The 64,424-nt window shown below is 41.0% G+C and overlaps 1 long non-coding RNA gene across 1 annotated transcript; it reads left to right on the top strand.

Annotated features, from left to right (window-relative positions):
* The first annotated feature begins 29,794 nt into the window (after nt 1-29,794).
* Nucleotides 29,795-30,256, top strand: LOC134481769 (uncharacterized). Its single transcript, XR_010057562.1, has 2 exons — nt 29,795-29,899; nt 30,011-30,256. It is a non-coding gene; the product is annotated as an uncharacterized LOC134481769 (long non-coding RNA).
* The last annotated feature ends 34,168 nt before the right edge of the window (nt 30,257-64,424 follow it).

Below are 64,424 nucleotides of genomic sequence, written 5' to 3' on the forward strand. Positions count from 1 at the left end.
GAGACTACAAGGGTACCTTCATATTCTCCACTTGGAACGGGCAATCGATCGAACTCAGTACATTGTCCATAATTGCTCATGAAGGGACCTTATTTAACTCTGAACCAATATTATAATCTACATACATGAATGTGGAGGCAAATGGTACATAATCTCTGTCCTGAATCAAATATTATTTTGATATACTTGAACTTGTGTTTTGTTTGTTTATTATTTATTTATCCAATAAAGGTTTTTGACTAATTGTTAGTGCTACATAGGGACTTCCATGATTATTTTTAGCAGACACCTGAAGTATAAGAGAGTATTAAATAAATTTAAATTTTTACATAAAACATCCAGATTTTAAAATATGGGCACAAAAGTAAAGAAAAAAGAGGAAATACATAAGTTTTGTGTAAGATTCAGACAGAAAAATCAAGGCCCACCTTTTGAGATATGGCTTTGTAGCTTGAATTGAAATTATCTGCGTGAATTTTGTCTCCCCTTTTAGACTCTGAATTCATTTATCGCTGCGATTGGTATCTTGTGAGCATGCTATGCTTTCAAGTAAGGAAATGTCTATGAATCTTTATGAAATAACCAGTGAGGGACAAGCTCTGCATTCAAAGAATTACAGGTTGATCACAAAGATAAGAGACGCAGCCACAAATAACCATCACACATTCAGAATGGGAGAAAAAGAGCTACTGTCAACGACGAAACCCCAGAGTGCCCTGGGCTCAGCACTGTGTCTAGAGCTAAACTGCCTCATCTACTCATCATCAAAGAGCTGGAATCTGACTGGTGCCTGCCTGAGCATCTTGGGGTGCTCTGTCTTCTCATCTGCTGTCAGGGAATTGTAAATTGAAAACTTCTTAGATCTTCATTCTCCATAGAGAAGATCCATTCTTCCCACTTGTCAGCTCCTCTCACATGGGTCAGAGATGTCATCTCCTATCCATGAGTTCTTCTGTTAGGTGTAGTTTCCCTAGGGTTCCTTCTCCTGCTTGATTCATTATGATACAATTTTTTTGTTTATTATATATGAGTACACTGAAGCTGTCTTCAGACACACCAGAAGAAGGCACCAGATTCCATTATAGATGGTTGTGAGCCACCATGCAGTTGCTGGGATTTGAACTCAGGACTTCTGGAAGAAGAGCTAGTGCTCTTAACCACTGAGCCATCTCTCCAGCCCATGATACAATTTTATGTAACACCAGTCCCTTCTCTTTGTCTCCAAGACAACTTCAAAACCAAAGCTTTTAGAACTCTAAATTAATAATTAAAGATTTCAATGAACGAACCACAAAATGAGGTTGCGAAAAGAAAATCTGTATCCTCTGTATCCTCGGGTTCCCAAGGAAACTCCTGATTTGTTTTCCTAGAAAAATCAACGCCAAAGTAATCTATGCAGTCAATGCATTCCTTGTCAAAATTCCAAAGACATACTGCACAGAAAGAGAAAAATGTCCTAAAAGCCTGGCTAAACCAAAAAAGACACTGAGTAGCCAAATCCAATGTAGGCGAGCATAAAGTCATGCATGGGCACTTGTGCACGCATCCCACTCCCATAAACACACAGGCATGCACTGAGGATTATCTGTCATCATTTCTAAAGGTGGCAGACAAGCAGCCAAGGATAAAAGCAAACGATACTCCTTTGCAGCTGTAAAACCTGTGAACCACAACACTGACCACTGTGGCAATAGCCATAGTTCAACGGTGACACTTATATTTCGGGAGTAGCCAACAACCACCAGAATGAAATTAATGCTGGATCAATAGAAGGGATTTCATGCCTACTATTGTAAACCCAGTCAACTAACTGTAGCTGTTGAAATCATGGATCCCAAAGAAGAGCCTACTACTGCAATGCTACTAAGCCAACGGAATTCTAACTATAGTCTAATATTTGTCCTTCTGCCCACAGTTTAGCTTTCCCTCACTCATCAAGGAGCTTCTTTGTGCGGCAGATGGGAACCATTACAGGAATCAACAACTTGTCAAAATGCAGAGAGCAATTGACTGTGGGTTGTCCAATTCCAACTTATAAATCTACAACACAATCGCGACACCTAAGGGTGAGGGAACATCACAGAAGAGGGTACAGAGGGATTGTAAGAGCCAGGAGTCCAGGATGTCTTCTGTGAGATGTAATTTTCTATACAGGATAAAGGACCTGCACCCATGAAATAATGACAATGTGGTCAGATACACAAGACCTAACCAGTGACCAAAAACAACTGGCATCCCAATGTGGATGGAGAAATTATCATAAGGCTATAATGCTAGATGAAGACCTAGGCAGTTAATGGTTGCTGAGAGGAGAGTTAATCTTCTACAGGAACCAGCCCCATGATAGGTTATCCAATCCTGAGTGGTCAACTCTAGACATGTACAAACAAGCTTAAATACTTAAGCAGGTTGTATTTATATACACACACACATATACATATATGTATGTGTGCATATATGTATATTCATTGCAGTAATTAAAGAAAAGAGCTCACATGTTTGAGGAGGATCATGGGAAGAGTCAGAGGGGAACAATAGAGGAGTAAAAATGACGTAAATACAGTACAAGACTCTCAAAACAAATTAAAAGTCAATTTAAAACATTATCGCTCTTGAATGTGTTTCAGCTTTGATTGTGTTCTTCAATAAAGTAGAGAAAATAAAAATCCAAGAGGTTGTATTATATCCTCCAAGCTATTAAATTTTCATCTGAACTCATGAACTTCAAAGTTTACAACCCTCCCTCATGTCTCGCTGCCCCAATAACATCACAAGGATTAATAAAGAAGCACATTGACTTTCTTGCCTCGGTTCTGGAAAAACTTGCTAGGAAACAAGAAAGCCAAAACCCTAAAGGATAAATTTGCCACTACTGGATTGGTAGATGGGGTCCTGGCAGAAGGAGGGACAGAGACAGACATGGGGCAGTTAAATGCTTTATTTGAATGGGGTAGAGATTAAATTAAGCCAATAATAAGTAAGTCTGGAGTGCAGCCCTTACTCTAGGAATAGCCATTAAGTAAGCTGCGTAGTTAAGACAGATGTGGGGTGTGGCTGGCTATGGAGGTCATCAGATGCCAGAGTAGCACTACAATGAAGAATACCATAGGCAATGCTATAGACTGCGTGTACACCCACCCGGGTCTCACTGCTCCTCTCTCTGGGTCTCCGACTCCTCTCTGCCATGAAATGAGACACTTTATTCTACCACATGCTCCAACCAATGTTTCTCCATCTTCTTATAGGCCCAGAAACAACGGGACCAGGTGGCCATGGCCTTCAAGCTCTAAAATCATGAACCTCCTTCTAATCTGTGTCTCAGTGATTTTTCACTTTGACAAAGGGTAACATACTTACACGTGTCCCTCTGTCCTTTGTTCAGGACATATAACAAGAAACCGCAAGCCATGTGCAGCCCCTCAGTCTGGGACCTTCCTGACTCAAGAATCAGGAGCTAAATTTCTGTTCACTGCAAAGAACTCTCTCAGGTATTCTGTGACAGGCACAAAACCGAACTGCATGAGTAGCAACAATTGTCTGTTCATTCGTGTTTTCTACATAGTGTCCTAATTCCAGAACCCTGCTCTTCCCTAAACAAAATAAGCAAAACACCCTAATTGTTCAGGAACCAAGATGATGACAAACACATATAATTCGGTATGCTGTCTCTGTCCTGTACTAAGTAACCTGTGACGAATATCAATCTGAAGGCAACTGTTTGCGTGCAAATGACACTTAGAAGAGAGGAATCATTTTTCTCTTATTTTTTCTGAGAACACCATGCAGATATGTTACTATACACGTGGCTGAGAAAACTGTCTAGAAATAGAGAAGGCTTTACTGGGCTTTTCTGGCCTTAGTAGCTCACTTCTCCTAGATTACAACAGCAGGTTCTTTCTCAGCTTGCTAATCATCATCCTATGCTCTTCCCTAATATTCCCTAATCTCTCTCTCTCTCTCTCTCTCTCTCTCTCTCTCTCTCTCTCTCTCTCTCTCCTCCCTCCCTCCCCCTCTGCCCCCTCTCTGCCCCCTCTCTCCTCTCCCCATTCCTCTCTCTACCTCTCTTCCTCCTAATCTCTCTCTCTGCCCCCCCCCTCTCTCCCCTTTCCCCTTTCCCCTCTTCTCTCTTCCTCCTCAAGCCAGGCCATATTTCTGTCTGTCAATATCTCAGACATGCTGTACTCGCTACCTCTCCTCCTCTACATCCAAAATTTGTACAGAATCACCCCTCTGCCTCAAAGCTCTTCTCAGCTGTTCAGTTAAAAGGAGGATTCTTCACAAAATCCCTTCAGAATGGTTGGACCAGGGCAGGCAATCCTCCTATCCTTCCTTTTTCATGCCTAGCGTCCTTTCACGTACTGCAGCTTCCGTCTGACGGCTCATCCTTCTTCTGATCGCCTGTAACCACTGCTTCCCACCCTGACTGACACCCATCACCCATGCTGACCCACTTCCTTAAGTTGAACCATTCACAGATAAGACTAGGCAAAGCCGGCTCTATCCTAATGCTCCACTGTGGATGGTTAAGTTGGGGACCATGAGCGAGATAATCCTGGATTATCCTAGTGCATCTAAAGCAATCTCAACCATGTAAATGGAGGAAGCGGAAAAAGCAAGTGGCCCTGGGAAAGAGAAGTGACGTGACAGCAGGAACAGAAGTAGAGGTGATGTGCCCTGAAGATGGATGGCAGAATCGTACCTTAAGGTCCATGGCAACCTCTGGGAGCTGGCAAAACTGAGAAGCAGATCTCCCAAAGAGCTTGCAGAAGCACAACCCTGCTGACATGCTGGTTTAAGGCCAATGCGACTGTGTTGAACTTCTGAGCCCCAGAGCTGTGAGGGTCTGTGGTAGTTATTTACACCAGCACCAGGGGTGAGTATAAGCTTCTGTGCTTCCTTATAACCTCCAGACACACTATACCATTGTTTCTCCTTGATGGGGTGCAGCCTTCCCAAGCAGAAGACAGGACCTTGTCATCTCACCTGTGAACTACAAGTTCGCTCCACAAAGTACCACAAATGGGACATTTTTTCCTTGTTTTTACTAATTAAATGGATGGCATCTATAAAATTGACTTTTAGAGAGAAACTGCTGAGTTTTTCTTGGTTTGGGGTTTTTTTGGGGGGATTGGTGCTTTTGTTTTGTTTGTTGCCTATTAAACTTTTTAAAGCGTATTTCATTTTGAGTGTTTTGGGCAAATAGCACACACTTAGAGACAAGTGCACACATCATCAGTGGACACCGTGGTGAGCTTCAAAAGCTACACTCAGCTCGAAAGAGCCATGAGTGCTTTCAGAGAAGTGCTCACCCTGGCTTCCCTGTGCCGCTCACACCCCAGGGTGACTACCACAGCAAACTCTATCACAGTGCACTTCTCTCCAGATAATGCAGTCACATGCAGACATGCATGTCCAAGGACACACATAAAAAGCAGAGGGGAGCTTGACAGGTCCCAGCCCAGATGAGAGATGTCTGACAAAGAAAGGTAGCGAGGAGAAGAAGAATCACTTTTGTGACTTGATTGTTTATTTCCTGTGTGGCCAGGGAAGGTTTGCCCATGCTCTAGTGTCTCCCCATGTATGTGTGTATGGGAAGCACTAACTGGTTATAAAGACAAGGTGTAGTGAGAAGAAGGGATGAGGAAAGAGAGGAGGAGGAGGCATGAGGACAAGGAGAAGTATAAGGAAGAGAAGGAGAAGAAATGAAGTTGAGAGGAGGATGGGGAGAAGAGTTAGAGGAAGAGAATGGGTAGAAATAATCTAAATATATTGTATTTTTGTAAGACATTCAAGAAGATTAAAAAAATCAGAGAGTGAAAATGAAAGGTTTCTGCATGCACACACACACACACACAAACACACACACACACACACACACACACACACACACACACACACACACCACACCTCCCTGAGAGGCAAGGCAGCATGGCAAACAATGACTGGGGAAAGCTTCCTAAGATGTGTTTTACCTGCTTGACTCACTGTGCACCTTTGTTGTCTGACACTAGGGGCTGTTTAGGAATAAGTCCTTACTTTGGATCTCTGTACTAAGCTAGCAAGCCAAGGGTGAGCATTTGGGAGCCAACATAAGCAAGAGCAATTCTCATGACAAACAACTGCAGCTTACCGGAGCGGCCAGGATACCCACACTGACTTGCTCGCTGGTCTCTCGTCCAGTCCATCTCCTGTCTACACTCCTGCCCAATTCACACATTCTAAGAAATCACAAGGGGGAATTCTAACATGGCTGAAGGCAAGCAGCTCTTGGAGGCAGCACATGAGTAATATCTTTTTGGCCTTCTAGAAGACACGTAGCTGCCAAAATCTACCTTCTGTTGGAAGCCCAGGAAATAGGGAGCCTGCGGTTCATTGGCAGGGAGCTTGTACATCAGGATCACATTTCTGCTTGCTAGAAAAGGCCAGATGTAAATGAGATCCTCCTTTGGACTGCAGACACATTAATGCCATCGTGCCATTTCAGCGGAATTCAGACACAGCCAAGGCAGAGGAACATTGTGGCCTCACTATGGGGGGAACAGGAACACCTCTTCCACCTAACACCATCTTCCCCAGTTCTCATTTCTGTACTGGAGAAAGCAGTGGAGGGCATGGGCCAAAACACGAATTTGGAAGCAGAAGTGACATCAATTTCTATATATCCTTTAAAAGCCTCATGACTTTAGAAAAGTCACCCCAGCTGGAAATCGTGTAATGCGAATGGAGAAAATAAAGGGCTGGTCCACCTCCAGGTGGTTAATATTAAGAATAACAATTCAATGCCTGAAAACTCCCCTGGTGTGAAAACCAGTGGAGGCTATTAACCTGCAAGAATTCCCCACCGGAAATTCAAAAGCCAAAGCTCACCTCCTCCTTCTATCAGCAAGCTTCCCCCGTTATACATACATACATACATACATACATACATACATACATACATACATACATACATATATATATATATATATATATATATATATATATTATGACCTTGGTGTCCTGGAGCAAACATAGGCTGCTCTGATTCCTCTCTTCACCAGAAGTTAGTCGCAAAGTTTCCTAGGTTTCTTCTTATAAAATCTTTGTCACCAGTTCTTCAGCTCTTCCCCTGGTGTGGACAAATCTCTCCTGTGTCAAGGTCTAACCATAGTCAACCTTTTAAGAGCGTTGAGCATATCTGACAATATCTGGGAACTATTTGGGTTATCAGAACTGGGTTGTTACTACTTGGGTTCCAAATTAACTTTGTTGGTTCGAGCCAGATTAGTAGTCATCTGAGAAGGAAGCCTGGACTGGGGAATTGCTTAAATCAGATCCGTCTGTGGGCTTGTCTGTGGGAGCCTGTCTTGATTATTAATTGACGTAGGAAGGCCCAGCTCATGGCTGGCAACACTATTTACTGAGCATGTGGTCCTGAATGGCATAAGAAGGTTAGTGAAGCCTGAGTGTGGGAGTGAGGTCCTCTAGCAGTGCTCCTCCATAGTCTCTACTTCAAGCTCCCACTTGAATTCCTGCTTTGACTTCTATCAATGATAAATTGTAAATTGTTAATTGAAATAAACCCCTCTACCAATAAGTTTGTTTTGGTCACAGTGTTTTATCCAACAATGAAATTAAAACATGGGAGGGGGATTGCTGCTAAATATTCTATGGCAAAACCACAATTTCCATGCAGCCACAATGCATTGTCTGACTTTCCTAGAGATGGGTCAAAGTTGAAGAATGCTAAGTTAGCCTGAAATTTTTAATTCATGCAATCTTCCCCTGCTCGGGATGGGGCTTCTGTCCCTTCCACGTTCTTTTGGGATCACCATTTCTTCAAAACCCAAGCTCCAAACCCCACATGGACCCTACTTCATCAAAGGAAGGAAAAGCCAGTGCTCAAAATCTCAACTTGGTTGAGTAGCAAACATGTGCCAAGAGCTGTGAATGTACATTAACTCATTTTGTCCTCGAGACAGCTCTAATTGGGATTAGACTCAAGTGTTTCTAAGACCTCTGACATTATGAGATGGTCTTCTGTAATCACGTAGCAGACGTGGTAGACACTCAAGGAGCTGTGTTGAATAGCAAATATCTAAATTAAGTGGACATGCTAAGACTTGAGGGACTTGTCACATAACAAAAAATGCCAATTTGTATGTGTGTGTGCATGTGTGCATGCATGCATGCATGCATGCGTGTGTGCGTGCGTGTGAGTGTGTGTGTGTGTGTGTGTGTGTGTGTGTGTTCATATTGGTACTCATGTATATGTGGCAAGGAATGCAACTAAATGCACGAATTCTTGTGGAAGCAAGACCACCTCAAGTGTCATTATTAATCAGGAGGTACTAAGTAGGCTAAACTAGCTGGCCAGTGAATCCCAGGAATCCACCCCTTGATCCCTGCATCCCCAGTGCTAGAATTTTAAGCCTGTGCTGCCATGCTCATTTTTCAATATGGGTGCTGGGGACTGAACTCATGTTCATGAGGATGCTTGCACTGCACAGTGAACACTTTATGAGCAGAACTATCTTCCCAGGCCTCGTGAGTATATTTCTTCTTAAGGTTTTCAATGTACTATCTCCATTTTGCTCATCTGATGCTATTAGGATCACACCTGCAACATTGTAGGCTGGTCGATGTTCTGCGGAATATTCAGATGTTTCCAGCATCATTAGGTCAGAGCTATGTATCACCACAGAGTGAGTGAACTAAGCTGGGCCTGGGAAGAAAGGTGGAACAAAGTAAACTTCCATGTTTTTCTAAAAGAGATGGAAGGACAGGATTTGCTGAATTGGTGGCCACATGCCAGGCACCAAAAGCAGACTAACATACTCTAGCAAACACCAGACATGTTTCCAGTGGCTGCAACTGAAGCTGAGTTAAAGACAGTGGTTCTACTGTTATACTTCAGGACCTATATGATTTATTATGAGAGTCTGGGCAATTAAGCTTTGAATAATAGAGACCTTACAACCCCTCTGTCTTAAGGACAATGCTAACCTCTGCCATTTTCCCCATTGCTCCATATTTACAGTTTGAACCCAGACATTTGTTTCAGAAAATCTCACCTTTCTTGCTATAAAAGTTCTTCTACTTCCAGCTAACAAACCACTCCAGGAGTAATGACAATGACCAAGCATGTGTATGAGTGCATTACTACTGCTTAGAACACACCACAAGAAGAGGAAGTTGGTCTCTTTGATTTGATTTGTTTTCTTGAAAGTCTGCAGAGCACATGTCCAAAGTGACAACCATGTTCCTTCTGTAACCCCTCTCCCTAGCTTGTTCATGGCCGTCAGATTTCTTATGAGTCTATATCCATCCATATGTGGGGACCCTAACCCTACTCAGACCTTATTTTGTCTTAGGTACCTCTTTAGAGGTTCTATCTTCAAATACAGACACATATAAAGCACTGGGGATAGCAGTATAATTTTTTTATTTGTCCCTCACATTTTTCCAATGACATAATTGGAAACTTGGGATAGGCAGGAATGACTGTGTGCATGTCAATGAAGCAGTCGGAGGATGCAGAACATTCCAGCAAAGCAGAACAAGACAAGGTAATGGAGCTGTCTTGAGCCAAGCAGCATCCCCAGAGCACAGGCTTCCCATCCTCTTTTCCTAAAGTAAGTTCTTCCCAGTATATCCCAGCCTCTACCACATTTGCTTGTTTCTACGTTGATGAAACAGTGAACTGCTTGAATTATGTACAGGGACAGATTGTCCATGCAGATTCTTATTGTGTAAAATGTACAGGAAGTCTCCACAGATGACTATTATACTCCAAGACATTATGAGTTTGAACACTGCATTCCAGAAACAAGAAACAATTCAATAGCTAAAACAATAGGTGGCCTGTTTAAATCTGCTGGGGTTCTCATCCCCCACTGACTCGTGTCCCCGGCTACTCACAGAGTGACAGGAGGAGTAATATCTTGCTGAGTTTTTTGGGAGCTGCAGAAATACAGAGCCTCCAGCAGCCACCCCTCGACCTGCTAATTTGGAACCTATCTGTAAAAGGAGCCATTCCAGTGGTTCTTTTTCCATCAACTTTTGAGAGGGATTGGTAGAAATTACTCTGGGCAATGAATTACCCTCTCTGAGCCTGATGTCCCTCATTTGTAAAAGAATGCAATTCCCACTAAAAAGTAAAAGACCTCTGGATTCCTTCAAGTTCTAAAATGCCATGACAATTCTGAGCAAAGTTTGGTCTTTACGGCATCCTTGTGCCTCTCATGGAACATGCATTAAACTTTCAGCCCTCATCCTGCACGAACATTCTGCTTCCTGAAGACTTGACTTCCATCTGTAATCGGCAATTAAAGTCATGGTTGAAGGGAGACAACTGATAGCCTAAATGTAAAAGGCATTTCGCTAATGTGTCAGCTTTGCACCTTGAGGGTAAAGTGCCTGAAAAGTGCAGTGTGCAAATGTGCTAGACCAACACTTATTGGAGCTAAAGAAGTGATTTGGGTGAGGCTAGCAATTTTACCATTCAGTGACTTGACCTGAGAGAGGACTCATCAATGGCTCCTGTTTAGCTATCATAATTTATGGTAGTGCTTCATTTACACCCAGCCATCAGCAAGATGTTGATGAGTGAAGAGAGACAGAGATCTAGAGTGAAGGAAAGATAGAGGCTTTAAGGTTGAAAACTAAATTATCAACCATTCTCTTTAATATGGATCATTTGAAGCCCCAGGGTCCATTCTAAATTGAAAATTCCCAAATGATTCTTATAAGGAAGATTTCTAGTAGACAATGAGAATTTTTTAAAAATCTGAGTGAAAATTTACCATCAAAAGACATGGTCACTTCATAAAGATCACAAGAATAATTTTATAAAGCTGGTAAAATACACAGAAATTATTTTTAATAATATTATTAATATAAATACCAATGATATCAAAGAAAGCCATTATAATATATCTGTATAGAGAATTTTTAATCATTTATATACTTCATTAAGTTTTAATGAAGAAATAGGAGGAAGTTCTATTATCATGTCCATTAAAAAGATAAAGAAATTGAAACTTAGATTAAAAGATGTTTCCAATGTTGTAAAGCTGTAATAGAACCAGATAATGACCACTAATGTCTAGCCTGTAGTGGCTTCTATTTTTCAGTATATTAAACTTTACACCTGTATATATGGATGTGTACATACTTAAAAAAAAACACATGAGACTTCTTACCATTTTGTACACAAGAAGAGACTAAATGCCGCTCAGATGTGTTCAAGTTCTTAGACATGTAAAAGCAAGTTCCTACGTAACTAGGAGGCCCTGTCCCCGGGCAGGAAGCTCGTCAGCATTCAATACTTACGCTGTGCTAGACCATTGCCCATAGTGACAATTTCAAACAAACACAGAGGAGTGCCAATTAGACAGGAGTTTTCTGTTGAGGTTACTGGACATGGGTCTACTTAATTCATGATAGCAAACCCTCCAACTTCAAAAGAGGTAAAGCTATACAGAGCGATGTAATTCATATAAATCTTCGCTGGAAGACTCTCATGCCATGGACAGTAACTCAGTCCGCAGAAACATCTTCAGTACTTTGTATGCCCATTTCTTGGGTACGACACCATGTTTGGAAGACAAACAATGATAGGAGAGACTTCTAGCTATAGCCACCACCGAGAACTCTCTGTTCACAATGTCCCTTTTGAGCTCCTGGGATGAGAACTTAATTTGTCTCCCTAAAAGTTTGTTCTTTCAAAAAAAAAAAGTTGAATTCTTATTTTTTAAGAAGTCATTTTATTTTATGTTTTTAATTTTATTTAATTTTTTGTTCACACTCCAGATTTTTTCTCCCTCCTGGTCTACCCTCTGACTGTTTCACATGCCATACCTCCTCCCCCCTACTCCATGAGGGTGTCTCCACCCCCCAGCCCCCACCCCACAAGACTTCCCCACTCCCTGAGACCTCCAGTCTCTTGAGGGTTAAGTGCATCTGAGTACTCAAGAGCTGGAAGCACAGTGTAGCTCAGTTTGTACAGTGTTTGCCTAGTGTGGCCAAAGATGTGAGTTCAAGCCCCAGCACCACATAAACTAGAAGTCATTTCATGAGCTACCAATTCCACTGCTAACCAGTATATATGACAGTGATAGATATTTTTCATGTGGTACTAAAGAGTTGAATTCTTTCTGTTTGGATTCTAGAAAGGTCAGAAGTGCTGAGGAATAACCACAGCTACCCAACATTCTTGAGTGATGCTCGGAGGAAACTGAATGATTAATTCCCCATCTCTCTCAACTTAATCCATGACAATAGAACTCTGAAAATTGTCTCACACTTCCCCAGAATTCATCAGCTATAGATGCCATCATCCACAGCTGCGATTAAAATTTGCTCAATAATTCTCTGCTTATTAGCTTCCTTTAAAAACCTCTCTCACATTCTCCCACCTCATATATTTTTCCTGGAATCTCTGTCAAATGAACTCTATATTGGAAACCTTCAACTGGGCTTTCCTCAAAGCCAGATCTATACATAAATCATTCAATTTCACACTTAAAAGCTTTATGTGGGGCATTAGAGCAAAGTTTGGGAGTAGAATAGTAAAGAAGACACGCAATATCCTGCCTCTTATAGAGTCATTGAAAGTAACTAGTTGTCAAAGACACAAAAGCAGCCAGTCCTAAAGAAATCTTGAACTATCATTCCATGTATTTTGATACTTAAAAAGTGAGTCTGGTATTGCATATAAAACAATCCATCAGAAAGAAATCAAATGGCCACATGACACATTGGACAGGAAGAAAGTCAGCACAGCTTCAGTGAGGGACAGATCAACAGCGCTGATGCAATGAAAAAAGAAAGGTAGGCTGGGGCCACATCTAGAAGAAATGGTGGCAAGAGTTTGGAATACATCCTCAGGAAACTGCAAGTCTACTGTTTAACAATGGGGTAGGACAGTCTTTCTAACTAAACTGTGGTGATTCAATACAAATAGCAAGGATTACAGCTGACAGACCAGCTATCGTAGCTGGGACCTCTATCCCAACACACTGCAGTATGCTTCTCTTTGTTTTGGTGATTGTTGTCACCTGAGGATTGGCTTTCATAGCCAGTGATATGAAATCATTGGGATGGAAATTTAGAAAGATAAAGGGTCTATCAGTTATGTTTTCAATAATGACAGAATGTTATGGGGGAAACAATTTACTCAAGCTTATGGTCCTAGGGGATTTCAGTTCACTGTGGTGAGTGGTTGGGAAGTTGTCTTAGTTAGAATTTCTATCGCTATAAAGAAACACCATGACCAAGGCAGCCTTATAAAGAATAGCATTTAATTGGGGCTGGTTTACAGGTTCAAAGGTTCAGTCCATCATCATCAAGGCAGGCAGCATGGCAGCATTCAGGCACTGGGCTGGAGGAGCTGAGAGTTCTACATCTCATTCCAAAAGCAAACAGAAGACTGGCTTCCAGGCAGCTAGGAGAAGGGTCTCAAATACCACCACCACAATGACACACTTCCTCTAACAAGGCCACACCTTCTAATGGTGCCACTCCCTGGCATATTCAAACCATCATAGAAGTCAAAATGAGGTATCTGCTGTACAAGGTAAAGGCCTGTCATGGCCTAGAAAGCAGAGAGAATGCTAGAATTAGAAGCTGGTCTATGACCTCCCAAGACTCATACCTAGTGATCTAGCTCTACTAGCTAGGCCGCTCCTCTAAAAGGCTCCACAGCCTTCCCAAGTAGTACTACATGAGCTTTTGGGAATGCTTTGAGCTCAAACTATAGCAGGTGTCTATGCTTCTCACAAGAGATTCAAAGGGGGGTATATGGTGGTAATCATTTGACAGTTTAGGGATTTTATGTATAAAGGCTCTGTGTCTATCATGATATTGTATGCAAGGTTATGTATCCTGCTTTACTAATAATCCAAATCATTGTGTCTACATTCCACAGAAATGAATATGGAAACGAAGGGAAAGAAGACTATACCTCCATTCTGTTTGCTTAAGATTAGTCCAGTGACTTCTGCTTTTATACAATTATCCTAAAATATGCTACATGGTCAGCCTCAATTACCAGAAAAAAAATGGGATACACAGTTCTGTCTTGGCACACGGTCCCTGAGCAAATACATAAAGCTCCATTTATAAGGGGCAAAGGGAAGGTGGATTTGGGGAAACAATTAGCAGACTCCAACAAAGCCACAAACAATAAAAAAGATCAGAGGAAACAGCAGACCCATCAACTAGAGCACGAGAAAAGACATTATAATGATGAGTGTTTTAATGCTGCCTCCATTTCCAAGGCACTTGTACTTTTCAAAGTGCGTTTTTGTGAATTCAATTCCCCCGTTTAATATACTTAATAAAATAGTAGAGCATAAAGATTTGATGTTTCACTAAGCAGAAATAACCTGGGAAAGGCTGAACACATGATAAATAGGAAGGAGAGAGAAAGCCATATCTGGTTGAGTCATAAGTTGTTTCTTTTCCTTCTTGTGGCTGTTATCTTCTTCCCTTTGCAGTTGGTTTGGATTACTGGAGAAAGTGTAGCTGCGTGTCATTTAAACAATGACCCAAAGGTCCTTCAGTGCAGTGTAGAGAATGGGATTAGGGCTCCAATCTAGCCTGATTGTCTAATGCTCATGACAAGTGAGCAAGTTCCCTGTCTTCTGAGCCCCAGTCTCCCCGTTTGTAAAACTCAGAAAGCCTAAAGCTTTTCTAGAATCCCAAGATAATTTCTGATTCAGAATTACTTGTAGGATGCTACCATGTCCTTTGACATATTCCACTACTACTTATAGAGACACCATAGAGTGTGAAAGGAGCAGGTTTGTATTGGAGTAAATGGAGAATTTTGACCAAGCTAGGTGGATTATGTAGCCTGAAGGCAAGATGTGGTAAGTTTTAATGTAGCCTCACAACTGCACTCTACCCACCCTAGGCCTCCAGAACCATTGTGAGTCCTTAAAGAGACTGTGGTGACTTCTCTGCAGGAGGTGACAGGTCAGGGGAATAGATGTGAGAGGGCAGTAGAGAAAGTTTGTAGAAGAGGCCACTGGGTTTTCTTTTCCCTAAAGATGGTGCATTTGATGCATGGAGCTTAGAGTGACACTAATACAACTCCTGGGGACCAAATGCCAAGGGATTCTGAGCAAAGTCATCTCCCATGTCCTCTCCCTTCTGCTTCCTGCTATCAGTCTCAGGCATATCCTCTGAATGATGATGTCCTCCCCTCTCCTATTGCAAAGTCAGCAGATCATGGGATAAAATTAACGGGTCCAGACTCCTGACTGAGCACCACTAAGCTACCCATTTACAAAGAAGAGAACAGGAAGTTCATTCATTGCAGTTTCTGAGACTGATGTGGCTCGCCTGGGAGGGCATGGAATCCTATCAGTGTCTGTGATTCAGTGGAGGTCATTTCAGGTTGGGTTGAGCTGGCTGAGCCGAGTGTGAGCTGAACTGAGTCTAACTGAACTGGGTTTGTTGGGTTGGCTTAAGATTAAGATTACGAAACAGAAAACAATAGCACAGTGAGGGAATGAGGGAAAATATCATATGGCATGACTAGAGCATGAAGCTTCCAGACTAGAGACCTGTTTTTGGAAAAATAATCCAAAGCCACCTCAAAGATGCAGAGATAATGCATGTGACAGCGGATTCTAATCTACAGGGAGCTGATGATGAGGGATTTTGAGTGAATACAGTTTGACTGAATACAGCAAACTGTATTCAGATGACTAATATTGTGGACAGCTCAGCAGAGTGGATGAGGGACGAGAAGAGAGGTATACTACGGCCTGGAAGAGGAGCCAAGAGTTAACATGATATTAACTTTTGCCAGTGGAAACTGTTTCCTGGACAGCAAATGTTGACTCAAGAATGAGAATGGAGCATCATATCCCAGAAGCATGTGCCGAGCCATACCGGATATTGCTCGTGACTATTCCCTCTCAACTATATAGATGGAAGAAGGAAAGCTAATCCCAAGGGAAAGCCCAGGACTCCCTGGAAACAACTCTAGACAATTCTATCAGGACAGTCTGTGGAATGGAGTGTGGAAATCAGACTCATTTTGATCATGGATAGCAGAATTGTTGTCAGGTTGATAAGTAACTTGAATGCTCTTATAAAAGGTTTTCTGCACATGTAGAGATGTATTGGAGAGATACAGCGGGGCCATGTTTTTAGTCTATAATTATGAGAGCCTTAAATAATGATTCTGGAGCCCAGTCCTTTACTTTGTCCGTACCCCCACCCTCCAAGTCACTACAGAAGTGACTTCTCATTCCAGCTACAGCCTGAATCAGATATTTAGAAAGTATCATCAATATTTGCTGGGAAATGTGGCCATTTCCTAACATTAGTATTCATTTCTTTGAGCTGTTGGCTTATTTCTGAATATTAATTTAAATCCTCTTCTAATTTTAATTAGAGTAGGATTTAATAGTGTTCTGTTCTACTTATTTTTCTTCCTTCCTCTAAGAAAGAATGTTAACTTGAGCAATCCAGGATTTAAAGTATCTGTATTTATTCTGGGACTTAACAACAATGAGTGGGGATTAATATTTGGATGGGGAATATAGAAGCTCATTCACTGTGCCTTTGGAAATTAATTAAAAATGTTTTAAGATTTTTTAATGGGCTACTTAGTTAAATCACCCTGAAATAATGAACCGGCATAAGTAGAGCTTAGTACCAGGCTTAGGTATATGAGTAGTTTTTCAATGCCTGGCTTGATCTCAACTTGACACACATTAGCTCCTTTCTCCTCCATTCCATTTCTGTCCCACAGTCTGTTTTCTCAGCCCTCTGTCCCTGCTCCACTCTCTCTGAGTGTGTGTGTATGTGTGTGTGTGTGTGTGTGTGTGTGTGTCTGTGTGTGTGTCTGTGTCTGTGTCTGTGTCTGTGTCTGTGTCTGTGTATCTGTGTGTGTATGGGTTACCATGCTGTGCATGGGTGTTGAGAGGATAACTTTGTATCAAGCTTGTACTCTCCACCTCAACACAAGGTCTCCCTGTCTCTCACTGATGCCTGTGGGAAGCTAGCTACCCAGCTTGTCTTCACCTCTCATGTCTAGGTTGGGCACTGAGGAATGACAGACACTTGTACTGTTGTGTTCATTTCCTATGTGGCTTCTAGGAATCCCAACTCAAATCCTTATGCCTCTGCAGCAAGCACCTGACCCAGTAACCCTTTAACTCCACATCCCCCTGTTTCACTTTAACTACAGCATCACCCATCTCCTACCTTTCTTCATGGCCCACTAGTCCGTGCCTATTGTATTCTTAAAGAAAAAATATTGGAATATGTAATTAGCAAGGAGTCTTTGCATATCTCTTTGAGGCAGTATGATACTTCAATCTATGTATTCAGTGCTCAGTAACCACATCTGAGCTGTCCAAAAGTCTGTATTGTTCTTCATCTCCAGGTCCCTTCCCCTAGTTTATGTATCTGATATAATTCAACACGTTTCTCAGAACTGAATCTTCTAGGTGTTACTTACATATCTCTCCTTCAAGCCTTTCTATCCTTTCAGGAGATGTGTCTGTATTTATAGTAAGAATCCGCAGTGTGATTAAACAGCTGCCTCCTTTTCTACTCGATCACACTTCGGTGTCTGCATCTGTGTTCCACCCACCAGGCTTATGTTAGGAATTTAAGACTAATGAATGCTCAGGAACCTAAGCTCATACCGTAGCCTGCGTCTCTCCAACTGACATGATCTAATGACACAAAGAAAATTGGATTGTTTTTAAACATGACAAACAAATCGTACATTCACTTTTGTCAATAGAATGAGTTGGGTTTTGTTCACTCGTGTATTGAAAATGCTCTTCTTGCATTTATTAAACCCCAAGTGAAAGCAATGGCAAGAAGACCGAATCTCAATAACTTAGAATTCACAAGTTCCCATTTTAAGGAATATACTGGTGGCCAGAACTGAACTGTAGTAACAAAAGCATAGTCTGATTCCACTGTTGTTATATGCGGGGAGTTTTCCTCCCTGTACTAGGAGTTTTGTTCAGTTTTCCTTTCTGCTGTGAAGGAGACAAAAGCATGAATCTATAAGGGGCAAGTCCTCCTCTCTGCCCACTTGCTTCAGCTTCTGAATGTCCCTGGGAATGACCTGTGATGTATAGCAAGGACGAAGTGTAGAAACAAAAAATGAGAACCAGACTGAGAAACTGTCATCTAAACAGACCTTTCTTTCCTTCTTTCTTTTTCTTTCTTTCTTTCTTTCTCTCTCTCTTTCTTTTTCTTTCTTTCTTTCCTTTCTTTTTATTCTTTAATCTTTCTCTTACAGTCCAATCATTAGGGTTAGTTGCATCTTTTCTCAATGGGCCAGACCAGGCAGTCCTATGCTGTATATGTGCCAAGGGCCTCATATCAGCTGGTGTATGCTGTCTGGTTGGTGGTTCAGTGACTGAAGGATCCCGGGTCCAGATTAGTTGAGACTGCTGGTCTTCCTATAGGGTTGCCCTTCTTGTTTCTTCAAGCTTTTCCCTAATTTCACCACAGGGGTCCTCAGCTTCTGTCCATTGGTTGGGTGTAAATATCTGCATCTGATTCTTTCTGCTGCTTATCGGGCTTCCTGAAGGGCAGCCATGTTAGACTCCTGTCTGTAAGTTCATCATAGCATCAGTAATAGTGTCAGACCTTGTGGTCTCCCCTTAAACTGGATCTCAATTTGGGCCTGTCACTGGACCTCCTTTCCTTCAGACTCTTCTCCATTCAAATTTTTCTTTAAAGCCTAGGATTTAACAAACATACCTGAAGCTTACGTCCAACAGTAAATTCCTCAAATAATCCTCATATAAATTTTTGGAAAGCTAGAATTTTATTAAACATATTGTCAAAAATAATTCCCTATACCTTTAAATATGCCACCTCCACCAACCCTTCTCCCTATTGTTTATGCACAGAGATAAGGATCATTGACTAGCAGCTTTCCAATCTTAGGCTGAGGTTTCTCATCTGGCATATGATGGTTTGAATGAAAATGGCCTCCACAGGCTCATATGTTTGAATGACTGGTCCCAGTTAGTAAAACTGTTTGGGAAGGATTAGAAAGTTTGGCCTTGGAGGAGGTGGGTCATTGGGGGTGGACTTTCAGGTTTCAAGTTCTGCGCCATTTTCAGTCTGATCTCTTACCTCCTACTTGTGGATCAAGATGTGAGCTCTCAGCTGTCCCTGTCACCATGCCTTTGCTCTGTCAGTATGGAATCTAACAGTCTGAAACTAAGCCCAAAGTAGACAATTTCTTTTATAAGTAGCTTTGGTCACAGTATTTTTCCATAGTAATAGAAAAGTAACTAAGACCTGGGGTGTCTCATCATGTGTCACCCTGCCTCAGGCACATTGAGTGGTACCTGCTCAGAGAACAAAATTAGTGTGGCAGGGCCTTTCCTCCGACTAGTCCCTCTTCCTGACTCCCTGAAAAGGAATAAAAATTCATGTCTAAGCTTCCCAGTCTAAAAAATATTGTGTTCTGATTTCTCTTTTAATCTTCTGTGACTTGAGAAATTAGATAACAGAATTACATAGGAAAGAAGGATTAAATGTTGTTAAAGAAAATTACAAAATACATCTAGAAAGACACTCAGGAAATATGTCTAGAAAGACACTCAGGATTAGATCAGAATAGTGAAAATACATTTGGAAGGCATCATCCTATGTAAATCAAATATTCAGTTAACATTTTTTAGCCTGCATTCTGGTCAGTGTTCCGATCCTTCTCTCAAAGGTGGAACTATCTCAAAGGCTGGGGTTCTGAATAAATTTTAAAAAAATGAAAATTATCTGAATACCAGCTTCCAACTCTCTGTTTTCTACCTGTGGTTCCAGTAGGAGTCAGTCACTTTACACTTCTTTTTCACACTGTGCTTTTCTTTTTTTTTTTTTTTTTTTTTTTTTTGCCATAATGGACTGCACCCTCAAACCCTGAACTCAAATAGACTTATCCTTAATTCTAGAAAAGACAGGGTAAATTAAGATAAAGGTGACATCTCTGGGACCCCAGAGCTTATACTGTAATTAGTTTGGGGGTAGGAAGGCAACAAACCTGTGATGTCACAATCGGTAGGCAGAAGGAAGAAGAGTCAGGACTTCTGTGCTCCCACTGCTCGGCCAGAGGTAAATGGGCCATTGAGACTGTTCCTCAAGCTCGTTGACAAGTGTGGGGCCTGAGCTTTGTGAGGAAGCATAGATCACTATCTGAAGGCCACACAGAGTTGTGGGTAGACTATAAGGAAGGGCTATAAGGAAGGAAAACACCCCTGATGCCCTGATCCAATTTGTGTCTTGGGAATGTGGTATAGAGGAAGCCGACCATTGAGTTTACAGAACATCTTCAACGTACACTTTGTTTCATCATAAAGTTCCACAACCTTGTTGTATATATAGTAAGTTCTGATTATGTAAAAATTGAATAAGGGAGATGTACAATGTTCTGATAAGACTCCATCCTTTCAAGTCAATGTGGACCAGCTTTAATCTTCAAGAGCGCCTGGAAAAGACCTTTGTTGAAAAGGGGTGTGGAAGATATCACAATACAATAGGAATCAAAAAACTCTAGGGAACTTACATTAGAAAACCTCATTTATTTTCATTTTGTAGTATTCATTTTCAGATGCTTCTTCAGTGTTCTACAGTTTGAATAAACTTTTTCCTGTAAATGTAATGTGATTTATCTGGTTTGTTTGTTTCTATCTAGCATAACAACACTGAGGACCTAATCTGTATCAGGAACATTGCCAGGCAGTCTGGCAATAAAATCATAAAATCATAAAATCATAAAATCACTAGGTGACAGCCCTTCCAGTCATCACATTGAAGGAGATAACATGGTGCCACCTTTCCAAAAGTCAGACTGGATGCTTAGTCAGCAGTCCTTCCAAGACCACCAAGCTTGGCCAAGTAGTTTATTATGGGTTCCTGCCTCAGTCATGCAAGGAGGTAATGTGACCCGTGTGTGACTCAAAAGGCTGGATGACTGTTTTGCTATTCCTGGGGTCATCTTCAAGTCACCAATTTTCAATTTTACCAGTTACCAGTTTACTTAGATGAAACTCAAATAGTAGTCCATATACTGGGCAAGCAACGCATTCACAGTAGTAACTCTGTGGTAGGTATCTGCTCTACTGAAATTCTGTTGTTAAAGCAGACCCATAACGTTTCTTTTAAAACTTCAGCCTGTGAGATTCTGTTGAATGAGCTTATGCCCTGCAGACTCAGTTTTTTATCCTTACCCAGAATCCCAAACTCAATAGAATTTGGCTAACATTATGGAAAAATAGAACCAGAAACCCAAGAGCCTTCAGAACCTTCAAGAAGTTCGTGTTCTGCAGCGTGAACATTTTCTCCAAGTGCTGGCTGATATCTTCTCATTGCCCCTTAAGTCATTTTCCTTAGAGCCTTGTTACTCTTGGTTTAGAAAGGACTTCAATATGACTACCTTATAGACTGGCCAGCCCAGAGCACAAGTAAGAAGCTAGATTAGGAAGTTTTGGTCTTGGAGCAGGACAGCAGGTAATAGTGATGAAGATATAGAAGCAAAGAGGAAGAAGCCAAAAAATAAATTACAAAGCCTAATGGCTACCTCTTCTGAAAAAGCAGACATCCATCCAGACTCCAGACATCCACAGAGGAACCCCTCCAAAGGAGGATCTATAGTCAAGGACCAGATAACTACAGTTTGTGTTTAAATAAAGTTTTATTAGACCATGTCAGACTGGCTTGTCCAACCTGTTGCTGTGGGTTCTTCCACGCCTCCAAGCCAAGCAGAAGTTCTTGAGAAGAAAATCTTTAGGCCCATAAAGCACAAACATTTATGTAATGTCTCCTTATAGAAAAGTAAACCCAGAATCATCCAATGATTCTCTGGAACTGTCCAACTTAAAAGGATTTTTTTCATTCACATTAAATTAATTCAGTGGCTCACTCCAGCATGGCACCTCTGTATAGTAGGCATAGTTATCTTGTGTATTAGGGAGTCTTCCTTCTTCTATGGACCTTATATAGGCCTCCAGCAGAAAGAAGGTCTGGCCCAGATTAAAAGTGTGTGCCACAATGCCTGCATCTGGAAATTTGCTTTGTCCCAGGCTAGTCTTGAACTGAGAGATTTGCCTGCTTCAATCTGCTGGGGTTACAGGTATGTACTACCTTGCCAGGGCCTAAGCTTTTCATGGCCACTATGCCTCAAGATCTCTATGTCAAGATCCAGATCAGAAACCTGTGTCTTCCAGCCTTAAAATGTGGATCAATCCATTTCTGGGTTGTAGTTCATTCCAGAAGTAGTCAAGTTGAAAACCAGGACTAGTCATCACACCTTGCAACCATTGCCTTGCTACATCTAGACTCAGGACATCATTTTCTGAACAAAGATTCCCAAAACACTGTTCAGTCCTTAAACAAATGGTGGCACTTACAGTATAATCTTCCTTCATAAAACAACTACTAAAGTGAAGCCTACAGATGCTTCTGTCTGAAATATGCTCTCGTGACTTAAAGAAGAGATCTCCAACCACATGACCCAAATGAAGACGCTGTTTCCTCTGCTCGCCTTTTGGTTCTTTTTTTTTTTTTTTTTTCGGAGCTGGGGACCAAACCCAGGGCCTTGCGCTTCCTAGGTAAGCGCTCTACCACTGAGCTAAATCCTCAGCCCCCTCTGCTCGCCTTTAAGTCTCCAAAGCTCCCAGCACTAAGTCCCAGTGTGCAGTAGAAGCCTTTGTCTCCCTCTGACATCTTCTCAATGGGGCTGGGGAGCTCATTTACATTTTCAGTGCCACTCTGCCAGTCCCTATGAACTTACCTCATTCGCTTACATAAATGCTGAGATGAATAATAAATGGTGCCAATCACGAGATTTCACCTCCTATCACTGGGTTGAGATGAGTTCTAGAAAGAGGGGAGGGAGTGGTTAGAGCAAAAACAATACAATTTTCCCAAAGCATGAACTGTCTTTTTTTTAACTTTAGGGCATACCAAAATGTCTAATTGAATCATGGAGGAAAGCATTTTTTTTCTTTTCTAAGATGGGGAAACTATGAAGCACAGTGCTAAATGTGTGGAGTGGAATGCATCTGAGCTTAAATCTTAATAGTTGAGCCTTTTGGATAAAGCACACATATGCATTCACATACACATACACATACACATACACATACACATACACATACACATACACATACACATACACTAACATACACATACACAAAGAGTCGTTAGAATCACTTACTGCCAGGGGTAATTCTGTGGGTTGAGCACGTCTTAGCCATAATATTTGGACAAGAGTATTCTAAATCGGAAATTTTGTTTTCAATTACTCACTGAGCATCCCTGACTATTGTGCAGGCTGAAGCCCTTTGCTGTACTAGCAACCACTGGGGATGCTTGCTGTGTAGTGAAAAGGGTGTTGGAGGTAAGCTTGCTACCTGCCCTCTGGCTCCTCAAAGAACTCTACGGGAGGACTTTATTTCCTCTTCTAGCTGGACCTCTACATGCAGCAGATAGTACTATTCAGACTCCCATTCCTTCCTCCCTCTGTTCATATATATATATATATATATATATATATATATATATTCAACTTAAATTTTTACATTTACATTTCTCTTTTATTTTTATTTATTAATTCTATTTTTTCTATTCACTTTACATCCCACTCACTTTTTATGTTCAGAGTAAAACTGAGAACTAAACGGCAGCCCTGTCACCCATAAAAGTTCTTCCTGCAACCTCCGTTGCCTTTGCTGATGGGCAGGAATCACTTCCTGGGAAGTCGTGAGAAAAGCTGCCTCCTTTTGCCATAGTTTGACCTTAGGCAGCTCCACACCAAATGCCTCATTAAAGCAAGCTTTATGCCTTAACTAGCGAGAGCCATCTCCTGTCGAGAGAGCTCCTAGTCACCACTGGGTGTAACCAAAGCCTGTAGCCAAAGGCTGGACCTCTCCAGCAAGGCGTGGATCCTTTCCCCAGGCTCATCAACTGCCAGAGAGCTGCCCAGGACTCCAAACATTTTAGGGGAAAGTATTTCTCAGCATACAAGATGCATTTTATGCTTTTATCAAAATAACAGCTTCTCTTTTTCCATTGCTGTGGCTAAAAGGCATCCTGGGAAGTGAGAATCCTGGATCCTGGGAGAAAGGAATGAGAAGCTGAGGAATGTTCTCTCTAGGACAGTACCTCACTGTGGTAAGAAAAACAGTGACATCAAACCATGCTGAGTAAAAAATTTGTTCTTTTCCTTTCAAGAGAAAATATCCAGCTCAGCAAACAAAGAGCCCTTCAAAATTTTAGGGACTTCTAATTACAACAAATACACTTGGCTACAAAGTGACAACTGCCCTAAGATTTACGACCTCCAGTTGCTTAGAAAATGCTAGTTCTTCAGCAGGATACTTTTGGAGACCTGGAGTCAATTTTTGTTGGTCTGTGAAGTTGAGAGTCTGGGGATTCCTAACAGTCAAATTAATTCAGTCAGTAATGACTGAAAAGAAAGACCCGGGTTTCATTTCTACATCTGCTGCTTTATGGCTGGCTAGGTTATCTTAGACAAACCTTAACCTATCTGAACTCCAGTTTTTCAAATGCACTTTGCCAAAATGGCCAGCCTTTAAAGTCAGGTTGAGGAGATAAGCGTGCAGTTTTAAGGTACCTCAGGCAGCATGGCTAGAGTAATGCCTTCATGTTTTTGCCCCCAGACAAATCACTTTAGAGCAGATATAGGACTGGCTCGGGACAATAACTTAAAAACCTAAGGAAGAAGTAATGAAGGCTGAGAAGGTTAGTTTGGAGAAGAAAGGGCTAAAGGGGTCATGAAAACATCTTCAAATAAGTGAAGTGGGAAACTTACAGGAAGCCGAGTTATGAACGAGAGCGGGAATCCACTATGACGGGGAGGTGGGCTTTAGTTTTGAATGGGGTGGGCATAGAATAAGAATTGAAAGCGGTCTGTGAAGTCGGACAGGTCTGAGTTCTTTTATGAGTTCTTTTATGAGTTTGGGAATTTTTGTTTACTTCCTGGGTTTTGATTTTAGTTTCTGAGAAAAATGGAGCCAATTATAATTCCGAGAGTCAATTGGTGAGATGAACAATAAGTGCTTGGTAGTATAAAACATTCCACCCTGGCTCGTGACAATAAAATGGGCTGTAACGTGACACTGTAGAATGGGCTGTGTGATTACGGTAATGGATATTCAAATTTTCTAGCGTGCACAAAAGCATCAGAGAAGTGGGGGGAAGGATTTCTGAGTTTTAGAGAAAAGGAGAACACAGATAGGAATCCCTCGTTATTGTGGTCCTCAATGACTTCTGTTGTCAACAATTTTCTTTTGGCTGTTGTGGTTGTTTTTTGACTAACAACTCCACTGAAATATAATTAATATATTCATAATTATTCACTTTAACAAAATGCTCCAGCCAGTGGATCTTAGTATGCCCAGAACTGTGCAACTCTCTGGTACCACTATTTGAGAACCCCTGCATCACCCATTACCCATTAAGGACTCCCACAGGGTTTTACATCCCATTTTTCCTCCTTCTCCTTCCTGGTAGTCACCAATCTTTCTGTCCCTCTGTTCCTTGTAGAGTAACACACTACACTACTTGGGCTTTTCTAAATTAAGTCAATTGCAGTGGGATGATCTACCTTAAATATGGGTAACACCATTGCATGGTTGGAATCCATGGGGGATCCACAGTGGGGTCCATAGGTGGGGTCCATGGTGGGGTCAATGGGTGGGGTCCATGGGTGGGGTCCATGAGTGGAGTCCATGGGTAGGATCCATGGGTGGGGTCCATAGGTGGGGTCCATGGGTCGGGGTCCTGAAGTGAACAAAAAGGAGTGAGCTGAGCACCAGTATGTGCATAGGCATGCTTGCCCTAATGCCCTGGCCCCATCTATGCTCTTTCTCTCCTTCAATCTCTCTCTTTTCTCTACATGACTGCAGCCATCTCTTGTTCCTTTGGTCATGTTTTCCCATCAATAGCCAAAATAAACTCTCTGGGCAGGCCCCATACCCAGCAGCAGATGAACAACACAACACACTCTCAATGGCAGTTTTGGTGCTGTGGTTTCTTCCTCCTCCTCCTCCTCCTCCTCCTCCTCTTCCTCCTCCTCCTCCTCCTCCTCCTTCTCCACCTCTTCCTCCTCTACCTCTTCCTCCTTCTTCCCCTTCCCCTTCTCCTCCTGCTTCCTCTTCCTCCTCTTCTCTTTCCCCTTCCCCTTCTCCTCCTGCTTCTTCCTCCTCCTCCTGTTCTTTCTCCTCTTCCTCCTCCTCAGTCTCCTCCTCCTTCTACCTCTTCCTCTTCTCCTGCTTCTTCTGCCTCCTCCTTTCTTCTTCCCCTTCCCCTTCTCCTTCTCCTACTTCTTCTTCCTTGTCCTCCTCATTTTCCTTCATTTTTTAACCCTACAGGTGTATATGCTGTGGTTCCCAATTTTTTATGCGACACATGTGTATGAACATGTGTCGCTACATCTATATGTATTCCTTGCACATTTTCTTTGACTCCTTTTTTTCTGTTTGTTTTGTTCTGTTCTGCCCAGTTAGTTAGTTTTATGTACTTTTTGTTTTACTATTTTTAAGTGCCTGTTTTCTAATGCAAAGAGAGAGAAAGGGAGTGGATTTGGGTAAGAGGGGAGAAGGGAAGGATCTGGGAGGAGGTGAGGACGGAAAACTGTAATCAGAATAGATTGTATGAGGAAAATATATTTTTTCAATAAAAATAATAGACAAATAAATAAACCCCTTCTTCTTTAAGCTGCTTTTGTTAGGTGTTTCATCACAACAAGAAAAGCAACCAACACAGAACCCGGGTACGTTTCACATATATGGACTGACTTTAAGTGCACACTCTCATTGTACAGCCTGTTCCTGCTCTTGCTGCCATTCTTGGAAGAAAAACTCATTTTAAATTTCTTTGCTAAATACACTTTGTGTTCTTGATTCCACTCACTGCTCTCCGCATGTTGCTGCCCCAGTGCCCCATAGACCTGGGGACTGTAGAACTAGCATAAGGTTTGGAATAAAAACCCTGAATTCCCCCCTTTTAGTCATTTGCAAAATTGTTGCCCAGTAATCAGAGCCCTTTGCTTGTCACTGTAAATGTCATGATCAGCCCGTGCCTCTCATCAAAAGAAATCATATGGCTTTGTGATTAGGCTGTGTTGGATCCGTAGATCAATTTCAGAAGTGTTCTTGTCCTGACGGTGTTGAGTTTCCTGCTGCATGGACATCCCCTCATTCGGATTCCTCTGTGACTTCTTAATATACTTAGCTTATAAAGTAACTGGATTCTATGTGGTATTTTTTGAACACATTTCATTTCAGTTGTTCCTCTCCACTCCCTTCTAGTCCTCCCTGCCCCAACCTGCTTCCTCCACCACCACCATGCTGGTACTCTCCTCCTCGGCCTTGTAATCTCTTGCTCATCTGTATCCCTAATTTCTCTCAACAGTGTTCTGGTTACCAGCCTGGCATTCTTACTAAATGTATTCTTAATATTTTTATTATTGTTACTGCTGTGGTGAATGGAGCTGTCTTCTTAGGCTTTTTGATGTTTCATTGCTAGCAAAACAGAAGTAGAACCCATTTTTACATAATGGTCTTGTGTCAGTTTAAGCTCTCAGTAAGAGCACAGCCATGTGTGTAGGACTATTAGCTGGATACTAGAGATCACTTGTAAAGCAAGTGCATTTTCAGAATCTTTTATCTCCTAAAATTGTTAGTGAGATTGGCACTTTAAGCCTATTTGAATCAGAAAATCATCTCAATTTTGCTGTTCATTTTTGAAGCCCATTGCAGAAGAGATGGGGATCTGAGTGACAGGTGGGGACAGACAGGTGAGACCAAATGCTCTGGCTGAAGACCTGGAAGTCAGAATACTGGTTCCTCTGCAAGGCCCTGCCAGACATGTGCAGTGTTATGCTATCTTTATGTCCTTTCATCAGAGTCTGTTGAGGAATGAAGCACTTTTATTAATTAGCAAGCTGGAACACTAGTAAACAAATGTTAAGTCTTTGGAACTGTTTTTCAGATTGTATTGAACCATGAGGAAATCAACAACTGTGGTTCAATCTCTGCTTCTTGTTTTTCAGTTTGGATATTTTCTCCCCAAACCACTTCTGTTCTTGTTCCCAAAGGACCTAATTCCATTTTCAATTTTAACACCATTCTCATTTTCAGAATCACTGGTACAGCACGCAGAAACAGAAATAGGGGCCACTGACTAATCCTGAAGCTATAATTGTCCAGGACATTCCCCTCCACAGAAGACAGACACACACACATGCACAGCTTGCCTTTTAGCCCTCCTCGCCTTGGCCCAGCCACTGGTTTGCATTTCTTTCTTCCCACATCCTATACAGAAAGGAACTTTCTGGTGCATCCCTTGAGCTCAGAGTGAGGTGGTTTGTTCAAATGGCTCTCAAATGAGTCTTAGAAAAACTTTCCTTTGAGTCTCTGATCTGCCCTCAGTCCTCAGACAGCTTTACAAATAGAACTGCCTCGGTGTGCTTTTCCAAAGCATCTCTTGTGACATTTCTTGTGGGAAATAATTCTACCAGAAATCAACAGAGTAACTGAGCACCTGCTGAGTGGGAGGCTCTGGCAGATGTTGTGGGCCATGCAGAGAACAAAGCTTTGGATCTGCCCAGGGATGTAATTTAGGTGACAAACAGAAGACGCACAGCCATTGACCAAGCCTTACATATGCCAGGAATGGTGCTTTGATGACAGTAACCCATTCCATGCAACAAATCCATTTGTCAGCACCTGTGTTGTCTTCTTCAACAAAAGTGAGCTAATCAACTGGTTCAAGGTCACCTAACCAATACAACGCTAATATCTGAGTTGTCAGATACCAGCATCTGTACGTGTGACCACGCATTTTGCTGAATATATCCTTGGGTTCCATCATGTTAATTCCAATAAATCTTGGATGAAAATAATTTAAAATAATATATATATTCCAATTACTGCTTAAACAATACAGTATAATGGTTCTTTCATAGTCTCTATTAAATTAAGTATCAGACATCAAGTATATGTAAAGGTATATGTAAGTTGTATTAATTATTATGCTATTTGACATAAGGGATAGAGTACCATACAGCTTGGTTGGGGGTGGGGGTGGGGGGCTTGAAACCCTTTATGTCTGGTGGAATATATGCCTAGCCTGTCCTGCACCCAAAGTGCTACAGAGTAATCCATAGATAGAATTTGTCACTCTTCCAGCAACATAGGGGAACTTTAGGCTGCAATAGTCATTTATGGAAGCAAAGCTATGGTAGATTTGACTTATCTGCCAAAAACTGAGCCTGAGTTAAAACCAACACTAAGCAGTTCTAAACCTGAATGACACTTTAGAGACAGGGGCTCCAGGCATCCTGATGGGGTAAGGCTGAGCAGTAGCTGGTTTGCCTTTCTGAACAGCCAAGAGCAAATATGACAAGTGGCCTTCTACACTGAGTCAGTTTTGCCATGAGAAAACCTGTCTGATGAGAATTTAAAAGCAGTGTAATGAGCTAGAAAGGGGTAAAATGGATGTTGTTATTTATTTAATGCCTCCAGGAGATGGACTGAGAAACCAGCACTTTACCAGATACCCCAAGAAAGAAATCATGGCAGTACTGAGAAATCTAGGCAGGAAGTGGCAGGAAAAGGCAACAGAAAACCCCCAAATCCCTGGGATAAAGCCTTCTTACTAGAAATAAGGGCAGAAAGAACATGCTTGTGGCAGAAGAGAAACAAGTGAAGATATAAAGCCCAGGAGGTGAACAAAACAGGGTCTATGAAGTCATAGGAGCCATGGCCTGGCACCCTACATTCCATGGCTCAGGATTCCTGTGCATTTTCCTGCATGATGTCTGATACAGAGGCAAGGCAGGGTCCTCTGTCTTATGAATAATTCTCCAGTCAATGCTGCTTATAAAAGGAAGGTGATGAGAGATACCCAGTTATGCATATATGAGAGGAATCGTCCCTTGGACCGGAGGTATGGTAGGCACACTGAGGCATGTTTTTCTTAAATTATTTCATTTGTATTTCAGGTAGAACTTGAACATTGGGTGGATCTACATTTCATAACCACAGCACCTGGGACCAGGAAAAGACTGAGAAGACGAACCATTTAATCATGGTTACAGTCGAGAATGGCATTTTGATCTCTGTCTAATTAACATTCCTACCTTTATCTCTATGTATCAGCTCACACCTAATATTTACATCTAAGTTGCTTAAATCAGAGTTTATGAGAACTTCTAGTAACTTTCTGAAATACATACCTATGTAATGACTAGAGTGGACACTTCTATTTATAGGCTGGGAGAGAAAGAGGATAGACAGTAGGTCAGTTGAGATACAGGAAGATAATGTAGGTCTTGCATACCTGAGTCTGGTCTTGGTGATATTGGATAATAGGTATTAATAATAATAATAATAATAATAATAAGTACAAGTTCAAATTCAGACATTTTAGGTAAAGACAAAGATTTTAAAATATATGGTTCCCTTTCTATTATCCTTTTCAACTTCTAGACTTTCAAGGAAACTTGGTAGATTCAATCTCATCCTTCACTCTTCAGCTTTCTTGGGTCCTGAAACTGTTGGATGCGAGCCACACTGAGCTCAAGTGACCCTCACCAACCTTAAAGAGGGCTTTGTTGCCCATCTCTGAAGTTCATATCTAATTATCAGTGCAGTTACCAAAAGAGACAGCCTGTTCTAGTGCTCTGTGAAAAATCTCCCATTTACTTAAGAAAACAGAACTTCCTTCTGGACATGTAACCATAACCAGCCTCATGAGCAGCTTCACTACAAAGGGGCCTACTCTGGTCCGCAAAGATGTTAGACATTGCATTGTTTACATCCACTACACAGTAGAGAAGTCCAAAGAGAGTGCCAGGCAGCTCTGTCACAGTGTCTTAGGGTTTTATTGCCGTGATTAGATGCCATGATCATGGCAACTCTTATAAAGAAAAAGATTTGACTGAGACTGGCTTACAGTTCAAAGGTTTAGTCTGTTATTGTCAAGGCAGAAAACATGGTGGCATGCAGGTCAACATGGTGCTGGAGATGAAAGTTCTACATCTGGATATTTAGGCAGCAGGAAGCAAGAATGGGCCACTAGGCGTGGCTTGAGCTTCTGAAAGCTCAAAATCTGCACCAAGTGACTCACTTCCTCCAATAAGGTTACACCTACTCCAACAAGGTCATACCTCCAATCCTGCCACACTTTATGAGCCCATGGAGGCCATTTTTATTCAAATCACTACACACTGCAACATCTTCTACTCACTGGTATGATTTTTACCACGAAAGATACAAAAGCCAGAAAAGAGCATCTCCTTTTAAACCGACTGTGACTTAAGGTTTTGCCCACCGATATGCATCATCTGTTTCCTTGCTTGGTGCAGTTGATGGAGCTTCTACCATCTATCTACATTTCAAACAACTATTACCAACGAAAATTGGCATGTAGGATGATGTCATTACGCAGCATGGCAGATCCGGGATAAAGCCTATCATTGGATGAGAAGGAAGGGTAGAAAGCAGAAAAAATCTAGGAAGGAGGGAGGAGGAAGAGAAGTGAGAGAATCGAGACCATGGAGATGACGGCGCAGGATGATCCAGATCCAGATGGACTAGGTCAATTTTATCTAGTCTAGGTGGGCGGTTTATATTGTTATTTATTGGCAGTGAATTTATTGTGTGGATGTATTGTGGATCGAGAATTTAACATATAAATCTGATTCCTGGGTTACAGTTTGTTGAGTCTTGATTTTTAAAGGGTAGTTGGGAGTTTAGAGTTTAACTATAACTAGGAGGCAGTTGCTGGGAGTGTGGACTGAGCAGGGAGCAGGGAACAGGGAGCCAAATAGGCCAACCCATGCTGGACTTCTAGAACCGTGATTTTACTGGGTAGCTGAAACCAAAGAGTTTGCAGCTAGCAGAGAGCCGCTGGGAGAGATATTAATCCAAGATAAATTAACGTGAGTTCAAACGGCCCGCCGAAGCCAGACCTAGTGAAGGAGCACAACCACCAGGGTATGGGAGGGAATCGTTCCGCTGCTTTTTATTTTTACCACAACATTGCCACAAACATTTAATTTTCTTATATTAGCCCCAAACAAATTTCAAAGTTAAGAGCATATTAAATTTAACAATAAAATTTTAGATAGGTACCTTTTCAGCTAGATATTAGAGAAAGAAATCTTAACTGGGACGTATGATTGATGCCCTTATGATTGTCTGAGAAATTAAATTAAAAGATCATTTGAAAAATGGAAAAGGGTTAAAATAGGACATCTACATTGGCCTTAAATTACTGCATAATTCTGTCTCTTTGCACTGTCTCTAGTGTTACCTCTGAATCCCTCTATCTGCCCTTCTTTCTATCTTATTAGCCATAGTTCTCCACCATTTACCATCTGCATTAATCAATAATTATGTATAAAAGTAACCACCTGATTATCTCTTTATTCTTATTTTAACCTCGTTTTAAACTTTTTATTGTTTGTGAGTTTCACAACATACACCCCCATTCTGATCATCTCCTCCTCCCTCTATATTTGCCCTCTGCCTTTGCAAACTCCTTTACATTAAAAAACACATAACAACAACAACAACAAAAGCATAGAAAACATCTCATCATGGAAGTTGTAGTATGTCACAGTGTGCCCTACACTATTCCCCTCTGTCTACATATCTTCACTTACAAATATTCATTGCAATGACTCATTGGTCTGGTTCAAGATCTCTGGCTTCTGTGACACTGTCAATATTGGATCCTCATCAGGATTCCTCCAGGTTATTCTGTTGCTGCCCTGTGTTGTGGACATCCTTCAGCTATGAAACAGCAGGACTGGTCCTTTCATGTGTACCAACCATTCGCATATGATATTGATTTGGGGGTGGGCCATCTCCGAGCCTGCGCCTTGGTAAGAGCAAAGCTTGTCAGACTCTCCCTCACCCATACCACCAGTGTGAGCTCTCCAGCACTGCTTTGGCTAGGCCACCCAGTGCCACCATCAGCAGGAGACAGGGTCAACTCTCTTGCTCTCATGCCCTCTGGGCCAGATCACCTGCACCCACATCTCCAGAGCCAATTTCTGCTGTGTTGTCCAGGCAAGGTACATAGCCCAGAGTTCTGCAGCCAGAGAGGAACAAGGCCTGCTCATCTACTCTCATGACCCCAGGGCCAGCTCTCCCAACTGCCACAGTGGTTGATGGGATAGCGAGTATCACCTCCATTCCCATGTCATCTCAAAATAGACAAGTGGCTGGGACAGCTCCCCTGCACTTTTGCCCTCAGGCTGGCTCACCCATCCCCTTTGACCAGGAGTAGCCCTTCTGTGTTGCCCAGATGATGAAGAGCAGAACTCACTCTCCTGAATGCAGCAGCTAACAAGGGGCAGAACCTTGTGACCTTGGGGCCAATTTTCCTTCGTTCTTGCTCTTAGGGTTGGTTCACCTGAGACCACATAACCAGGGTCAGCTCTTCCTATGGAGTTGGGAACCCCTTCATCTCCTTCAGTCCTTTCTCTAACTGCTCCATTGGGGTCCCCATGCTCAGTCCAATGGTTAGCTGCAAGCATCCTCATCTGTATCAGTAAGGCTCTAGCAGAGCCTCTCAGGAGACATCCATATAACGCTCCTGTCAGCAAGCACTTCCTGACATCAGCAAAAGAGACTGGGTTTAGTGGCTGCATATGGGATGGATGCTCAGGTGGGGCAGTCTCTGAATGGTCTTTCATTCAGTCTCTGCTCCACTCTTTGTCCCTGTATTCCTGTGACTATTTTGTTCTCCCTTCTAAGATAATATTTCATTGAGGCTGGCTTATACTTCAGAGGTTTAGTTCATTATCATCATGGCAGAAAGCATGGTGGCATGTAGGCCAACATGGTGCTAGAAAAGGAGATGAGAGTTCTACATCTGGATATATAGCCCTCAGGAAGAGACAGTGGGTCACTAGGCCTTGTTTGAACTTCTGAAAGCTGAAAATCTGCACCAAGTGACTCATTTCTTCCATCAAGGTCACCCCTTCAATTTTGACACACCTTATAGCCTATGGAGGCCATTTTTATTCAAACCACCACATAGGGCAACATCTACTCATTGGCATGATTTTTAGCATCAAAGACACAAAAGCCAGAAAACAGCATCTCCTTTTTAAACCTATTATGACTTAAAGTTTTGCCCACCAATGTACATCATCTGTTTCCTTGCTTGGTACAGTTGATGGAGCTCCTACCAACTATCTACATTTCAAACATCTATTACCAAAGATAATTGACAAAAACATTTTATTTTCTTATACTAGCCCCAAACAACTTTCAAAGTTAAAAGCATATTATTAAACTGTACTATACAGCTTTGAAGAGCTCCTAAACAAAGTGGTCCCCTGTGACAGCTGCCCAGACCAGGGACAATTCCACATTCTCTAGTTGTAATATGAGCCACGCCTTGACACCTGACCTCTGCCATGGCAAAACCATAGACTGACATGGCCCTCAGCAGCAGCTCGGGCTGGGACCGCATCATGGCCCCAGGTAGCAGGGTTGGCCACTCAGAACTGGCTGCTCTTCCCCACCCTCAACTCTCCAATTCCATCTCTCTTCATAATGCTCAAGTTTGTGCACTTCTTTCTCTCCCATCTGACTACCACATACTCCAACATTGTGGTACATCCTGCTGCAGGCTGACCACGCAGCCGGTAGGCCTCCATCCATGGGGCATAGCTTGTTGGCAAGCAGGTATCTATGGCCCACCTATGCTGTGCATTAGAAAGCAGGTCGGCTTATAGGTCTGTCTTCCTCCTTCTGCCTTGCACTGCCTGGATTTGATTTGACTTGACTTTTATGAGTCGTGGGCATTAAAAAAAAAAAAGCTTTGGCCACCAAGTCAGACATCAAACAAAAGACTGCCAACTGCTCTGTCCCTCCCTAATAGAAGGACAACACCACCAAAGAGGTGTCTCTTTGCCCATTGACAGGGGTTCTAAACTCACTATTTTCCAGTAATAGGCTCGGCAAGTATTCATAGCATCAGTCTGTCTCTGGTTGAGTAGCAATACCCAGCCAACAATGTTCTCAGGTAGAATCAAGACACATGAAGAGAAACTGATAGTTTAATGAAAGATAGCACAATGAGGCAGACGGATCAGGGATGAGGACTACCTGACAAGGAGTCAGGGTGGACGAGGACCAGATAGTCAGAGGATGAAGAGATACAGACAGCAAAGAGCTAAAAGGCAGGAAATGTGAAAAGAGTCAGAGTCTGATTGCTGTGGAAAGGTATGTGCAGACCCAGGTTTTAAACCTTGGTCTGATTCCCCTTTTGATGCCATTATTGTTTAACAAATCACGTGTGTAAACTGCAATCTCCCGTATGCATGCACGTGCGACACAACCATAAAATGTTCAGAAAAGCTGGATTCAGATTCTCACACACTGGCAAATACTGATGTCACTCAAAACACTGAAAATATCAGCGCAGACTAGAGTAATTGTCAGTTTATGCTACAAGCATGAGCACTGGGATACCATGTGGCAAGATGTGGAAAAGTTCCTACTGGGGGAAGAACTGGGTGCCTAAAAGAAAAAGGAGACCCCTTTGAGACAATGAAAGGAACCCAGGAGAAATGCACTCATTACTGGGAGAGCGGCCTTTTCTATTTTATATGTTGCCATCCCAGGTGACAACAGCTGAGAATTTCATTCATTATCCAACTCGGATTAGAATCAAGCATCTACACTGACTGCCGAGCTAATACATCTTTGCATCGGGTCTTCTAAACACAGCCTATTGAAAGTTGCTTTAATTGGCATTTCATTAGACGGTTAATACCGACTTACCAAAAATAGCCTGGGAGGGAAGCAGATAAGACATAAAGGGAAAATGCATTCTAATCATGCAGATTCTCTCCTTTTCTTTGAGCCTCTTCTTGGGAGCTGCGTTAGCACCATATACCTTCGCCTTCAGCATGTCTCTCTGGTGGTCTCCATTGTCCTAGCTTTCTGTCTTTTTTTTTATTTTAGCTTATTCCTTTTTTATTATTATTAACTTGAGTATTTCTTGTATACATTTCGAGTGTTATTCCCTTTCCCGGTTTCCGGGCAAACATCCCCCTGCCTCCTCCCCTTCCTTATGGGTGTTCCCCTCCCCATCCTCCCCACATTGCCGCCCTCCCCCCAACAATCTAGTTCACTGGGGGTTCAGTCTTAGCAGGACCCAGGGCTTCCCCTTCCACTGGTGCTCTTACTAGGATATTCATTGCTACCTATGAGGTCAGAGTCCAGGGTCAGTCCATGCATAGTCTTTAGGTAGTGGCTTAGTCCCTGGAAGCTCTGGTTGCTTGGCATTGTTGTTCATAATGGGTCTCGAGCCCCTTCAAGCTCTTCCAGTTCTTTCTCTGATTCCTTCAATAGGGGACCTATTCTCAATTCAGTGGTTTGCTGCTGGCATTCGCCTCTGTATTTGCTGTATTCTGGCTGTGTCTCTCAGGAGCGATCTACATCCAGCTCCTGTCGGCCTGCACTTCTTTGCTTCATCCATCTTGTCTAATTGGATGGCTGTATATGTATGGGCCACAGGTGGGGCAGGCTCTGAATGGGTGTTCCTTCTGTGTCTGTTTTAATCTTTGCCTCTCTATTCCCTGCCAAGGGTATTCTTGTTCCCCTTTTAAAGAAGGAGTGAAGCATTCACATTTTGATCATCTGTCTTGAGTTTCATTTGTTCTAGGCATCTAGGGTAATTCAAGCATTTGGGCTAATAGCCACTTATCAATGAGTGCATACCATGTGTGTTTTTCTGTGATTGGGTTAGCTCACTCAGGATGATATTTTCCAGTTCCCTCCATTTGCCTACGAATTTCATAAAGTCGTTGTTTTTGATAGCTGAGTAATATTCCATTGTGTAGATGTACCACATTTTCTGTATCCATTCCTCTGTTGAAGGGCATCTGGGTTCTTTCCAGCTTCTGGCTATTATAAATAAGGCTGCGATGAACATAGTGGAGCACGTGTCTTTTTTATATGTTGGGGCATCTTGAGGGTATATGCCCAAGAGAGGTATAGCTGGATCCTCAGGCAGTTCAATGTCCAATTTTCTGAGGAACCTCCAGACTGATTTCCAGAATGGTTGTACCAGTCTGCAAATCCACCAAAAATGGAGGAGTGTTCCTCTTTCTCCGCATCCTCGCCAGCATCTGCTGTCACCTGAGTTTTTGGTCTTAGCCATTCTCACTGGTGTGAGGTGAAATCTCAGAGTTGTTTTGATTTGCATTTCCCTTATGACTAAAGATGTTGAACATTTCTTTAAGTGTTTCTCAGCCATTCGGCATTCCTCAGCTGTGAATTCTTTGTTTAGCTCTGAACCCCATTTTTATTTATTTTTTTTTACTGTTTTTGTCATTTATTTTTTTTGTGAGTTCTTTTTTTTAATTTTTTTTTAATTTATTTAATACATAATAATAATTCTTTGGTTTCCGGGTAAACATCCCCCTCCCCCTCCCCTTCCTTATGGGTGTTCCCCTCCCAAACATCCCCCCATTGCCGCCCTCCCCCCAACAGTCTAGTTCACTGGGGGTTCAGTCTTAGCAGGACCCAGGGCTTCCCCTTCCACTGGTGCTCTTACTAGGATATTCATTGCTACATATGAGGTCAGAGTCCAGGATCAGTCCATGCATAGTCTTTAGGTAGTGGCTTAGTCCCTGGACGCTCTGGTTGCTTGGTATTGTTTTATATATGGGGTCTCGAGCCCCTTCAAGCTCTTCCAGTTCTTTCTCTGATTCCTTCAACGGGGGTCCTATTCTCAGTTTAGTGGTTTGCTGCTGGCATTCGCCTCTGTATTTGCTGTATTCTGGCTGTGTCTCTCAGGAGAGATCTACATCCGGCTCCTGTCGGTCTGCACTTCTTTGCTTCATCCATCTTGTCTAATTGGGTGGCTGTATATGTAGGGGCCACATGTGGGGCAGGCTCTGAATGGGAATTCCTTCAGTCTCTGTTTTAATCTTTGCCTCTCTCTTCCCTGCCAAGGGTATTCTTGTTCCCCTTTTAGAGAAGGATTGAAGCATTCACATTTTGATCATCCGTCTCGAGTTTCATTTGTTCTAGGCATCTAGGGTAATTCAAGCATTTGGGCTAATAGCCACTTATCAGTGAGTGCATACCATGTATGTCTTTCTGTGTTTGGGTTAGCTCACTCAGGATGATATTTTCCAGTTCCCTCCATTTGCCTACGAATTTCATAAAGCCGTTGTTTTTGATAGCTGAGTAATATTCCATTGTGTAGATGTACCATATTTTCTGTATCCATTCCTCTGTTGAAGGGCATCTGGGTTCTTTCCAGCTTCTGGCTATTATAAATAAGGCTGCGATGAACATAGTGGAGCACGTGCCTTTTGTATATGTTGGGGCATCTTTTGGGTATATGCCCAAGAGAGGTATAGCTGGATCCTCAGGCAGTTCAATGTCCAATTTTCTGAGGAACCTCCAGACTGATTTCCAGAATGGTTGTACCAGTCTGCAATCCCACCAACAATGGAGGAGTGTTCCTCTTTCTCCGCATCCTCGCCAGCATCTGCTGTCACCTGAGTTTTTGATCTTAGCCATTCTCACTGGTGTGAGGTGAAATCTCAGGGTTGTTTTGATTTGCATTTCCCTTATGACTAAAGATGTTGAACATTTCTTTAGGTGTTTCTCAGCCATTCGGCATTCCTCAGCTGTGAATTCTTTGTTTAGCTCTGAACCCCATTTTTTAATAGGGTTATTTGTCTCCCTGCGGTCTAACTTCTTGAGTTCTTTGTATATTTTGGATATAAGGCCTCTATCTGTTGTAGGATTGGTAAAGATCTTTTCCCAATCTGTTGGTTGCCGTTGTGTCCTAACCACAGTGTCCTTTGCCTTACAGAAGCTTTGCAGTTTTATGAGATCCCATTTGTTGATTCTTGATCTTAGAGCATAAGCCATTGGTGTCTTGTTCAGAAAATTTTTTCCAGGGCCCATGTGTTCCAGATGCTTCCCTAGTTTTTCTTCTATTAGTTTGAGTGTATCTGGTTTGATGTGGAGGTCCTTGATCCACTTGGACTTAAGCTTTGTATAGGGTGATAAGCATGGATCGATCTGCATACTTCTACATTTTGACCTCCAGTTGAACCAGCACCATTTGCTGAAAATGCTATCTTTTTTCCATTTGATGGTTTTGGCTCCTTTGTCAAAAATCAAGTGACCATAGGTGTGTGGGTTCATTTCTGGGTCTTCAATTCTGTTCCATTGGTCTATCTGTCTGTCTCTGTACCAATACCATGCAGTTTTTATCACTATTGCTCTGTAATACTGCTTGAGTTCAGGGATAGTGATTCCCCCTGAAGTCCTTTTATTGTTGAGGATAGTTTTAGCTATCCTGGGTTTTTTGTTATTCCAGATGAATTTGCAAATTGTTCTGTCTAACTCTTTGAAGAATTGGATTGGTATTTTGATGGGGATTGCATTGAATCTGTAGATCGCTTTTGGTAAAATGGCCATTTTTACTATATTAATCCTGCCAATCCATGAGCATGGGAGATCTTTCCATCTTCTGAGGTCTTCTTCAGTTTCTTTTTTCAGAGGCTTGAAGTTCTTATTGTACAAATCTTTTACTTGCTTGGTTAAAGTCACACCGAGGTACTTTATATTATTTGGGTCTATTATGAAGGGTGTCGTTTCCCTAATTTCTTTCTCGGTTTATTTCTCTTTTGTGTAGAGGAAGGCTACTGATTTATTTGAGTTAATTTTATACCCAGCCACTTTGCTGAAGTTGTTTATCAGCTTTAGTAGTTCTCTGGTGGCACTTTTGGGATCACTTAAATATACTAGCATAGCATCTGCAAACAGTGATATTTTGACTTCTTCTTTTCCGATCTGTATCCCCTTGACCTCCTTTTGTTGTCAGATTGCTCTGGCTAGAACTTCAAGAACTATATTGAATAAGTAGGAGAGAGTGGGCAGCCTTGTCTAGTCCCTGATTTTAGTGGGATTGTTTCAAGTTTCTCTCCATTTAGTTTAATGTTAGCAACTGGTTTGCTGTATATCCTAGCCTTCTGTCTTAACACCATGGTTGGAGGCTCTCTTATCCACCAACCAATACTATTGATGACACACCATAGATATCTCCTTGCTACTCACAAGCTTGCATTGTTTCTGTTTACTCCAGTTCTGAATAACTACATTTTCATGTCTGCCCTTTGAGAACTATTTACAGATCCTGTATCTGAGAGGCTTCATTATAGTCAACTCTTGTTTCATAAACAGATTCTCCCTGCCCATCTGGTATGAGAAAGTGAAGGGGTTCCAAAACAGGCAGCCTATAGGAGTTTCTTTGTCTAGTTGGCAAAACCAGTAATTAACAACACACAACACACACATGTACACGCGCGCACACACACACACACACACACACACACACACACTTCACAAAAACACACTTCATAAAAACTTGGTTTGTGAACTGCTTCAGAACTGTAAAGAAATGGAGAGAAAAACAAACACAGCATGGGAGAAGGTCATTTTCAGAGGTTTTCAATTTGCCATACCCAAAATACAGGCAGTCTCATGACATGAAAATGATTAGTTTTGTTTTTATTTTTTCTTTATACTTGAGATTCTCATACTGTATACAATAAAAAATGATCATTTATACCTCCCATTTCCCCAGTTTCAGCTTCCTGCACATCCCAACAGGTCCTCCTCCCAACTTTATGTCAGCATGAGAGAGAGTTTGAGCAAGATGAGTTCATTTGCATACTGTCTTCACATTATAATCATATAATTGCCTTTCTCCTGAAGCCACAAAGAGCCATTGAAAGTTTAAAATTAGAATTTATTTAATTGGTTTTTGGTTCTTTCTCCAATGTTTTATCTTGCTTGGCCCCACACTCTTGCATTTCCCGTGCCTTGCTACCACACAGACCACATGATCATTCTTATCTCTCTGAAGCAAGTAGGGATAGTGAGGTCACTAAGGTATGACCCCTAGGGACCCAGAGGCCAGCATACATCGAAATCACCATCTCTGTCATCATGGCAACCACTCTGTTTGTTGAACACTTATGGAAGCTGTTGGGGGTATAGTACAGTGTGTTTGTTTCACCAGCCCTATGCATGAAGCTTCATATCTACTGTATGACGTAGAAATTATTCTGTTCCACAGACAAGCACTGGAGTCCTCACAGAATCCTGACGGTTGGTCAAAGATGTCCAGTTGAATGATACCTATTTCTGCTAAAACCTGAACCATAGTCTGGGGGCCCAGGGAAGACACTGGATTGAGCAGAAGTGTATTGACTTGCAGATAGCCTAATAGTCTGACTACTGTGAGGTGCTGGTGTGCTAGACTCCTCCATCCTGGCTTACTTTCAAATATCCTTCCTATGAGGAAAAGGGAACAGCAGGGAGGACTGCATGTGTTGAGTCCACATAAGATGGTCAAAAAATAAAATAAAATAAAATAAAGAGCTAACGTCTGATGCCAGCTGGGTGTAGAAGCGTCAGCTACACTCTCTCAAAGAAACAAACAGGAAGATGCACAGGGGCTGATTTCTCTCAGAGTTCTGTGTTTGGGCTCCTTGTTGGTGAAATCTGTATTCAGAGTTTTCATTCCAGTTAATTCTCTCTGTCAACACCCTGACAGATATGCACAGTGTGTCTCCTAAATCACAGTGTGATTCTAAATCCTGTCAGGTTGATGAGACCAACCAGCATACCCCCTTGCCTTGATCTTTTAAATACCCAGTCACCTATTTCTCTAAACTCCTTTCTTAACACAGTCTGCTATATTTGGTCAGAAGGCCTACCAAGCTACTGGAACTCTCGAGGACATGCCAGGATGTCCCACCATTGTTTGCTGACATTTCTTGAGCTGTTCTTATATTTCAAATAGAGTTTCTGACCTATAATTCATATATAATCTGTTTGTTTGTATAAACAAGTAGATGACTTTATAGACCATTACTACACTCTCTAGGTAATGGACAGCCGTCGTCTCTAAATATTACTTTGTGCCTTTTATTCTTTTTTACGTTTTTAAATGAGACTACATGACACGAAAGATGCCCTCAAACCTTCAAGTTCCCAATCCTGGGCTGTTGTCTGCAGACAGAACTCTCGGCTATTCAGACTTTGTATAACTGAAACTTGATACAACTTTTTCTACTTGGCAAAGCCATTCATTCATCAATCTTGAGAGTAATGTTTTACTAGAAAGGTAAACTTTTACCTTCTCCTTGAAGGATGATGTGTATCCCTTACATCCTAATAGTCTGCATTACCTCTGCTCTTTCAGGAACTTCTACCGTGTCATTAGCTCATCCCCAGGGTTCTATCCAACAAGAACATGGGTAGAAATGTAGTCTGAAATCACTGTCTAGTTAGATAGCTTATTCCAGCACTGTGAATTGGTGGACCTAGGGGCTCTCATCATTGTCAGAAGTCTCCAATAGATCATGGTGCTCGTTCCTACTGAGCCAGCTCATTCTCAGATCCCTTTGTAAAGTGACGCTCCAGGCAACCCTCACCAATCAATACAGAATGGGATGTGAAGTTCTTTTCATCAAAAGACTCCATGAGAACAGTGAGAAGAGAAGCCATATCCTGGGAGAAGATTGTTCGCAATGTGTGCAACAAAAGACCAGCACATAGACTGTACACAGAAAGCACAGAAAAAAGAAAACAAATGGTATAGTAGCTGTCTTTGTTCCAGAAAGATCCTAAGAAGAGGTAGCCTTACATTTCTGAGCTCAGGGACAATTGGAATGCATACCTGTTTGATGTAAACACAGCTGTGGGTGGGGCTGATGGCTCTACCTGGATTCTGCCTTCTTGCTTTGTCCTTGAACCACCATAGCACAAACTTCTGATGGAAACTTCATATCCCGAGTGGCAAGCCAGAGGTTCCACCAGGCAAATGGTTTCTCCCTTGACGTCTCTGCTCAGGAAATAGTCAAGATTCTGAAGAGTCCTGGGCCCACACAGGGGAGCCTCAAAGGGATGATTATTTGACCAAAAGCACAATTCAGACACCAGGCATTCTGACAGGAGAATCTGCTGGTCCTTTCACATCAGCTGAGATTTGGACCATAACACAGAAGACCCCTGGTGAAAGCAGCTGTGGCCATTAACTGATTGCTTACTAAACTGCAGTGCCTTTGATGGTAAGTCAATTAAACTTCTTGTTCTAATCTCAATAAGTAGGAAAATTTTAAGCTGTCAATAGACTAGAACCATTTGGAAGGGACCCGGATTCTTGAAAAAGAGAAAAAGCTTGGGTTGGGTGATATCAAAATTCTCTGTCTTGAACATACGTTCATACCAGTGCTGCCATCACGTTCCAAGCAGTGATGGTGGTAGTGCCATCAGGATGATGAAGATGTGCATTTGCCCACAGATTTAAAGTAGAAGATGCCACAGAGTTCATGGGGTGTTCATGTCAGGCAAATCAAATAGAGGATTTGCAAATCTGGGAACTGGAGACCAGGTCGATAATCTCTGTGGCTTTTGTTTACCTTAATTACAGAACCAAGTCAAGGGCAGGTTTTCATGAGGCTGCTTGTGGCAAGAAATGAAAATAATGATTGCAATATCTGCCGGAATGCATGCACATAGGAAACGTGTCTTCTGTCTCTGTGAGCATGCGTGAACAGTAGAGAATAGGCCTATTGTCTAAAGATGTGGTGAGTCACTGGATAACTTTGAAAAATACACTTAAAAGAATAAATATTAGCAATATGCCTCTAGACACAACACCTTAGGAGAAAGACACATGAGCGTGGTGGACGTGCAGGAATAGCCATTGTCTGTGGAGAGGGACATCTCGGCATAGCCTCTCCAGATAGCTAGCATAGTAATTATAAGTGATAGAAACATCCTTCAATGTCACAGATGCACAGGGTGAATAGCTCCTATCAACTATGGCCAGCAAGGGAGATTGGTCATTGTGGTTGGCAGAGTGTGTGAACAAATTCCTGAGCTTTCATAAGTACATATGTTCATGTTGGGCCATGCAGCCAACATAAGCAGTAATCTTAGAAAGTGTCGGGCTGCCATTAATTGCTTGTACCAGACACTGTGAACCATTTACTTGCTTAACTTGGGGGCTGAGGGTGGAGGGGAGAAGAATCTAATCCTCATATTATCCAGGAACATAAGGGAACAAAGAGAGGCCCAGAGAGCATTACTACCTTACCAAGTACAATACAGTTAACACGGCATGAAAGAGGAATTTGACTGTCTCAAAGGATGTGTCTGGTGTAAGGCCAACTCAAGCCAGGATGATAGGGACAGGGTCTGAATGGAGAATAAAGAAGAGAAAGTGGGCTTCTGCCAAAGATGTCCAGGGTGGTAGCATCTGAAGGGCTTGCTGGCCATGACGGGAGCTGTGGCACTTGGCCCCAAGGGTAGACAGCACTGTCTGGGAGCAGGCCTACTGTCACAGAGAGGATAAAAGCAGATGTTAGCAGATATGGTTCCAGTGCAGTGCTACAGGATTTATTGTTCCATCCTCTCCCACTGAAAGGGAGTGGCATGAATGGTAGTCATTTTCTTTCCCAGAATGATACTGGCAAAAAAAGGGTTAGGAGATATAATTGTCTGACACTTGGAAGAAGTGATGTTGCAGAAATAGGCAGTTGTGTGTCTAAAACCTAGAAGGATGAGTTTAAGGAATTCACTGTCATAACCACAGCCATAACTGAAGTAGAGATAGCTGATAGGTTATTTCTCTCTCAGCTGTAGGTATGTACTGCTCTTCCTAATCTTGGGTGGTGATCTCTGAAATCTCTTGGAAGGGGACTTTCCCAGAGTGCAATGCTGTAGGATTTATTGTCCCATCCTCTTCCACCAAAAGGGAGAGGCATAAATAATTGCCATTTTCCTTCCCAGAATGATACTGTCAAAAATATATATTAGCAGATATAATTGTCTGACACTTAGGGGAAGTGATGTTGCAAAAATAGGAACCCATGAAAAAGGGAGGGAGAGGAAAAACACCTGCTTCCCTCTGCTTCCTGAGACTCTTATTTTGAAGATAAGACTGCTTTGGTCCTCAGATGTCTGGTCTATTTACAGATGTATTTATAAATGTGCAAGACGCCATTTCTAGGTTCTAAGTTGTTAATTCATCACTTCTCACCTCTTCATCTGCCTCCTAAAACAAGTCTCCCTCTGACTGTTAGTGGAATTCAGAGTGGGACAAACTGTTGAGGCATTTGTCCCATTCAGATCACAACCTTCGTCATAGTATTTCCACTCAATAAAAACCACTCAGTCACCAGGAGGAAAATCCTCCTCACCACAGTGAGTCAGATCATTAATCTTCTATCCACAAACCAAGCCTTTCCTTACCACAGGCCTTTGTGCGTGCTCTGTGTAACACAGAGACTCCATCATAACCATTCTGTTTTCATTGCTATGCTGGGTACACCTTGATGGGCTCTTATTATTTAGGAATTTTACACTTGGTTGCTAAGGGGTGCTGTTGTTAAAAATAAAACACATAAACTCATAGACAAGTTATACCAAAAAACAAAGGTGACAGTCAAAATTCACTGTTTGTGATTATTTTCACTAAATTGAGTCACTGTTTGTGTCCCTTGGGTCATTTCTCTAGTGTAGAATTGCAGCATGATGGTGCTGGTTGCGCTGGTCTTCCTGACTTCATATTGATACTTTGAAGCCAGCCACACTGGGAATATTTCTATCATGGAAACTGGTAAATTCAACACACCAGAGTTGGTGATTATGTTTCTCTCTGTAGAGACCCTTGTTCACGTGGAGCTGCCCCATCTTCCGCCCTTCCTAATGGGAATTCTCTCAGAGCCTACTCTAGGTTAGAACTCAAATGTGAAGTGACATCATAGGTTTTTAATTCCTTTCTTAAATGACTTCTATAATTATTCATTAATGGTAGGTGTCACTTATTCAATATGTGGGTTCTATATTTAATGAAGGAAGAATTCTTACATTTCCTACTGCAAACTCATCAGACTGTCTCAATAAACAATGGTACTGATAATATCAAACTTAACGTTATCAGAAAAATGTAACTTGTGTGAGGAACCCTGATTCCTTTAAGGGAGAAAGATATGTTTCTAACAGAAAAAGTATACTGTCTTTTAGGAAGAAGATGATTTCACTGGGAGGAACTGATAAGCATTTTAAAATTTGTATTGTTTTATATTCCTTGCACATATAGACTTCATAATGAGAATCCTTCAAGTGTATCATACACTTTGACCATGCTCACCTCCCAGTGCTCTCTCTCCTCCTGTCTCCTTCTCGACCACCTTCCTCTAGACTGTGCCATGTCTGCTGCTGTCATTATATATATATATATATATACATATATATGTATATATATACATATATATATTATATACATATAATTTTATTTATCTATGCATTGTCTAGAATCTACAAATGGAAGAAAACTTCTGATATTTGTCTTTATAAGTCTGGCCTATTTTCTATAATATAAAATGTTCACCAATTGCAAACATTTACCAACACCTGATATAATTTCACTTTTATGTCTGAAGAAAACTCCTTTGTATACATTTTTCTTTATCCATTTGTCTGTTGACAGATACCTATGCTGAGTCCACAATTCAGCTGCTTTGGTAAGCAAAGATGTACAAGTATCTCTGTGGTGTGATGACTTAAGTATAGTCTCAGGGGTGATCTAGCAGGGTCATATGGAAGTTTTATTTTTATGGTTTTATTGTTGTTGTTTGTTTTGGTTTTTGTTTCTATTTGTTTTTAAACAAAATTCCTACAACTTTCTATATTGGTTGGAACAATTTACATTCCTACCGAGAATGACTCTTTTCCTATAGAGGTCTCTTTTCCCATTATCTTGCTAGCTATTTGAGGCTGAAAGAGGAGCCCTAGAGACTTAACTAAAACTGACACACAGATGATGTAACTGAAAACCACTGGGTAAGAGGAGAGGAATGGGCAGATGGTTGGCTGGAGGCTCAAGTACAAGGAGCAGTGAACCATCCCAGGAGGAAGACCTTGAGAATGTGTGGCCAGGATGTCTGAGGAAAATGCTGCCTTCTGGCTCTTTTCAAGTTTTTGCGATGTGACATAAACAGCTTTTAACTCTAGTCTTCCCAACTAAACTAGCAAAGTGCACGAACATATGGCTGCTCTGTGTCCATATGAGTATACACTGACAAGAACTCTGTGCTTCATATTTAGACACTATGTGGGATAAAAACAGAAGACATGCCACCAAACTTTAGAAATGACAATAATCAGTACATATAACAAGTGTGACCTACAGCCATGTTAGGTATATGTGACGTCTTCATGACCTGTGTCCCTAGCTCATAACACATTTGAAATGCGGATTGACAGGTTAGTAGGTTGCTTGCTTGCTTTCTTCAAATCTTAAAGTCCTAGGACACTAGCAAACAACTACTTCAGTGGTGGTTTTATTCATAATTCTAGAGAATAGACTATGTATCGTTGGTTGTTCAAAAGCACCTTTGAAATTAGGAAAGAGGAAACTGGGAGCCAACTCAAACACTTGACTAAAAATGTGCTGTATGGCTGGTCCCAAACACGGTCAGAGAGATGGAATGGGCTTCGGTGTTCGCCAGAACAGCAAGGTGGACAATAACCTATGGGATGGTTCATAAAAACTAGGAAGAACGGAAAGACTTTATACAGAGGAATGATAAGGAAAGGATATATCACTCACCCTGACTGTACCAGTGCATATCACAGATACGCACTGAAATGTCACAATGAACCTCATAAGTATGTACAATGCTGTAAGTTAATCAAAAACATTTTCATATGCTTGAAATAGCAATCCCTTCACTTAGTCATTATATGTTGCATTCATGTAACAAATTATCACCATCCCCACAATATGTACAGTCTAAATAATAATTAATATATTATATATAGCTTTAAAAACTAAATAATCAACCACCTTAAAGGCATTATACTCAAGTAGCAAGAAGAGCTGATAGAGTCTGAAACGTAAGCAAAAAATTTTTGCAACCTATTTTTAACGAGGGTTCAACCTCTCCTCAAGCCCATCACCCAGCAGAGGGGGTGGGAAAAAAAAGTTATTAGGATATGGGGGAAGTGAGGCTTTCAGTGATCGTTCTTTTGGGGTGAACTCGCTCTTCTTTGCCAGCAGTTCATTCCTATAGCAGACACCAAATGTGATTTGGCAGCTACAGTACAGTCCTTTCAGCAAGCAGATATCAGGCACGAACCAGAAACTGTAGTTCAATTGTGAAGAAACCACCAGGCTCCCTAATCAGCGAGAGGCAAGGCCACAGAAGCAGCAAGCTGCCACCAGAACCTCAAGAGCAGTTCTTGGGAGAGCTTCTCTCAATGGCGGTGTTATCACAAATTGAGCTCAACAATGCTACGTAAGGCAAACCAACATGAAGAATAGCAAGGTGGGACAATCCAAACCAAGGCTCAGTGCTTCTCTCTCACTGTTGGAGGGGGTCATATTTATATGCCTTCATCAACCATCCGTTCATGTGTCTGCAATATCAAAACATCTTTTCACCTGAATCTGCTTCAGGAAAACAGTCTTTCATGTGTTTGCTTTAGCAAGACACCCTTTCACCTGTGTGCCCCAGCAAAACATCATTTGACATAACTAACTTTCCAAAGAACTAGAAGTTTTCACTTCACTGATGTAAGTGAGAAGCCTGGCAAGGACAGGGAATATATTTTAAAACACTTTGGCAAGAAGAATTGTTTATAGAATAATCTGGATGGTGGGGAAAATGAAGAAGTCCTCCAGTGATCTCTGAATAAGGTACTTAAATAGGAGTAAAGACCCTCAGTGAACCAGGAATGGATACGGGGTACCCCAGGGAAGATGTTGATGCAGTAGATGGTTCAGTGAAGCCAGACAGCCAGAGATGGGAAGGGTACAGAACCCTCACACCACAGGTGAGTTCCTGAGAAGCGGGGAAAGACACTATTCCCATCTGGTGCTTTCTACCCTTGCCCTTAAACTGTGCTACGCAATTTCCTGTTGGTTTGTTTGAAAAAAACCTATGGGTTTGAGTCATATCAGCATTTTTCTGTGTTTCCAGCCTCTGTCCTTTAAAAATAACAAATGCTAATTAAATATATCAGTTTCAGATTGCATATGCTTATGGAAGTTTTCCACCATACATTTTTCATTTCTTACTGATTGACCTCTTCCCTGTTTGTAAGAACTCTACACTAAACATTGAATGCAGTATGGTCAAGTAAATGTCATGAGGAAACAAGTAATATGGACAGGTAATTATAAATAAACTAATGTTTCTCAAAAAATAGCATTGTACTTACAGTTCAAAGGCTTAGCAGCATCACAAGCTAATCAGGACACCAGGTGAACACAAGCACATGTGACCCCAAAGCCATTACAGTCTAAGGAACGTTTGTTAAATGGGTCACAAAGAGACATTCAGAATAAGGGGCAGTTATGATCATTGATCCAACCATCTGAGCATAGCTATAAGATATGAACGGCAATCATATAATCCTGGGAAACCAACAGAATTACAATGGATGATATGCATATGGGCTAAAGTTTGGGGGAGAAAACATATTTCCCAGAATAATTAATTGCTGGGTAATATAAGAAAATCTGCATCTATTTAGGATGCCACAAGGAGAGAAAGCCATCACATATGCATGTGCATAGTACTGAGTCAAAAAAGAGGAAAGTGTGGACCAGTAATCACCCTGGAGACCATGGATATAAAGCCCAGCACTACCTGTCCGCAGACTCAGGTCATACCTGAGAGTTGTTTAAGAACTGGGTTAAGTTACTTCTCAGCACTGGGGCCAACACACTTTACTATAAAATATCACTAGGTTTATATTTGCTCTCTCTAATTGAACAGGAGATCAGCTCATTAAGGAGCCATGACATGCACACATCTTCTAAACACAAGTAAGTTTGAGGGAGATGGGGTTTTGTGAGGGCAATGCATTGGGAGTCATCCATGTCCGCTCCATGGACATTTAGACCTTGTCAGTTCTAGGCTGTGCGTTGCTTCCCTGTATGTTATCAGTACATATCATTGCTTCCCTAGATTACGTCCCTGGGCTCCAGCATCCCCACCTAAGGTTTGAGAATCAGATTTGTTCCAGACACCCCAGAGATCCACAGGGAAGCATAATCTTCCTAGCTGTATATTGATATCTGCCCATATGAATGTCTTGTCTGGGAGCCTTGAAACTTCACCATCCACCACAAGCTCCATAAAGAGCCTATTTTCAAAGAATAAACCTGGGTTCCAGCCCCAATTCTTCTGATTCACTACAATTGAAGTAGACACCACGACTCTAAGTTATCCGGGCTGATGTTGGTGACAGTGGTTCTACTGTCACACATTGAGAACCACCACTCCATTTCATCTCTGCGGCCTGCTATAGCCTTATCCACACTGTGCACTCTTCGTCTCTTCATTTCTGTACTGATGGACAACTTAGCGATCTCTGCTTCTCTGTTTCCAGTCAGCAGGCCTGCGCCTGTCCCAAAACACATGAGGGGGAGGCTTTGCGAGTTCTATACCCTTAAGTGGCATTTCAGGCCCATGCCATCCATGCATACTTTATTTGAGTAAGGCCTGTCTAATTACTATGGAACTAACCTAGCCATGTTCACACCAGCTGCTCACAAATAGCTTTATCCCTCTCAAAAAGGAAAAGAAAGAGAAAGAGAAGTGGAGAAAAAGATAGGTAGAAGTTATAAACCCTAGAATTAATTCCGTCGACATTTCCCCCACCCCGCGCCACCAACACCACGAACAGATAAGAGTCTGGGTGTATGTCCCACCTTGCTGGTTCTTTATAAAATGATCTTGCAGTGGCTTTGAATCTGACCACAGCATTTTCCAGTGTTCAAAGGGACTTTTAGCAATCACTCCATCTGTAAAGCATTACTTACCTAACTCTGGTTTCAAGTTTCTAAGCTGAAAAATCAATTGTATTGCCAAGAATTTTGCCAGTGCAAACCAAGTAAAGGCGCTTTCTCGCTAAGCAGTTATCTACATAGTTGGTTGGACTAACTCTAATGCTGTTATACTGTGGTCTGATAGTCAACTATGCCTTTCTGTATTCCTGCTGTGGGTGCCTAATGGTTTTTGCCATAGACTCTGCCGAGAAAGGTGTCCAGAACAATTCTATGGATGAAGAAATAATTATAGACTTTATCTCGGACTCCAGAAGTACTTACTGCTTGTTGGTCTGACAGCTCTTATGTGACCTACCATATTTTATGCCTTATTCTTTTCTCCAGCAGCTGAGTTTCCCATCTAGCTTCCGTATCAGTTATTTTCACTTTGTTACTGTTACTATGACAAAGTGTCTGATAAAAAGATCTTAGAGAAGGAAGGGGTTATTTTGGCTCACTGTTTAGGGTCTAGACCCTCATAATGGGGAATGTGTGACAACAGGAGAAGCCTTCCCTGTGAGGGCAGCACACAGGCAGGCTGGTCGAGTGTCTACAGTCAAGGGAAAGAAGAATGAAAGTTGGTGCTCCACTTGAATTCCTCCCCCCTTTTTTTCTTTTTTAGTTAATCTAGAACCCCAGTCCATGAAACAAAGACACCTACATTCAGTGTGGATTTTCCCTCTATAGTAAAATTTCTACAGAAAGGCCAACATAGACATACTTAGATGTGTATCATCCAGGTTATTCTAAATCTAATCCAGTTGACACTGAAAATTAACTATTTCGACCTGTGCCCCATTTGGTAACACCAAGCCTGCATGGCCATATCCCCATGGAAATCAGAGCTCATCCTGGAGGATTCTAAGTCACATTGTTAATAAAGGTGAAGTTACACTTCTGTGAGAATATACTCAGTCCACCCTATGCTGCGTATCTCTTGAGTTTCAGCTTTTCCTTTACATTGTTAGAAGACTAGAAGAGATTATATTTAACCTGTAGGAATGATTTTATAATAGAACACTTGGTTGTATCATGTTAGGGGTCAATGTGTCCCCCAGAAATTCCCAAGTTGCAGGCTGAACCTACAGCACTTCAAATGTGACCGTACCTGTAAATCTTACCTTAAGATTAAGTCACAAGAAAGTAGGGTGGATTTCTAATCCCATTGGTGTTTGTTTGCTTGCTCATTTGTTTGTTTGTTTGGGAGAGGAGTTATTTTGGAGAGATTGTTTGGTTTTGTTTTGGTGGGTTTGGTTTTGGTTTTCAAGACAAGGTTTCTCTATGCATAGCCCTGGTTGTCTTAGAAATTGCTCTGTAGGCCAGAGTGAGCTCCAACTCACAGAGATCCACCTGCTTCTGCATCCTGAGTAACGGGATTAAGGTATATGGCACCACAGCTAGCTAATCCCATGGTATTCTTATAATGAGTGGAAGTCTGAACTGAACATACAAAGGGGGTAAGAACTAGAGGATCAAAGAAGGGCTGGGGATTTAGCTCAGTGGTAGAGCGCTTACCTATGAAGCGCAAGGCCCTGGGTTCGGTCCCCAGCTCTGAAAAAAAGAACCAAAAAAAAAAAAAGAAGAAGAAGAGATAGGGAGATGTGTAGTGGACTCTAACCAATGACAATGGCGTCAAAATATCTGTAGACACAAGAAGCTGGAACAGGTTCTTCAAGATGTTTTAAAGAAACCTACTTTGCTCTCACCTCCATCTGGACTTCTGGCCTCCTGAATTATGACCTGATAAATTGGTGTTGTTCAAACAATTTATCTCATGGTGCTTCAGCTTTACATTCCTAGAGTTGTTCTGCTTCTTCATTAGTCCTAGGAAACCAGAGCACCCATTAATATGCCCATGTGACTCTATGTGTAAGCCTCTTCTTTGTAATCTTCGTTCTCTGGGCTGCATCTATTCTTGGCTTGGAGAATTTCCAAGCAAAGCTATTGCTTCATCCTAGAATTTTATTCCCCAACCCCTGTCTGATTTATATATCTTCACACAATATTGAGCATGTCTTAGTGAGATGCACTGCTCCACACACATAGCATATGGCAGGGGACAAAACAGATACAGCCTCTGCAGTGAGGCTTCTTTCTAATAATGAAGATAAAATGCAAGCTCCACATGTGACCAGCAAGCCAAGTAATGTATATGTTATTCTAGAGGTGAGCTGAGCAGAATCAGAAAAGGGGAAGAAGAAGATTGGAACTTTGAGAGGAAGGCTATGAAATAAGGTTGGTACAGGCAAGAATATAACTGTTGAATAAGGACTTGAAGGATAAGCTAATGGAGTTTTCCAAATAGACATTTGGCAGAAGAATATGCAAAAGACATATAATGGTGAATGCAAAGATGAGAGGCATGGCTAAGGAGCCCCAAAGAGGGCTGGCAGGGCAGAGTGAGAGAGAAAGGTCCACATGACCATAGAACAATTTGTACTTCTACATGTATTCCTAACTATAATTATATACTATGAAACCTCTCTACAGTTTCCATCTCAGATAAAAGAAATCCTAGGGATACCCTGTAGCCCCATGTTGTCCTTTTCTGAGCTACCTCACAAAGCACCTTATACCATCAACAAGGAAGTGCTCCGTGATCACACAGAGGCCTACTGACTTCTGAAAAGAATTCAGAGAGTTCATCTACACATAATAACCAAAGCATACTTAGACTGCCTGCCACCTCTGTCCCTGACCCCAAGGACACACTCATTCTATTGCAGAGAGCTCCAGACTTCAGTGACTACTACCATGACCTAATCAGAAGAGACATAGAAATCCAGGATCTAGTAATTTCCACATATGATAGTTCAACATGCATTTATTAATGTACCATCTACTGTATGCCAGCAAGTACATTATTAGTAAAACTACTGTTGCTGTTAGAGGGTCATAAGAGAAACAGCCCCAAATAATGTAACTGAATGAAGCATATGGAAACCCAAAGTAAATATTCCCATAATATATAAGAGCTAGAATTTCTTCACTCTAGTTACATTCCAGATAGATTTCTGAAACATACTAGGTGTTATTTGTATTAACTAATATCATTACTTCAACAAGAGCCAATTTGCATCTATATATCAGTAGGAGAGAGAGAGATCTGAGGAGCTATCAAGCTTCTCAGAGTTGTCACAACCATTAACTAGAAAAGAAAGACTTCCATCTGTTAAGTATTGTGTCAACGAATGTCCTAGTACCTCATCCTGTTGGCATGTGATCAGAACCTCAAAATGTGCATGTTTGTTCTGGAGAAATGGAGTGTACACTTCTGTGTGGTAAATTGAAGTCATTAAAAGATCCAGAGTGATGGTCCTCTGGTTTCCAAGTTGAGAAAGAATATGGATGAAGCAACAAGAACACATGTGGGAGTAATGAAAAGTAGCTAGTAGGGAGCAGAAAGGAAAGATAGACTATGTTGAAACCTGAGGATGAATGATCATAAGCTTGAGTTTTATACTCTACTCATAATCCAATCTTATTAAATGCACGGATCCTTTTGCATGGACTCGGCAGGTTATCTTCTTTTCTTATTCCATACCTACCTTGCCATATCTTCTGGGTTATTATAAATCTTATGATTTGTCATCTGCCTTTAAAATTTTTTCCCTTATATGGCCAATAGATAGTCATCAGTGGTATGTATATTCATGTTTGTGGCAAGGAATATATCAGACTTACAACTATGATAGACATATATCAATGTTAGCTGTTTGACTGGTTGACTGATTTGGTTGGTGGATAGATTGTTTGGTTATCTAGTTGGCTGGCTGTTTAGTTGGTAGTTTGGCTGGATGATTGACAGGCTGGTTGGCTGGCTGGTTATTTGATTGGTTGGTAGGTTGGTTGTTTAGCTGATTGGTTTGTGGCTTGGTTGGTTGGTTGATTGCTTGGTTGGCTTGTTGATGGGTTCATTGGCTTGATAGTTGGTTATTTAGTTAGGTAGTTGGTTGACTGGTTGGTTGACCTGGTTGGTTGATGGGTGGATTGATTGACTGCTTGGTTAGCTAGTTGTTTTGTTGAGCTGTTGGTTATTTTAATTGTTAGTTTGTTGATAGATTGACTAACACATTGAATGTTTGGTTGGTTGGTTCATTGATTGGTAGTTTAGTTGACTAGTTGTTTGGTAGATTGACTAGCTTGTTGGTTGGCTGATTGGATGGTTTGTTGTTTAGATAGCTGACTGGCTTGCTGATTGACTTTCTGGATGGATGGATGATGGATGGATGATGGATGGATGGACGGATGGGTGATTTCTTTCTTCATAGACTTGAAGTTCTTGTCGTACAGATCTTTCACTTGCTTAGTAAAGTTAAGTTAAGATATTTTATATTATTTGTGACTATTGTGAAGGGTATCATTTCCTAAATTTCTTTCTCAGCCCATTTATCCTTTGTGTAGAGAAAAGCTACTGATTTGTTCAAGTTAATTTTGTATATGGCCACTTTACTGAAGTTGTTTATCAGGCTTAGTAGTTCTCTGGTGGAACTTTTGGTCACTATCATATCATCTTCAAATAGTGATATTTTGACTTCTTCCTTTCCAATTTGTATCCCTTTGACCTTCTTTCGTTATCTGACTGCTCTCCTTAGAACATCAAATACTATGTTGAATAAATAGGGAGAATATAAGCAGCCTTGTTTTGTCCTTGATTTTAGTGGGATTGCTTCATGTTTCTTTCCATTTAATTTGATGTTTTCTGTGGGTTTTCTGTATATTGCTTTTATTATGTTTGAGTGTGTGCCTTGAATTACTGATCTTTCCAAGACTTTCAACATGTTGTAATTTGTAAAAGCCTTTTTTCAGCATCTAAAGAGATGATCCTGTGATTGCTTTTTCCTTTGAGTTTGTCTATATAGTGGATTACATTGATGTGTTTCCATATATTGAACCATCCCTGCATCCCTGGAATGAAGCCTACTTGTTTGCGGTGAGTGATTATCTTGATGTGTTCTTAGATTCTGTTTACAAGAACTTTAGGAAGTATTTTTGCTTCAATACTCATAAGCAAAATTGGTCTGAAGTTATCTTTCTTTGTTGGGTCTTTGTGTGGTTTAAGTAATCACCATAGCAATGGCACCATAGAATAAATTTTGTAGCATTCCTTCTGTTTCTATTTCTCAGAATGATTTGAGAAGTATTGGTATTAGGTCTTCTTTGAATGTCTGATAGAATTCTGCACTAAAACCATCTGGTCCTGGCTAATTTTGGTTAGGAGACTTTTAATGACAGCTTCTATTGCCTTATGGGTAATAAGACTTTTTTTTCATTTTTTATTGAATATTTTCTTCCAAATATTATCTCCCTTCCCAGTTTCCCCTCCAGAACCCCCCATCCCATCCTCCCACTCCCTGCCTTCATGACCCACTCCCTCCTGCCCTGTTCTTCTGTATTTCTTTAAGGAAGTTATTTATGTCCTCTTAAGGCCCTCTATCATTTTCGTGATAGAGGATTTAAGTCACAGTCTTGCTTTTCCAGTGTGTTAGGGCACTCAGGGCTGGCTGTGGTGGGAAAAATGGGTTCCGATGGTTCCAAGTGGCATTGGTCTCTGTTGTTTATGTTCTTGCTCTTGCCTCACCTGGTCATCTCAGGTGTTAAGTGGACTTTCTGTCTCTGACTGGATCCTGTCCCTCCTGTGGGCCTGTGAGACTGGTTATGAAAGTCCTAGAAGTCAAGCTGTCTCTGGCTGTGTCTGCCCCAGGTCAAGTTGTGGGTTGGGAGAAAGATATGTCCCTGCAGGGGAAGATGTGTCTCCAGCAGGGCAGGGCTGATAGGTCCCATGACCACTGCACTTGTGGGGGTCCCAGTTAGGCTAGGTTTTGAGGCAGGGGTGTCTCACCTGTGAGCCTGGCTGTGATGAACCTCCTAGGTGTCGAGCTGTCTCTGGGTGTAGGAGGGACTCTGGAGTGCCTGCTCTGCACCAGACTGAGCTGTGGGCTGGAAGTCATTTACAAACTTTTAACATAACCTTTTAACTAGATAACTAAAGGATTTGTCCATTTTTTCTAAAAGTTTTAGTTTTCTGTTTTCTTTTTTGAATTTAAGAGTGAAATATATTTCAGTTAAAATTTTGCATAAAATGTGAATTTTTGGTCAAAGTCTAACTTTCCTATTTAAAATGTTTTTGCCTTATCTATGAGTTGACTGGAAGGTGCTTTCCTCTAGTGCTTTGTTTTAGTACTGTGCTCAAAATAGTAGAGCAAGTCTATGCCGGCATGTTTTTCTGTCCCATTACTTCGTTTTGTTCTGTGAGTCTATGCATCTATCCTTCTGTCAACTCAGTCTCAATTAGTATATTATGGTTAAGAATTACCAATTATCCCTACATTTTATTCTTTTTGTTTTCTTTCTTTAAACTCACTTTATTATAGTTTCCTTGCCACAGTTTAGGAAAATCTTGTCTGTACTTTAGTAGGATCTTGATAATAATGCCATTAAATCCATATATGATATCAGAAGGCACTAAAGTCTTGAATATGCTGAATCATCCCATTTATGAACAGTTTGACCCCGCCCCACTTAATTAAACATTAAGACTGCTAAACCTGCACATGAGATAAGAGGGTCCTGACTTCTTGAATATGCTGACTCATCCCATCTATACACAATTTGTCTCCCTTCTTATTTAAATCTTTGCTGATGTTTTTATCATCAGAATTTTCAGTTTTGAACATAAAAGTCTTACAGATGGTGTTGAAATTGTAGCTAAACATGTTTTTTATGATTTGTATTGCTTTTAAATTATATTTCATTTTTGCTTCCACATGAACATGTCCAATGTTAATGCATAGAATTGGATTTTTATGTGTATCTTTTTTTTTTAAGATTTATTCATTTATTATATATAAGTACACTGTAGCTGTCTTCAGATACACCAGAAGAGGGCATCAGATCTCTTTACAGATGGTTGTGAGCCACCATGTGGTTGCTGGGAATTGAACTCATGACCTCTGGAAGAGCAGTCGGGTGCTCTTAACCACTGAGCCATCTCTCCAGCCCTATGTGTATCTTCTATGATGATTGGACATTGCCAAACTTGTTCATTAGAAGATCTTCTATAATTTGCTTAAGTTGCTTGTATTAAAATTCATATTATACATACATATATACATACATACATACATACATACATACATACATACATACAGTTTCATCTCTCCTCTTCTCTGTGTGACTTTAGTTTCTTGCCTTATCAAACTGGCCAGAACTTCGAACACAATGTTGAAAAACAGGAGTGGGCTCTGATAGCTCCTTACTTTTTATTTTTAATTTTGTTTCATATGTGTTTTTCATATAACAAATTTTATCATATTCTTTGCCCTCTCATGATTCTTTTCATTCTTACCTTCTCTCTCTCTCTCTCTCTCTCTCTCTCTTACACACACACACACACACACACACACACACACACACACACTTATACATACAAGTACATTTTGTGTTGGCCAACTACTCCTGGGTGTGGTGCCTATATTAAAGTGCTATTGATATAGGAGTGATATATTCAGTATAGAAAACTAATTTTCCCTTTCCCAGCAGGTATAAATTACAGATAACTTAGGTAAGGATATAACTTTATGTCCACTTCCCCTCCTTAGTACTGGGATTTTGTCTGGTTTGAATTTGTGAAAGTCTTGTGTGTATTGCCACAATCTCTGTGAGTACACTCTGCATCAGTTCTTTTGTGTCTCGAAGACATTGGAGTCATCCAAGACCAAGAGCACTTAGAATCTTTCTCCCTCCTCTTCTACATAGATCACTGGGCGGTAAGAGAGGGGAATTGATTAAAAAAAAAAAAAAACTCATTCAGAGATGAATGTTCCAGGCTTTCTTATTCTCTGTATATTTTCCAGTTGAGTGTCTCATTGTTAATTTACATCTACTGAAGGAAGAAGTTTTTCTGAAGGGTTGATCAATGCTCTGCTCTTATATAGGTATAGAAGTATATCACTAGGAGTTATTTTTATTGCTGTGCTCCTATGGTAAAATAATAGTAGTAGGTTTCCCCATAGGTTCACAGCTTATGTAATCTCAGGTCCTTGGCCATTTGAGTAGTATCGTGTATGGGTTTTATCTCATAGAATAGGCCATCTCATCTCCTCCAACCAAAAGGTAGTTGGTTACTCCCAAACCATTTGTGCCACTATTATACCAGTATAACTTGCAGTCAGAATGCTATTGCATGTTGAAGGGTTTATAGCTCAGTGAAATTGATTATCTTTCACCTCCAGCAGCATGTAAAGTACCATCTCAGCACCATAAATGCTCATCGGTAAGAGTGAAACGTCTAGTTGAACATCAGCTTGATTTCTCTATGCCTTTCTTCATTCTCGATCCTGGAGGGAGAGCATGAATGCTTTCACCATGAAGTAGATGCAAGTCTTCATTCCTTTGTTGAAGAAGATCCTTTGCACTTTTCGAAAAGATTTTATTATAAATGTGTGTTGCATGTTGTCAAATGGGCAGTCTACATACATGGACACACATAATATTTTTAGCAGGCCAGTATGGTTTACTACATAGACTTATATTGAACCAGCTTGCACCTTTGCAATAAATCCTAGTAGATCATGATATATAATTATTTTATATATGAATGCAGTAGTGAGTTTGAGAATATTTTGACATGAATTTCTACATGTAGGTGCTGCAGAGTTATCTCAGCTGTCCACTCACTGACTGGGCAGGCCCGATGACCTAGTTCATACATCCAAATATAGAAGTTGGTACCTGTACACCACTGTTCCTATGGTGGGATAGGAGGTTAAGACAAAAAGAATCTCTAGAAACACACAGGCTGCAGAGGAAAATTTAAGAGACCCTGTCTTAAACAAAGTGGAAGGAACGAACGAATACCTGAGGTTGTCCTCTCTCTCCCATACATGTGATGTGTCGCGTGCATGCCCACGCTCAGATTTCACACACACACACACAAAAGGGGAAAAGAGAAAATTTGCATATGTACTCGCAAGGGATATTCCCATATTGTTTTCTGATTTTGAACTGTTTTTGTTGCTTTTGGGCACCAGTGCAATGCTCACATCATAAAACGGACTGCGGAGCTCTCCCTTCTTTTCTATTTCCTGGAACAGATTGTGTGGATTTAGTGTTAATTCCTCTTTACAGCTTGATGGAGCTTGCAAGTGACGCCATCTGCACCTTGAGATTTGTATTTTAAAATAACATCAACAAATGTTATTTACTTCGTGTTTGCGGGTCCAGACAGCTTATTTCATGATGGACAAGTGTTCTACTTTGTCTTTTGGAAAAATAAGTGGCATTGCCTGGGTTATAACATCTACATCAACATTGCTTCTACAGTCCCTTGTCCCTCTGGTGCCAGGGCATCTGGAGCAATGCTCCCTCACTCATTACTGTCAGTAGTCATTTGGAAAGATTTCTTTTTTCCTTTCATTTGCTTAGTTTTTCTTGAGTAATTCTTGGATTTGGTTGCTTTTTAAGTTGTTCAGTATCATTCCTTTTATTATCAATGCTAAGTATACAAAATAAAGGCTCTCATCATGACAACTTCAACCCTAATATAAGGTGCTTTGATGGGATTCAACCCCACTCCTTACAATTGTCCCCACTTCTCCCAGAGTTTCTTACACCTTCAGGTCCTTCTTTTTCTCTCCTACTTTAGTTTCACAGCTGAGAGGCTTTTGGGAATTTAGCTTATTTTACTTTACATGATGATTCCCAGTTTCATCTGTTTCTACAAACAACGTGACTCCTGTATGTTTGTGTGTATGTATTTGCATATATTTGTGTGTGTGTGTGTGTGTGTGTCTGTGTGTGTGTGTCTGTGTGTCTGTGTGCATGTTTGGGCATGTGTCTGCATGTCTGTGTATATAAATATGTTTGGGTGTGTGTGTGTGTGTGTGTGCTTGCATGTGTTTGTGTGTATTGTGTATAGGTATATATGTATATTTGTATATGTGCATTTGTGTATATGTGTGTTTTATGTATATACTTGTGTTTGTGTGTGTTTGTATATATGTATGTGTTCCTGTGTATACATATATCTATGTATGTGATATATATGTGCATATGCATGTGTATATATGTATGTGTATATAAATGTTTATGTTTATATATGTAATGCATGTATATATGAATGTTGATGCATTTGGGGTACTGGGTGTCTTTGTGTGTGTGTGTGTGTGTGTGTGTGTGTGTGTGTGTGTGTGTGTCCTTTCCCATTTATCCACTGACAGCCATCCAGACTGATTCCTTGATTCAGTTGTTCATAGTGATGCATAACATGGCTATGCAGGCATCTCTGTTCCTGTAATTTCTCTTGGCATGGCTAGAATATATACTTCCACTCCTAGTTTTTTAAAAAACTCCACACTAATTTTAATTGTGTCTACACCAGTAATGTAAAGAGGGTCCTGTTTCTCCCACATCCTCACCAGTGCCTTTTATTGCTTTTTTTTTTTTTTTTTTTTTTGGTGGTAGCATTTCTCACTAGAGTGGAGTAGAGACTCAGTGTGGTCTTGATGTGTATTTTCCCAATAGCCACAGACGGTAAACAACTTTTCATGAGGTTTTGGCCATGCGCATTTATTCTTTTGAAATGTATCTTTTTGCTCCATTCATCTATGTATTCTTGGGACAGTTGTTTTATACTTCTTTTGAGTGTTTACTAACCTGTTAATGGCCTGATAGATGAACATCTGGACAGGATCGTCTCCCTTCCTATAGGATGTGCTCCGCACTAGTGGGATTCTTTCCTTTTCGTTATTGAGGAATTTGATGGTATTCTTGACTTAGTGGAGTCCGGTTCTGAATGTTATGCCCTATGCCCATAGTTTTAAATTTTCTCTTAGTATTTCTCCAGTATTTTCAGTATTTGGAATTTTGGTTATATGTTTTTGCTTGTTTGTCTGTTTAGTCTACTTTCTCTGTGGTGTTCAGACAAAATCATTTCTGTTGCTAAATCCACTGATCTTCACTTTGCTTCTTCCTTTCTGCCCTTGAGCTCATTAGCCTTGGGTGCTTGGACAGTTTTGTTTCTAATCATATTTACTTTCTTTGATTCTTATTAAATCTTCTTTTCCTTTGCTGCCATTTCAACTTTACTTGTTAAGACTCCTTTAGTCTCCAGTCCAATCTGAATATCTTATTGCGGTAGTAGATTGTTAAATCTCTTGTGAGTCATATGATAACTCTGATAACCTTCCCATCTCTATCTAGAGTTGATATCTCCTGGTTCTTTTTCTCAGCCAGAACTGTGTGCTTCCTGATATGATGAATGATGTTTGATTGCAATCTGGGCACTATGGAAATTATGCTATGAAATCCTGAATCTTGATTAAATATGCGTCTTAACTTCTCTGATACCTTTTAGACATGGAAGGAGAGGTGTTGCTTCTTGTTTCTGTGGTGATTAGGGTGCAGAGTCAGGTTCCAGAATGCATCCTTAAAGGAGGAATCTTGTCTTTCTCACCACAAGCTTTCTTCTCATGACCCTGGTGGGTAAAAAGATGTATCTAGCTTCTCATAAGTGAGGTGACAGGTCCAGGCATCTCAGATGCCCTCCACAGACACAATGATGGACAGCAAGCTCTTTGTTCACTGATGATAAGGAAAGTGTCAGCATCTTATTCGGTTTTTTCTGACATGACCCTAGATAGTATTTGATGTCCATTTCAACACAATGATATATGACAAGGTACCCCTCACCCACTGATACTGTTTGGGGAGAGGAGTTCATTTTATCTGTGGTTTCTTGAACTTCTGTCTCCCAGAATGCCCATTTCCTTAGGTAGAAGGCTGGCTTTGTTGATGTTCTTTTATCCTTGCTAAATGCTCTGTCTTTAAACTTTATCTTCTACCTGTAGACACAAGAAACTGAAAGAAAACTCAATGAATCCATGACTTCTTTCTTTTTGTATTTCTTTTTTCTCCTGTATTTCAAAGTTGTATTTTTTTAATATAACATCAGAGACTTTTAAGGACTCTTTAGTGGAAGAAATAAACAAAATATATCTGCTTCATCCTCCCTAAAGTACTAGTGTTCTTGTTTTCATCACTCCTTTAGGAATATAAAATTGCTCACCTCCTGCCTCACCTGACACATTAATAAAACTCGAATTAATATATTTGCTTGACTATCTCAGGATCCTAAACTCCAATGGTGGGGGGAGGGGTTATAATGAAATGTTCACTACGTGTCTTTCTGAGTCCAATAAAAAGTAAGTGAATTAAGAGTTGGCTATTTGGACTGAGGACACAGGATCTCTTCAATCAGCACCAAAGCAACCAATTTGACTTAGTTGGTTTTGATAATAAACTTGTGGTTACTAAAAAATATGAAGAATATGATCTTTGTAGTGATTTTTCCAGGTATCCTAAATTACTAATAAAAGTTTTAAAAGAAGAAGAGGCAGAAGGAAGGAAAGAAGAAATGGAGAGAGAAAAAAGAAAGGGAGAGAAAGAAAGAGGAATAGCTCTGTTTGATACAAAATTTTCAGAGTGTTGGAGCAATGAAAAATAATGATCACTAGTCCTGGACCCAGGGCCCTATTTCCATATGATAGGACAGGGGTGGAAACCACAGATCTGTGTCTAGTGACACACTGTTGTCACAAGAAGCCAGTCAATAAATGCCACAGCCCTAAACAGCAATGGCTTCCAACTCAGTAGATCTAAAGAGGGGCTCACCATCTTTTATTTACAAGAAGGCTAAAGTTCCTTGTGCCATGACTCCATAGACCATGTCTTAGATATCATGGTTGTGGACAATCCCTTTGCTAACATGCAAAAGGTCCTACCAAGGAGCTGATTTCTAATGAAAACTATCTCGTCTTATTATCATTATTTTTTTTTATTTTAACAACGACATGAGTACTTCACTTCTGATACCAAAACTGAATAAATGCTGATTTGGGACAGAGAAATTATTTAAAATGCATCAAGGACTTGAAATCAAAATTTCTTAACATAGACATAAAAATTAACTCCTCGGGTGTTAAAAAGAACAGTTTTCAGTGTTCTCTAGATTCCTTGATGACAATTCCTAAAGCAGAAATTGAAACACACGATATGACCATCTGTCAAAATACTGAAATTGAAATAAGGACTTTGGTAATCAGGTTTTATTTTCCCTTGAAATTTAATATATTTCCCTGTTAACTCCAGAATAGCTGTGAAAAATAAGCTCACATGTATCACTAAACATTCAAATGTTAACTAAAATACTGTATACTACATGTAATGATCAGAAATGTACTGTTTATATGGTAAGTGCTATTTTAACCATTGGATCAAAATCAAAATAATCGCCCTCCTTACATTCATTTAAATATGTTTAAGCAGTCAGACAGTATGCACCTAAGATATACTAAAGTGTTCTATTTTCTATAGTTCTATTATCTGGTTGTGTATTTCCATAAGGAATTATTTTTCAGCAAATATATTTAGAAAATCCAAGGCACGGTTAACAAATCTCTTTTTCAGAACTTTGTGCACCAGGACATTCTAGATATAAC

The sequence above is a fragment of the Rattus norvegicus genome, chromosome 14, assembly GCF_036323735.1.
Source record: "Rattus norvegicus strain BN/NHsdMcwi chromosome 14, GRCr8, whole genome shotgun sequence".
In the NCBI taxonomy this organism is placed as follows: domain Eukaryota; kingdom Metazoa; phylum Chordata; class Mammalia; order Rodentia; family Muridae; genus Rattus; species Rattus norvegicus.